We start from the raw sequence: 72,089 nt of genomic DNA on the forward strand, positions 1-72,089 counted from the left end.
CCTCCCTATTGTTCACTTTGTTGATTTCCAGAAACATTTGATTTTTTTGTATTTACATTTAAATTTGCCTCTATGATTTGGTCATTATTTTTTAGTTGTCCTATTTCTTTGATTTCTTTTCTTGACATCTCCTAGATTGAAATGTTAGTTTTTTATATGCTACTATTAATAATTTTTGGGCCATATTCACATATAAAGTTTTATGGTTCCTTTAGAAACATAGAATTGAGGAGATTTTCCATGGTAAAAGGAGGGAACTTATGGGGAATTTATTGGGTTTAAGCTCAAACTCACACACTACTTCATTATTTCATAGTTCCCAACTATCTTCAAGATTCAAAAGAGTGGTTTCATGATCCTAATCCAAGAGGGAGTACTCTTAATAAACAGGGATTGCATCTGATCAACTCACTATTTTATAGATCTAGTAACATGCTTGATAAAAAGGAAATAGAATTGCTGAAATAGGTATTCATGGATTGGATTCTCTAGGTTGAGAAATTATAATCAAGATCCCTAAATGTTATTGACCCTCCTTTGGGAGCTTACGAGACATATTGAGTAAAGAGTAGAAACAATAGCATTGATTTAAGGGATTAGTACCTATTGTTCTTTTCATATCACTATTATAAATTTAATAAGACTTTTGATCCCTATATCTCTTTTTATAAACTAAGAAGAAATATAATATCTTTGACTCTCACGATACTTCAATAGCTATTAATGGTTGATCACATTTCACAATATCAACATATAGTCTATTGTCATACTTTTTTATGTTTGATGGTGTTTAAACTACCTTTAATACAAATATTTCTTAGAATTAGGGTTAATGGAGGATTATATCTAAAATAGATAGTAAAATATAATTTTAGAAAAAATTATAGTGGCAGAAAAATATATAAAATATAAATTTTGAGAAGTTTATTTTATTTTATTTCGATCAGTAAGAGGTCGAAGCCAAGATTAATTATTATTATTTGTTAAGCGAGAGTAGATTTGAACCCAAGACCTCTTTGATAAGAGGTTTGCAAATTTACCATTGTGTTGTAGACTCTTTCCTGAGAAGTTATATTTTTATAATAATTAAAGAACAAATATTTTAAATATATATAAAATAATTAAAAATAAAATATAGATTAGTGGTGTTGGGCCACCATCCCCCACCACACACTCCAAGACTTACCTACAATTATTGTGGGTACTCCCTCTGTGTCATAAGGTTGCATTACCTTGTGGTAGTCACAAGGAAGCCTATGATACATTGACATGGCTCATGGGGATCTTACAAGGTTGTTAGTTGGGGTCTATGAGACTCACACCCTCTTTTTATTTTACATTTAAAAACAAAATTATAATAGATTTAATAATTATAATTATATATAGATGGATTTTATATTAATATTTAACTAATGTTAATTAATGGAAAATATATATTAGTGCCAATGTTGGTTGAGGGTATCAACCATCAGAAGATGGGGCACTAGCCACTGATACCCACCAAGGGCATTATAAATCTTTGAAATAAATGCAAAGCATTGGCTCCTTGAATCTTGGCTAATGACACCCCTTGAGTGGAAAACAAGGGCAACAACCAAAGGTTTTGTTGATTCATCAAGAGCCCATCTTTGAATCCATTACTGGCCTAGCAAAGCCAATGTTTACTCTTAGCAACAAAAGTTCCCTAAATCTAAACAAGTTCAGAAGTCACAAGAAGGGTTTGAAAACCAATCTTCTTCCAGGATGAATAGTTAATAGGAAAGCTTGAAGAAATGCAATGACATAACAATATTTTCAAGCCTCATCTCTAGTGAGAGCCTGTATGACCCATTTGGCACAAAGGGCTATCCCCTACTTGCGAGTGGCCTAGACCACTAGAATCCTTGGGTAAACAAAAGAAGTCACTCTATGAAAGCCATGATGCACAGCATCAAAGGCTAGAGAAAGTCCCTAAGAAGACAAGGCTTTGGATCCCAACAAGAAGAATAATAAACATGAGCAGCAGCAAGCACTTTGAAACTTTCCCACAAGTGAAAGGGGCTTAGTTATCCAAAATTCAGCTTCTTCTCAATTCAAGCAAGCACAACATTCCACAACTCCATAGGAGATGCTTGAAAAGAAAAGGGAATGCCCAAAAATTTGATTTTTCTTTAGGCCTTTTAATGGCATATGGTGACTCTGGGTGATGTTTCCAAACTCCTTTTTAGATATGCCTAGATTTGCTTCAATCTGGAAATATCACAATGTTTTTTTATTCGCTCACATGTCTATGTTGCAATGTACTATAAAGTATATGTAATAATGTCATCATGCAGATTCAAGTACAAACTAACAAAGTCATGGTGGAAGTGGTTCACCTACTGGAGCTACTTGCTCACTTGGGAAATGCCCCTTGTACTGTTGCCCAAATGCCTCCAATTTATCCATTTCTCCTCCTAAGGGTGAGGAAGATAAATACAAAGATGTTGTTGTTGCTAACGGTTGGGCTCCCCCTGAGCCAACCAATAACCCCAAGGATTTCTAAGGTTCTGATGACAAAGACCCTCTTTTAGCTAGCACTACTCTTGCAGCCCGAAGTTTTATATTTCTATTTTTATAGTTGATCTCTGACCATGATCTTGTATCCCCCAGCCTCGTTTTTGTGAATATGTATCTTTAAAGTATTAAATTAATGGAAAAGGTCTATTCATCAAAAAAAATATTTATTAGTTAAAGAATGTTAATTAGTTTATGTGTTTGTGTGTGTGTAAATTCTATATATAGATATATAAAAAAATTATATGGAAGGAAGTTTCTAATTAAAATATTTATTTATATATATGTATATGTGGATGGTTGCATATGTTTATGCATATGGTCAAATGGGTATGTTTTAAATCAAATTGGACTTCAACTAAAAGAGTGTTTGTTCAAAGTACAATAATCTATGACTTGACTTGTTTATTTCTAATACTTCATTTTATTGTTTATTATTGTTTTGTGGGGAATTAAGTTGACTTTAGGATATTATTCCAAAGGCTTTGGGTTTTTAATTTCTATTATGACAAGTGTGTTTAATGCATGTATTGTAATTTTGATTATCATATTGATTCTTTTCTCCAACTCATATTTATCCTATTAAGCTCATGATTATTGTGAACCCTTTGAGGGTGTATTTTTTATATTATGGTTCTAAGAAGTAGTATTTATTCCTTATAGTTTTATAGGACTAATTCATTGTGTTATCATATTGCTTATGAACTTAGGATGGGTTATCTAGATGGATAGAGTGGGAGTGGCTAACAATGGGGGTTGAGACCCTAATGTGGCTATAAGGCTTACTCATTTTAAGTAGCTTAATAAGAGATAACAAAATAAATTGAATACAATTATAAGATGATTTATGTTCCTCACCCATGCCTTAAGTGCTAGTATAGCAAAATATTAGAGTGTGAGAAGATTCCTTTTATCTAGTGAGACATTCATATATTGCATAGTTAGTATCCTTGATTTTATGAGTGGTTAGTAATACAACATAGAGTCACTTAGTGGTCAAGTTCCAAAGAGATTACTAGGGTAACCCAAAAGTTGACTCAGGTGATGATACTTCCCATATGAATCTTAGGTTTCCTACACATGTTGGTTTCCTTTGAATTAGTGTGTATCATCTTTGTAGTATGAATAGTATATCTTGTCATAAACATTTAATATAAAATATAAAATATAAAATTACAAACTTAATATCATGTTTTAGGTTAATTTTTCTTTGGTGCCCTAGTTGGGGGTTATGGAGCTTCTTAAAATAGGAGGGATGGATGCTATGTGTTATTATATATTAGCATATTTCGCATCATCTAAACTCTTTAAACCATATTTTTACTCTTTACCATCTAATCTATTGATTTTATTTTTTGTGGGCATATTCTTAATTTATTTTTTGTGTTGAAGTTTGTATTTCATTCTTTTCTTTCACCTCTGATTATTATACATGAATGTTCTCTAAAGTCTCTAGAAAATATAAGTTTAAGATTAATGTTTTATGAGTTTATAAACTTTGAATCTTACAACCTTTTAAAATTTCTTATAACCTTTTACATTTTCATCATAACCTATGAATATACATTTATAAAAAAATTATCCTAGTTCAAATTAATTTTCTTGAAGGGTATGAACATAAACCTTATAACTAAAAATAGTTCAGTGTGAAATAAAAGGATTTCTACCAATCCACTCTTCCTAAGTATTTTTATCAACCAGAGTTGAGGAAATAGTTATAATAAATAAATTGCAAAAGCTAATTATAGCTCCTTCCTTAAAGAGTCTATCAATCTTTTCTCATTCAACATACTTATCCCTCTTTCCATTAAGGTTGGTATTTACTTTTTAATACTCTTTTTTTAGAAGTACAAAGATTTTTATGCTAAACAATATATATGTAAATAATTGACAAAGGGCATCAAATTCCCTATAATAGTATTAATTATCATTGTCATATTACAACACACTCATTGTATAACTCACGTGTTTCATAGCCAAATATTTATCTTGTTTAAATTAGTTGAAAATCTTAATTCAACAATAATTACATAATTTAAGTGATGGAGAAGCATGTGTGTGTGTGTGTGCATGCACGTGTGTGTGTGTGTGTGTGTGTGTGTGTGTGTGTGTGTGTGTGTGTGTGTGTGTGTGTGTGTGTGTGTGTGTGTGTGTGTGTGTGTGTGTGTGTGTGTGTGTGTGTGTGTGTGTGTGTGTGTATGTGTGTGTGTGTGTGTGTGTGTGTGTGTGTGTGTGTGTGTGTGTGTGTGTGTGTGTGTGTGTGTGTGTGTGTGTGTGTGTGTGTGTGTGTGTGTGTGTGTGTGTGTGAGAGAGAGAGAGAGAGATTTTTTATTCCTATGTCCTTAGTAAAGTGGCATGTTTAATGTTGAATATCTATAATTTTCACTTGTGGACCAAATTGATAATAATTAAAGATAATCTCTCTTTGTTTGCTAATATTGTTTGTTCCTTCTTTTTTAATCTCCACTCTAGTGTTTCTAGCTACAAAGCTGGTCATATCCTTTGACTATTTATTTTTCCTTAACTATATATGATGGTATAATAGCACATTGCAATTATTATATTACATATCTAACTTCTCAAGCGTAGAATGCTAACAATTTGTTGATTATGGGATGGAAGAATTAGATCTGACCTACATCAACTAGTGTCTTGTGCAAGATGGTTTGGGCTTGTATTTTTTATATAATGTTGTACAAAATGAAATTTCAGTAGGAAAACTGATCATATTGAAATACAAATATTAAGAATCCCAAAGATCCTCATTGTGGGGTGGAAGAAGGTAGACATTACCTACAGTTATAGAGGGTTGCACAAATGAAGAGTAGGTTGATTGGTTGAAGGGAAATTTGGTGATTTCAAAGATTTCACTTGCAAATTGTTTGAGGTAGACTAAATTTTTTAGTATATTGATTGATTCTATTAAGAAGATCATAACTTTTGATAAATCTTTAAAGTTGGGGAAGTTGAATTAAATTCCTAAATTTGCAATATTGTCATCTAGAAGGTTGAATCCTAGAAGGCTAGAACAAATCATGGAGAAGTTAAAGATTGAGATAAGGATTGGGATCTAAAATACATTGACTCAGATTAGGACGAACCTTAGGACATGAACTAAACTTGAAGAAACTATGGAAGGTATTGGAGAACCTAAATTTGGGATCCCAATAGATGAAGAAAGGTTATTGAGGGTAAAGGCACAAATGGGTAATGATGAGTTGGTTGATGATGTGGTAATTGTGTAGAAGAATAAGTCTTTAGGTACTACTTAGACATTGGTTTTTCTAATGAAACTTCTCAATAGTGTGCATATTCATTAGAAAATATGATAAGGCCAAATATTCTATGTTAGATCAATGTGCAACTGAAGTGGTTAATTGTATCATACAAGATGATAATGAACTAGGGTTTGGCGTATGTTTTGGTCAAATATAGATGAATCTCATAGTGTAACACATTTAGGGTTTAGATACCTAATATTGAGAAGTCTATGTATATGGAATAATGTTCTTTGATAAGTATGGATAAAAGAGTATCACTTGAAGTATTTGTGATCAACAAGGGTTATGTGATCAAGCTAGTAGATGAATGTCTACTAGGAAATGCATATGGTGAACTAAAAAGAATCTATTTAAGTATTATTGAAGTGGTGTTCATTAGATAATTCTAATTAGTTAATCCTAATAGTTTATGAATTTAAAACCCTCTAACTAGGTAATTTTTAATAGGGTGAGTAGGATCTTTAGTAGGATATGATGTTAATTCCTTTAACCAAGTGGTTCATTAATATGAGTTATAAAATCCTTTAACCATGTGGTGTTACTCCCATAAATAATTATGCTTCCTATTAGTGTTAAAAAGATTAGTAAAGTTGAACATAGTAATTGAGCTACTATACTGCCCAAGTAATGAAGGAAGAGAAGGATAAGTGTATAGCTATTACTAATCTAGGTACTCACTGAGCTATTCTATACTCTCTGAACAAAAGATCTCACCAATCAAAATAGAGATCATTGAAAAGTGACAACACTAAGTGATAGCATCCAAAACAAAGTATTTATTGGGTGGAATATAGGATAAGTTTGATTTGGCCCAAAATTTGGTGAGTGATGGATATATGGAATGAGATACCTAATTTAAAAAATTGGAGGAAAATATTTAAAAAGATGTCTTGAATAATTTGATTTGATTTTTTTATAATTTCAACATAGAAAATGCTAATGAAAATATAGAAAGGAAAAGCATGAAATGATGGACTATTATAGATCATTAATTTTGATTAAGGATGTAATCTAGAGGATTTCTAAACCCTAACTAGGTCAGGAACCAAAAAGGCAAAATGAAATTATAAAAGGAAATAACTAGAATAGAGTTATGTTGTTGTCGAGATGATTTTTGAAGCAAGCAAGAAAATTTTATGATGGAGGGAAGTGTTGAGTCTATCAAAGGTCAAAAATTCAAGTAGTGTAAAGAAGAATTGCAGATTATTCACTAGAAGTGATGAAAAGTTATGCAAAAGTGAGATATAATCAAGAAAAGTAAGTTTCTATCATAGAGATTAGTTTCTACTACTTTTCAATCATTCTAGTAGTCTAAATCCTTGAAGAAGGTAGACCTAACAATATTTTATGTAAATATCTTAACAAAATACATCACACTTTGAATAGTGTTGTAAAATCCTTGAAGAAGGTAGATCTTAATAGATCTGATTGTATACTCTTAGAAGAGTAAGTCACCAAAGTGACAAAACATAATAGTTCTAATAAGACATCCTCTTACAATAGTAGTGATGGATTTGTAGGTATCCCCATCATATTTTTCCCTCTAACCAAGGGTTTTTTGGTAGAGGGTTTTCCCATAACCAAATACTTGTGTTATGTGTTTATGTTTATGAGTTTATGGTTGATGCATGCTAGAGTAGATAAGTTATTCCATTTACAAGTATTGGGGTAAATGTTATGAGATTACTAAGTTACAAAAGAGATAAGGGAAATACTACATTTAGGTTAAGTTTGATAGTTTTAGAGGATACTATTTCACCCCCTTCCCCCTAGAAACATCCTACCTTTCCTATTATTCCAACAATTGGTATCAGAATATAGTTTTCTTCTTGAAGGTTTTACCACCTGATAGTAAAGATCTAAGTCATGAAGAGGTAAAGACTTGACAAGACTATTAAAAATCAAAATTTAGAATTAAGGATGGCCATGAACCAAATCAATGAGATAAAAGACAAACTGAAGTAGTCATTGAATAGAAGGAAGGAAATTTCTTAGCAAACCAATGAAAACAAAAATAAGGAAGAGGTGATTGATAAACCATATAATAGAAATATGTTTGATGAATTTGATGTTTCCATAGCTTATCTAGTGGACAAAAATCATAGCCTCACTAAGAAGATAAGGGGAAAAAAAAGAAAATCAATTACATTCAACCAAGATTTTTCAAGTAATAGAATAAAAGAGAAAATCTCAAGATGGAAATAAAATGATTGAGTCAAATAAGAGACAAATGACTATAAGAATGGATGCTACGGATGAAAAAATCACTAGGCTAACTCAAAACCAATATGATATAGAAAATCAGCTACTCAGTACAAATCATGAGATTGGTAGGAATATGGAAGTGATTTTTTAATTGAGAAAAAAAAATGAAAATCTAAGGAGTGAACTGAAATATGAGAAAGAAAAAAAAGAGATACTGAAGAGATTAGAGGAAAGTATCAAGATACTAGAGGAAGAACTTAAAGGATAGAGGTGACTGAGAGATACATCTAAACTAGGACACTCTAATCATTCTACTACATAGTAAGGAGAATATTCAAAGATAGTTGAAAAAAGGAATGTGTACACCAATCCCAAGCCAAAGAAACCTACATGCTATCACTACAGAAAGATTGGACACACAACAAATGTCTGTAGGATAAAAACTAGTATTCTATTGTTACTCCTTAGTTTAATGGTTACTGTTATCATTGAAATAAGTATGGTCACAAGGTATATGAATGTAGATCCAAGTTTAATTGGTCCTCTAAAGAGTATGCATTTAATGGCTACTTCTATACTTGCAATCTATACTTGCAACAAGTTTGGATATAAGTCACAAGAATGTAGATTGCAGATGAAGTCTAACTAGACACCAAGAAAGAAAGGTAATACAATCAATTAGGATTACAATACATAGCATTCCTACACTACATGTGGAAAGCATGGCCATATGATTTATAATTTCATGATATTTCACTTTTTAGGTAGACATGGAAATTGGAGGAATTTTGGAATGACATTTTATCATTACCACAAGGTCGGTCACTTAAGCAAGAATTATGGGTACTGTGTGTCAACACCTAAAGAGGAGGATCTAAAAGAAAAAGAAAAATTCAATATTGATGAAGTTTTTGAACAAATAAAAAAGAAGTAGATAAAAAGAGAATGATACATCAAATGCAATGGATGGTGACACCTCAACCAATAGATTAGGTGAAACCATTACTTCCAACTAAACATTGGAAGAAGGCATTTGTAGGACCAGAAAATGGGTTAAAATGCATAACATACTATGAGAAAATCACAAAACTCAATAATCATATATTAGCACCCACTAGTCTACCATGAAAGCCAAACTAATAGAGAAAGAAATAGAAACCCCCTTTTTCATTTGTAGCTCCCATGTTCTTCTTTCTTCTCCAAATGATTGTAGCTCCAATTCACCTATAGTGCACACAAGGTTGAAGCCAAATCCTATGATGTGGATCATGCCATGAGAATACTTGAAGTGTGATTTTATGAGAGAGAGATAATGCGACATACAAAGAAGTAGAGACTCCAAGATTCAAAGATTTGGATTTTCAAAACTTAAGCATTCCGATCTAAGGACTCAAGGACCCAAAATGAGAGAAAGAGTGTTCATTTTATAATCAACACTCAAAGTGAGAGCATTGGATTTGTCACCCACAGATATGCAATGTGGCAAGAGATTCCTATGATGCATATGACAGAATATGCCAATTGTGAGATTCTATGACACATGCAAGTCAAACTTGGCTAAATGTGGAAGAGAATCTATGATGCGTCATAAGACACCTCAACCCACTTAAAGCCAAGAATCTATGACAAAGAAGCCAAATAGAGACATGTGTAATTGAATAAGAATATTTGATTATGAGAAGTCTTAGCCAAGTGTCGAAGGAGAATCCACAAGGTGTCATATCCAAGTGTCATGATGATGGAGTATTTTATGGAATATTTGAATTAAAAATCCTCTTATTCCACAAAATAAGAATTAGTAGAAAATGGAATTAATGATGGAAAATGGAACTTGGGAAATTAACAATTTCCATGGTTTACAGATGATAAACCAATTAATTAATAAAATTAATTGAGGATGATAATTAGGAAGAATAATTAGAAAGAATAGGATTAAATTATGGGTTATTTAATCCTATAGAGAAAATTAGTAGATAATTGGCCAAATTGATTAAATGAATGTGACCGAATCCTTTAACAAAAATGTGACAATGATGGATATGGAATAAGATGATGAAAAGGTAGACCAAAGCCATGGTCAAATTGAATGATTGAAGTTGATAACATGCCAAGGACACATGACATGAATTGGTTGATATGTGACATTTAACCAACCTTGTAAATGCTACAGGATTGAAATTGATTGATAAGGTTTGATCATAATAACATAGACGAACCTTGTCAATGTTATTAAAATGGTTGATGATACCATGATCTGACATTGAAAGCCTCAACAACATCAAATATTTAATGACATGAATGATATTTTGACCTAGCACTGAGAGCCATGACAGTACTAAGGTCAAATTGATAAGATTGATAAGTTGATAGGTTTCCAAGGCACTGAAAGCCACAACAATGCCTAGGAGTTGATAAATGATGATTGATTTGAGATTTTTGATATGTTTTGGGTTGATTAGGACTGATTTTGAGTGATTCTGAGTTGATTTGGGGTGATTCTAAGTTGATTTGATATGATTTCGAGTTGATTTGATATGATTTGGAGTTGATATAAAATTGATGTGAAAGAGGATACAAATGACAAAATATGGTCAATCTAGCCAAAAGATAAAAGTTAGTAGAATGAGAAAAATGGGAAAAATTAGTATGAAGAAGTGATGAAGTCATAGATTCAAACCATTTTTGAGCGTCTACATTTTGCCCCTCTTTGATACAATGTGATTTAGAGTGTTGTATCAAAGAATAATTGATGAGAAAGCCACGACATGCCCCAGTAGGGATGATATCTATGGGTGTCCCATCGATAAATTGACTAATATAAGCATATGATAAGTTAATTTATTGAAAACAAGAAGACAAAACCATAGCAACTGATGGAATGAAAATCAGAGCTAAAATGTGAAAGTTATGAGGCCTAGAGTGTAGAACAGGGTCAATCCATAGCCCGAGAATAATTGCATGGTTTACCACTCAAGAAAGACACAAAATGATGAAAATGATATTTCATGTTTTCCGTAACAAAGATAGGAATCCAATGCAATTGATGGATTGCAAATCTGAGTTAAAACGCAAAAGTTATGGGCTCCAGAGTGCAACATAAGGGCTCCAGGAGTAGTTCTGGGTATCCTAGGTCCCCAACTACACCCAAAACTCAACCAAGTGCATCATTGATGCACTTGGTAAGCCCAATTGCGCCATGACAGTACCAAGTGTGTCAATGATGCACTTGGGAAGCCCAAGTGGTCTTAGAAAGTGAAAAATGTGCCCGAGAAGGCCCTGGGAGCCAAAATCAACATGACGGGGGGCAACTAGGAGCCCAAGACTAATTGCAAGGATTAACACTCCATACAGTGACAAAATAATGAAAATGTTAGCTCATTTTTTTCACAAGGAAGATATGAGTCCAACGCAACAAACAGTTTGTAAATCAAAGTTGAAACGCAAAATTTATGGCCGCCGGAGTGCAACCTAGGGGTTCCGGGACCAATTCAGGATAACCTAGGTTCCCAAGTGTGCCCAAACTCTACCAAGTGCATAAATGAAGTATTTGTCATGACCAAGTGCATCAATGACATAGTTGGAAACCCCAACTATGCCCTAAAAGTGTAAATTTCACCCTAAAAGGCTCTGGGGCCCAGAATTAGCTCGATTGGACTCGAAATGACCCGAAACTGTGCGTGCATGCCCAAAATGATGGAAAGATGTCAAAGCATGAGTGAAATAATCAAAAATGGTTTTATTTGGTCAAAGATGATGAGACAAATGTTAGATTGAGGTTGAACTAGGTGGAAAGCCACAAAAAGTTGATTGATAGTGCAAGATGATATAGGAATGCATGAATGCAAGGATGAAGATGATTTGGTGAATTAGAAGACATGATTATGGTGATGGAGAATGAGATAAAGAAGAAAGATGAGATGAGGAGATATGATGGAAAGACTTTTGCTTCTAGAAAGTGCACTATATGTCAAATGGAGATTTATTTTAATATGGCAAATGGAATGCAAGCATCATGGCATAAAAGGCCAGAGCGCAAATGCAAGCCTTTTGCGTAAACAAGCACGATGCAGACAGAGAATGGCCTTGTCCTTTCTAAGGCATATGTACATTCCCTAGACTCTCAAAGGTACATTGTAATAGAAAAAAATGGAAAAAGATAGCCATGAACCATCCCAGCCAGTCTCATAGATTAGTTTTATATCATCGAGTGGAATAGGAACATGATCAAAGAAAGACAAAGCAAAAATTAAATTACTCACTAAACAATGTGAGCCAACAGCTATCCTTGTCCATTATTACATTCTTGTTCATGTTTTTAGGGTTGTAGATAGTGTTTGACATGTTGATAACGTGATAGCACTATTTTTGGATTCAGTTGATAGGTTCGTAGTGACATGTTGGATTGATTGTTGGGTCACGTTGCTCAGATAGTGTGATTGGCATTGAAGTGTAGTGCTTTGATTTTCAATCTACAAAGTGCAAGTGTTTACACAAAATGGATGGTTATCCACAGTGAGTATGTACAAGGTTTATTGCAAATTTTTTATGGGTTTTGTGATTTTTAGGGTTTTGTGGATATTTGATTTTTTGTGTGACTAGTTTCTTCAGGACATTTTACGATTTTTAGGGTTTATTTCAGGACATTTTATGATTTTTAGTGCTTTTTTCAGGACATTTTATGGTTTTTAGTGATGTTTTCAGGATTGTATTTGAATGTTTAAGATTTTTTTCAAGACATTATGTGATTTTTAGTTATTTTCTCAAGACATTTTATGATTTTTAGGGATTTTTTCAGGATCGTATAAGCATAAACAAGTGTTAGCTCCAATCTGTTATGCGATAGGTCTAATGGATAAAAAGCAGTTAGGGATATGCCCCCAATTCAAATTCAAACTCATGCACCATGTAGGTAATATGCCCCCAGACAAGATGCAAATTATGTACAAAGGCCAATGACAGAGTGTGTGTGCAAACTAGTGATGCTTAGGCAAGGTAACAAAAGACATTAACCAGTTCGTGAGCCATGATAAGGGACCAAGGATGTCTTGCAATATGAAGGATATGATCAAGGAATGATAGAGGGGGAAAAGACTATATGGAATCTTGATAGATGGAGGAGCGACATTGATTACACATGGTGCCTGTTTGCCAGGTTTTCACCATAGTACTTGCCCAAAGTGCCTGTTTGCCAGGTTTTCACTTTTGGACAAAAATTTTCTCTTGACTCAAATTTTCATGCCAAGATGCCTGTTTGCCAGGTTTTCATCAAGGCATCCATTTTTTCATGACTTTTTTCACTTTTTTTTTTTTCTTTTTTCATGACTTTTTACTATTTTTTTAAATATTTTTTTAGGACTTTTAGATGAAATCAAGAATGTCACTAACAAATGCTAAGAAGATATCTGTTGTTGGTGCTACTAGCTGATGAGCTCTAGATCCATGACTGACCATAACTATGGAGGATTTGTTCAGAGTCTGTAGCTAAAATCAAACCACTAGAAAGGCCTCAAGAGATACCATCGTGTACCGTATGTAAGACAATGTCTATCTCTTGTGAATCAAGGCATCTAAGGATAATTGGGTCAATAGAAATGTCATGTGGGATATCACTGATGATGACATATGCAAAGGCTTGTTGGATAGAGGACTGATTTTGGTTATAGGACAAATTAGGTAGCTGGATTGGGGGATAAAGAAAGGGATATAAGGGAGGGTTGGGAGGGTTGAGACCAATGACCTTTCGCATAAATGCTGATTGAGAGAGCTCCAAAAGACTTTGTGGCATGTTGAACACTAGAACACTGATATTCATGGCATCATATTTTTCATTTTGTATCATTGGGAGCAACTTAGATTTTGATTTTTTATGGTCTAATGGTGCCTTTTGATTTTCACCAAGAGACCTATTCTTGTTATTTCTTTCCATTTTTGGTTTGTAACTAGAAGGTGGAGTGGAATCGCCAAAATATGCCAATGTGTTCTCTTTAGGAGAAACTGCTTATTTATGATCTCCAGTCTTAATGCCTTCAAATTCTATTATAAAAGTGTCATCATCGTCGAATTGATCAAAAATTGGTGGTCCACATTGGTCCCAATCCAAAGGTTTAGGATAAATTGAGGGGGTGTCATCATTAGTGTTGAATGGGCTTTGGTTGAACGTAGATATATGGGTAACTGATTCAACTGGGTCATTAGGGTTATGCTTAGAGGCTAGAGGATTGTTGGTTTCAAGTGGGATATCCTCATATTCCTTTTCATCATTCGAAACATCCATAGTCTTATATGTAGGGACCGTGGTACTAGGAGAACCTATTCGTAATGGTTTAAATCCAAGCCCCAAACTAGGAGGTTTTCCTTCTGTAGTGATAGGTTCAATGATTCCTTGTTTCTGAGATCCAAGACCACTATAGCCATCATAGCCTTGTTTCTACATGATGGTAAACCCAAGTCCATACTTGCTAAGAGATATCAAAGTGGGTTCTCATTCTACTTTTACTTTCTCAATACATACGGATGTATTCTCATTGATAAAAGTATAATTCTTTGTACTAATGGGAGAAAGTGGTGACTCCCTAATGTGAGAGACTTGAGACATAAAGTACTCTCCACACCCATTGTCTTCAATCTTCATCTTTTCCTTGGCTTTACTGAGTAGTATATCAGCATCCACATACTTAGAGGAATTTGTGGGTTGTGCTTCATTGTTTGTTGGGATTTGGAATGCAGTAGCATCTCTTAGATTAGCACAAAATTGGAAAGGATCTCGATCGCCAGGGATGGTAACCTCCATGTTATTATAGGAAAACGTCAAACATGGATGATATGTAGAAGGGACTGCTTTCATAGCATGAAGCCAAGGGCATCCTAGTATCATGTTGCAATTCATTTCGATGTCTAGGACATGGAACAATGTGTCTTTAGTAGTTGGACCAACTCTAACAGGTAATGTGATGATGCCCTTGGAATAGCGTTCACCATCATCATAAGCTTTTATTGTGATTCTTCGAGAGGGATCCACATCATCTTCAGAATAACCCAAATTGTTGACAACCTTAAGAGTATAGATGTTCAGTCCTACTCCTCCATCTATTAAGACACGTCTGACTTTGGCATTATGGATGAAGACTTCAAGATAAAGGGGATCATTATGGTTAGGTTTTTCCTTAGGAATATCTCAGGGTGAAAAAGTGATATGCTGTGATGCAGATAGGTTCCCAGCCATGGCTTGGAATTCGGCAACATCAATGTTATCTGGGACTATTGACTCTTTAAGGGCTTGATCCAAGGTCTTTTGTTGTTGGGGAGATGCACGCACTAGGTCCAAAATGGATATTTGTACAGGGTTTTTTCTGAGTTGTTCAACAAGGCTATAATCAGATGAAGTAGGAGCTGTAGGTCTACTTGGGGGTGCAGGTCTAGTAGAAGCAGTAGGTCTAGATGGGGCTCTAGGTAGGGTTATCTTGCCACGACATGTAGTGACAACACAACAAGGGTCTTCAGCCTTCAATGTGAATGTGGATATGCAGAATTTAGACTCATTAAAGCAATTGATGGTGTAGTCATAGCTGGTGCATGTGTAATTCACATTACCTTGTGAGTTTGAGTTTGAACTTGAGGGTTTCTCTTTGTCATGATTACCCAAAGGATCTTTGAAAATAGTATGATCAGAGTTGGATGCTAATAGTGATTGATCAACTGTGATGACACCATCATCAATAAGGTCTTGTATTGCATGTTTTAGTTGGAAGCATGATGAAGTCTTGTGTCCTTTGGTGCGATGGTAATCACAATAATTTTTGTCATCCCACCAATCTGCTTTAGTTAATGGTTCATCTTTGATTGGGAGTAGCTGTAGGAAGTTATTACTCGGTAACTGTTGTAATACAGTCACAAGTTGTATTCCCAATGGTGTGAATTTCTTGTCTTTGGTTCTAGGATGTCTTTTTTCTTGTGTGGAAGTCTCATTTTTCTATTGTTGAGGTGTTGTTTGATTAGGAGTTTGTGAATTTTTAGGGTTTACACCGTTCAAAGTTAGTTGAGGTTGTGTTGTGCTAATCGTGCGGGCATCTACAATGCCATCATTAGTCACATTCTTGTTTTTGGAGAAAAAAATTTCCTTGTCATTAGACGAGTTGGTATTTGTGTTATCTTTGTTTATCTTGAGGATTCCCTTACAGATAAGAGCATCTTCAATACTAGCCCCTTTTTTCATTAGTTTAGAAATGGTGCTTGGACTCTTGATTTTGAGTTCATACATTAAGTCTGGGACTAATTTTTCAATGCGCAAGTTTACTTGTTGTTCTTCAGGAATGTCTAGTGACCATTGACTAACCAAGCTTCTCCAACACAGTAAGAATGTGATGAATGATTCTCCTATCTTCTTTTTAGTTGAGCACAAATTAGAAAGTGTCACCTCATTTGTAATGTTAAAGGCAAAGTGGGAGATAAACTTGTCGGCTAGCTCTGACCAAGATTTGATATTACCAGGAAGTTTGGAGTACCATTAAAGTGCAGGCCCACCTAGAGAATGAGGGAACAATCTCATAAGGTAAGTGGGCTCATCACTGAGTTCGGTACATGAAGCACAAAATTCTTGGATTTGATCAATAGGGTTTCCTTTTTCTCGATATTTTTCAAACCTTGGAGCTTCAAAGTGTTTTGGGAATGGAGGCATATATAGACTTTTATCGAATGGATTAGGACCTAGGTCCCTTTTTGTATATAGAGCTTGTTTCTTTTGGACTCCAAATGCCTTGACTTGTTTGGAAAGTTGTTTGAATTGTTGTAATAGTTCCTCATTAGGGTTTCATATGATGGTTTTTCCTTCAAGTCTTTTGTGTCTGTGAGTAGACCATTGGTTGTGGTGAGAACTATGTCTACTTGGTTCTGACATTTCTATGTCTAATGAGTCTCATGAAGTGTCGCTAGGTGGTGGAGGTATGTTGGCACCTCGAAGACATAAAGGTCCTTGTTGTTGGGGTACTTGTTGTGGTATTTGATGTGGCACTTGTTGTGGGATTGACTGCGATTGTTGTACCATGTGTTGTTGTTGTGCCATGTGGTGTGTTCATTGTTGGGATACCTCTATTGGTTGTATGTGAGACCATGTGCATGCTTTTTGTTGTAGAGGTATTTGTTGAGGTTGTTGTGGCACATGTTGTTGTTGTAACAAATTTTGCTGGTATGTGATTTGTTGCTCAAGGCATCTTTGGTATTCCACCTATTACTTGAGTTGCTCTTGTTGTTTAGCAAATATTTCTTGTTGTTGTTGGGATTTATGCCAAAATTGTTGTTGATAAATTGTGTGCAAGTCAAGTGGGTTCACATGGGATTGTGTGTTAGGAATGTTGGATGTTTGCCCCACTCGTGGTTGTTTTCATTGTGTTTGATGTTGTTATTGATATGTGGGATGTGTGTCAAGTGGATGTAGACTTGATTGTGCCTTGGAAGTGTTGAGTCCTTGTACCATTGTAGGTTGTTGTTGTCATGGGGGTTGACTAAGTCCTTGAGAATTGAACGTCATGTTTGGATTGTGGCTTTGGTACCTTTGTGTGTTAGATGTTCCTGTTTGTGACATCATATTGACTTGACTATGAGATACATTTCTATTGGGAATGGGTGTAATGTCAATAAGACTTTTCCTTTGTGTGTCTATAGGGATGGTTGCACTTGATGTTTCACATGTTGTATTTATGAGATGTTCTATAGTGTTTGATGTTGTAGCACTTGGTAAAGTTAGGAGCAAAGGTGTACTTTGTTGATTTGCCTCCAAAGGAGGTATTTTTGGCATCCCTAGAGCACAAGTCCCTTTAGGTGCATCTTTTTTTTGCATCATGTGACTAAAATCAAGTCTTAATGTCCTTTTGAGGTATTTAGGGATTGGTGGTATTTCATCAAACAAGGGATTAACATTGATGTGTTCAAATGTACGTTGGAGGATTTCGATAGTTGACACTTGATGGAACCTTATAGGTGCCATTATTGTGTTTGAAAACTCCAAAGGTTGTTTTCCCTTGTCTAAGTCCAAATTTATCATGGTTTGGATGTTTTCAATAGTTGTGTTGGTTTGATTTTTGGACTTAGGACCTTCCAAGTTTGGGTTAAATTTGACAATTTCTTGGGCTGCCAAATGTTTGAAATTCTTCCAAAAACTTTTGTCTTGACATTCCCTAGCCATTTCTTCATCAGTGATGCCATAATCAGTTTTAGAGTCATCACTTAGGTGTACAGTACCTTGTTGTATGTTTGATGTGTTAGGTTGGCTGAATTCAAAGGAATGTGATTGTTCATCTTCAGGTGAGGATGGTACACTTCCTACTACTGGAGGCATTGGCACGAATATAGGTTCAAAGTTAGGACTCCATTGAACCATCACATGTGTGGGGGAAGTGTTTGGAGTAAATCTCATGGTAGGTGCATTGTTCAAGGTTTGTTGTGCCATAGCTTGATTATGAGGATCTTGCGGATACATGTTTAAGGGGTCTGCTAGTAATGGTTGTGATGTCTCGATCTAGTCTTCATCAAAGGTTTGTTAGATTTTCTTGCTCTTTCTTTATCTTGGACGAGGTTTTGGTTGTGCTTGTGTCTCAAAAAATAAAGGTTGATAGAGTTCCTTGGGTCTCTGAGCTGATTGTGTCCTAGTAAGTGCTGGCATGATACCTAAGACTGCAAATGTAATAGAATTTTTGAGTGTTTTGGGTGATTTAGAGTGGTGGGTATGCAAGATATGAGTGTTTTTGGGATTTTTAAGTGTTTAGGAATGTTATGCAATGTGAGGAAATTCTAGATGAATTATGATTTTGATGTGCAAAGTGCAAATGTCCTATGGATGTTATGCAAATGCAAATGCAAGGTGATGTTTTAAAGTTTGACTAGAGAGGATGAAAATGACTCTAAGGTATGCAAAATGACAATTAGGGTTATGTTTTGGACTTGCTAATGATACTAAAGGTAGGTTTATGCAAGGTAGGCTATGAAAAGGATGGTGTTCTAGGGTTCGTAATGACATTTGGGACATGCAAAATGAGGGTAAATGCTCAAGAAGGCAATTTGGTTGATGGACAATTTGATAGGGTTTGGTAGTGAAAATGATGCTAAGGATTTTGATCAATGCAATATGAAGGGGATATATCACTAGGGTAAGTCAAAATGATGTTTGGGGATGCTAGAGATATGATTATGCTATGACAAGGGTATATGGAAAGTTTTGAACTTAGGTAAAAAAATTTAGAAAGTATTTTGTCTAGGAGTTTAACCTTGTGATAAAGGACTTTGGATCTTGACCAAAAAAATTGATAAAAGATGAAAAGATCAAATTGATAAAAGATGAAAAGGTCAAATCTATCAATACATAGACATATTTTGACCAAAGAAAATGATAAGAAAAGAGAAAAAGACTAGTCAATATCCATTATCCATCAACACTAGGAGATACTCTAAGACTCATACTTTGTTTAGATGTTTGACTAAATTCAAATGTTTTGGGGGTTCAAAATGATGTTTAGAGGACTCAAAATGGTGGTGATGCTAAGTAGATATGTGATATGGACAATTCCTATGATGAAAAAGGGGATTTTGGGTGCAAGATATAGTTTTGGGTCAAGTGCAGAACAGGGAGGTCTAGAGGCTCCTAGATGCAGTTTTGGGGTCCTAAAGTGCAGTTCAGAGGTCCAAAATGATCATACAGGTACCCAAGTGCACCCTAAAAATTCCAAGTGCACCCTAACAGTACCAACTACGTCATTGATGCACTTGGAGCCAGTTTTGGTGCAATTGGTAGTTTCTAGGCGCAGTTGGTAAGCTAGGAAGAACGTTTGCTGATTCTGGAGGGTATGGTTACCAAATTGACATGCTAGGAAGCTAGGATGTTGGGGTTGATGTTAGGATGGGTTGGGAGATTAAAAATGAAGGTTATGATGTATAAAATTATTTCTTAAGTGAAGGTGATGAAGATTAGGTGTTGTAGAATGCAAAGCTAGGCAAGCTGGTGCAAGGGGAGCTAACCAGGTACCTAAGGACATTGTTGAAGCCCCAAAATGTTATTTGGAACCCCAAACTAGATCTCAGGACCACCAAGTGTGCCCAAATAGTGCATAATATTTCAATGATGCATTTGGGGCCTAGTTGGGTGTAGTTGGTAGTTTTTGGGTGCAGTTGGTAAACTGGGCTGAAACTGAGGCAATTTTGGGAGCTATGATTTCAGGATTGATGTTACAGAGAGGTCAATGGTAGAGGACAGTGTTAAGGCCAGTATGAATGCTCAAAATGATGGTTAGGACACTTAGAATGATGGATAAAGTAGTCAAGATAATGAATAGGTATGCAAAGATGCAAGGTGATGAATGCAAAGTGCTGATTTTGAGATGGGAATGCAAAAGACTAAGGGAGGTGAATTGAACCTACAAGGATGCAACATTAAAGGTAATAGGTACTAAATGAGGACTAAAAGGTGCAATATGAATTCTATATGATGCATGAATAAGGCCTATACTAGGGTGAATGCAAGTGAAGTCTATTCAAGTGTGAGATCTATGTTTTGCCAAGCACATTTAGGAGCACAAGTCAACATGTTTTCCAAGGTTTGAGTGTGTTGAACCAAAGTTTGAAAAGTTTGATAAAGGTTGAATTTTTTAGCAATGTGTGATGTTTTAACAAGTTCAAATGATATCCAAGGTGTAAATTTAAAAGTTTGGCTTTTATCTTGATTATTTTTTACACACACGCTAGACACATTAAGACAAGAATAGCTATTGTAAAAAGTTAACAAACACACCACAACCTAGGCTTTTAGGATTGTATCCACTAAATTCCTACTTGAACTGAAGTTTAGCCACTCTTATCTAGAGTGGACAACCTAGGATCTTGGCACCACAGGATCCCCCTTACAGCGCACTCACTTCTCAGGGCTACTAAGATCCACTTCCCAAGGGGCATGACTTCCCAAGGGACTGTTGCCTCTACTAAGGACCACGAGAATGTAGGATGTCTTCACGAGCATGGCTGACCCCTTGAGCCAGTGGATAGAAAGGATTTTGGCCACTAAAACATGGTTTTTAGTAAGGGCATTCCATTCGGCAAGTTAATGATAAACTTTTGCAGAAGGTCTCCCAGCCCTGAGAACCGGGGTTTGACGCACCACAAGGGTACTGGAGGAGAGCTATCGTGTAGCAATACCACTGACATGACTTTTACTATGATCAAATTTTATATAACAACTGGAACGTTGACCTATCTTTGGCTCGTTACCACTCTGAGGTCATCCCCTGGCATACCCAATATCAAGTATCTTGGTCCAAGGTAGGCCTCCTATAGAAGTTACATGGATTTCTCTTACACCCAAGATCCACGAATGGAAAGGGGAGAGGATATGTCCAATGCAACTCCTAGGGATTTAACACTGTTGACATGCCAGGTAGAAAAGAAAAAGGTTCTTTTTAAGCACCAAACGAAATGTTATCTAATCTAGGAAATTCACACACATAGTTTTGAAAGACACACAAAGTCTTCGACAACGTCTTGCAAACAAAGCATTAGTAGTTTATGATAATGTCTTCATCCCATGATCACCACATGCTGCAAATAGACCATCAGTAACACAAAATCACCTAGTCTATGTCCTAGAGAGTGATAGGAACTTGAAATGCGGATTTTGATTGATGCATGTGCTTACTGTGAACCCAGGTGTGCTCTGACAGAGCAGATTGCACCCCAGAAGGCCAAAATGGCTCAAAACACTCCCAAGTGCACCCAAATAGTGCCAACTATGTCAATGATGTAGTTGGGGCCCAGTTGGGTGCAATTGGTAGTTTTAGGGCGCAGTTGGGAAGTCAGGTGCAAAGTGTGGGGAAATGGTGCCTAGACAAAACCCAGAAACTGAAATTTTCAAAGCTACACTCCCAAGTGTGCCCAAACAGTGTAGACTATGTCAATGACATAGTTGGGGCCCAGTTGGGTGTATTTGTTAAGTCAAAAACAATAGAGATAAGTTTTGGTGGTTTCTGGACTCCTAAAACTGCTCCTAGGGGTCCCAAGTGCACCCTGACAGAGCAGAGTGCACCCTAGGATAGCAAGCTAATAGAATGCATGAAACAAGAGCATATAAGAATTTTACTAGACCCCCTAATTAATATAGGTGTGAAAAGGAATAGTAGATAGTCGTTATACCCTTCCAAGTGAGCTCCTTCCTTGCACCTGCAAGCACCAAACAAGAAAACCCAAGTTAGATATGCATGTTCACGTCAGGTTCACCAAATGTAGGACCAGCAAAACGGGTTAAAAGCATAACATAATATGAGAAAATCACAAACTCAATCAACATATATTAGCACCCACTAGTCTACCATGAAAGACAAACTAATCAAAAGAAAGAAAACATAATTAAAAACTCCCTTTTCTATTTGTAGCTCCCATGTCCTTCTTTCTTCTCCAAATGATTGTAGCTCCAATTTGCCTATAGTGCACACAAGATTGAAGAAAAAGCCTATGATATGGATAAAGCCATGAGAATAATTGAAGTTGTTATTTAATGTGAGAGATGGAATGAGAAATCTAAAAGAAATTAGGACCTAAAGGCTTCCAAGACTTCCAGAAGACAAGGACGGAAAATGAGAGAAAGAGTGTCCATTTTATAATCAACACTCAGAGTGAGGGCATTGGATTTGTCACCCATAGATATGCAATGTGGCAAGAGATTCCTATGACGCATATGAAAAAGTATGCCAATTTTGAGATTCTATGACACATGCAAGTCAAACTTGGCTAAATGTGGAAGAGAATCTATGACACGTCATAAGACACCTCAACCCACTTAAAGCCAAGAATCTATGACAAAGAAGCCAAATAGAGACATGCGTAAGAGAATAAGAATATTTGATTATGAGAAGTCTTAGCCAAGAATCGAAGGAGAATCCACGAGGTGTCATATCCAAGTGTCATGATGATGGAGTATTTTATGGAATATTTGAATTAAAAATCCTCTTATGCCACAAAATAAGAATTAGTAGAAAATGGAATTAATGATGGAAAATGGAACTTAGGAAATTAACAATTTCCACGGTTTGCAAATGATAAACCAATTAATTAATAAAATTAATTGAGGATGATAATTAGGAAGAATAATTAGAAAGAATGGGATTAAATTATGGGTTATTTAATCCTATAGAGAAAATTAGTAGATAATTGGCCAAATTGATTAAATGAATGCAACCGAATCCTTTGACGAAAATGTGACAATGATAGATATGGAATAAGATGATGAAAAGGTAGACCAAAGCCATGGTCAAATTGATTGATTTAAGTTGATAACATGCCAAGGACACATGACATGAATTGGTTGATATGTAACATTTAACCAACCTTGTAAATGCTACAGGATTGAAATTGATTGATAAGGTTTTATCATAATAACATCGACAAACCTTGTCAATGTTATTAAAATGGTTGATGATGCCATGATCTGACATTGAAAGTCTCAACAACATCAAAGATTGAATGACATGAATGATATTTTGACCTAGCACTGAGAGCCATGACAGTACTAAGGTCAAATTGATAAGATTGATAAGTTGATAGGTTTCCAAGGCACTGAAAGCCACAACAATGCCTAGGAGCAAATAAATGATGATTGATTTGAGATGTTTGATATATTTTGGGTTGATTAGGACTAATTTTGAGTGATTTTTGGTTGATTTGGGGTGATTCTGAGTTGATTTGATATAATTTCGAGTTGATTTGATATGATTTTGAGTTGATATGAAATTGATGTGAAAGAGGATACAAATGACGAAATATGGTCAATCTGGCCAAAAGATCAAAGTTAGTAGAATGAGAAAAATGGGACAAATTAGTATGAAGAAGTGATGAAGTCATAGATGTGAACCATTTTTTAGCATCTACAGCATCAAACTGCATTACTATTGATATATATTACATTGGTTCCAAAAATATAATAGGATGAAGTCCATATCTACATAATTTATGATACACAAGGACAACTCATGTAGATTAGAATTTAGAAAAGTTGGTAGGTCACAATGAGAAGTTTAGTAGCTAAAGATATAGCATTGACTAAGTAAGTAATATTGGAAGTAGAGATGGTGTTGTTGGAATAACCACCAACATTCCCCTTCAGTATTCATGACATGGCTTAACTACCTCCTATGTTCTATAATTCTAGTGGTTGTATCGGGCATTAATAGGTCAATATTTTGGTGCAATGAAAACTCTAGCTTGTAACAAGTGGTATTAGAGTAGTCATAGGTTTGAATCTCCTTAGGTAACACTGATGGGAGAATTGTTGGACTAACCACCAATGTTCCCCTTTAGGATTCATGACATGGATTAACCACCTCCTATGTTCTATAAGTCTAGTGGTTGTATCAGGCATTGAGAAGTCGATCTTTTGGTGCAACGAAAACTCTAGCTTGTAACAAGTATGTTATCCTAGCTTGAGACAACTCTATTGTGTTTATCAAGTGCATGATGAAAATGAATTTTTGACCAAGTTATCCATGGTAATCAGTTATAGGGTAGAAATTATTTAATATACCCTAAGGTGCATTAAAAGATACCTTTTTCATTTTAAATAGGGAAAAAGAGATTTATTTGGTTACCCTACATTTTTGACAATGAAGAGGGAGTTTGAGAATTTTGTGTGAGTAGTTTTTTGTAGAAGATTGTGTGTGCAAATTTTTTGAAGAATCAAAGTGTACAGGTGAATATGGTGTGGACTAAGAAAAGTGTGAGTGTTTGATTGTCAGAACCTTAAACCACATCAATGGATTCAATTTTTGCAACCATGAAGAGAAATACTAAGGTAAGTTCAATAAAATTGATGCAAAATGAAGTGTGTGAAGAGCTAGAGTATAAATTATATCTTGAAGTTGCAATGTAAAATGACAAGGTGGGTGCATTATCTTCTATTCCACCTAGGGTTTTACTAGTTAATGATATCCATTCATTTTATCATTGTAAAATTGAAGAAATTTTTTATTATGAACTACATGAAGTGTATTAAAAATTATGCATTGCTAGGAAATTGAAAGATGAATACAAACATCTAGAGGCTAAGGGTCTTACTCATGCCCTTTATTTCCTATAGGAATTTAAAGTTGGTTGGATTCATATTGTATTGAGTTGAGTCCATAATACACAAATGTGGATGGATGAACCAATTAATATTAGACAAGATTTAAATCACATCGTCATAGGCTATCCTATAACAGAGAAGGTTATAACCATTTTCACAACCTCTAAGGATGAAATTGAAAATAACATGAAAGCCCATTGAGATAAACAAGGATTAAAGGTTGCACCAACTAAAGATATAGAGATACAATTTGGAGTGTATTTTGTGGAATATAAAATATTTCAACTAAGCAAACCCAATAGTGCTCCACGTGTATGGTTTGACCTAGGCTACAAAATTGTGAAGAAGGGTCACAAATATGACTTAGTTGAGTTACAACTAAGGCAACTTGTAGAAAACATGAAGAAATTTAGGGTTGCAAGGCCTAATACTTGTAAATTTGGCTCATTACTAGTATGTATTTTCTCTCACATGCAAAATTATTTTCCCTAAATTGGACAATTGAGTTGGAGGATATATACTCTTGTTATCTATCAAATCAATGAGTTTATTCAAACACTGGGTAATAACTTTGATAGTGTTATGACTAAATACTTTTTAGAATGGTAGTGTTTTGGACTGATAACCCCATGATGTTTTTGTAGGAAATGATGTTTCTTATGATACTCCTTTTGAAATGACATTGAAGCTATTTGGGCTCACCATATGTAAAATGTACGTAGCTTCATATCATTAGTACAATATTTTTCTTTTCTTCCATTTATTCTACTATATTAAAGTTATTGATCTAAAATATATTTTTTCAAAAAAGGTGGAATGAACAGGGTTCTAAATTAAAAAAATCAGCTCATAACATCTTTTGAGGACCTCTTTAGAAAAAACATTTTTGACAGTGCCCTACTTCTTAAAAGAGCATCCAAACATATGTGAGGAACCAATATGTTGATCTCAGATTGGTTTTGACAAGTGAGTATCAACACACTTAAGCCATTTAATCAATTCATGTCAAACTAGTAATACATGTCAAGCACAACATGTAAATGTTAGAACATGTCGAGTTGCAATGAGTGCCAAGTCACTCATGTGCTGAGTCACTCTAGTGCCAAGCAGATAGACCATGCTGAGTGATTCAAGTGCCAAGTATATAATGGATGCTGAGTAGTACAGGTGCCAAGTCAGAAGTAGAAATACAATGTATGCCAAGCACCAGAGACTTCATATGTTGAGTGACACAGTTTGGACATATTTTTTTGTAATGGCACAAATAACTATGTAAACCATTTCTAAGCCAACTTAAGGATAAATTTTGATCTTTTGGAGATAAGGATGAATCTATATTTAGACTCCCTATGTAATTACATGCAACCAATCAGAAAATGGGAAGGTTTAAGCAACAAAATGGATGAATCTTAGCCATAGATTCATACCTAACCCTAAGCCACCAGATTTTCTTAAGGAGAATGAAGCCCTAAATTCTTAACAGTGTACAAGGGGTGAATGATTGATTTGGAAGAGTGAACAAGATAGTTTGTAGAGCATTCAAGGGTGACTTAGAAGTAAGAGTGATTTGCAAAATCAATTAGAGAAGAACAGAGGATAGAGAAGAATACAACATTGATACACTAGATTGTGAAGGATCAATCAGAGATTGGGTAGAGGTGATATGTTATCAGGAAAGCAAGTGCCAACTGTAGGATCTATGCTGAGACATTTTAATAGGTGATTTCAGATAAATCTCTTAACAGGGTAGTCCTAATAGGCTATATGAAATCTTTTAATAGGGTACTTATTGTTGTAGTAGTGAATATTTATGGGTGTCATCCCCACCCAAATTTCACCTTCTCACTTGGAGGGTTTTTGGGTTATCATCTCTGGTGTTATGTGTGTGTTTGATTACATGTTTACATGATTGATGCATATGCTTTACATGTTATTTTGGTATATTAATACATGTGATGCATGAATGGTAAAATTTTTATGGGTCCAAGTTTAAACTCCTAATTCACCACCCCCCCACCCCCAAACAAAAGTTTACTCTCTTCCCACTTGTAATTCCAACAATTGGTATCAAAGCCTTGTTCTTTGAAAAGGAAGCTTTGTATCTTAGAGGAAAGATATTGAAATGGAAGTCTACAAGTTGGGAAAGACTATTAAGAGCTAGGAGATTGAAATACATCTCATACTACATCAACTAAATGAGGCAAGAGAGGAACTAAAGAAATCCTTGAAGAGAAGGAAAGAGATTACTATTACAGAGAATGACACACTATACAAAGAGATAAACACCACCAAGCTATCTATAGATGGTAACACCAATGAATTTGATACAACAGTTGCAAATCTAATGGAAAATAATAGAATCCAAGCTGAGGAAATTATAAATCTCAAGCTAGAGCAAGAATCACAAGCTATACTACTATGTGAGGTGACTGATCAAAAGAAGAAAGCCATGGAAGATAAAGCCATGATTGAAGAAGATAAAAGAGTTCTAGCAAATAGATTGGAAGAGAATTCAACAAAGTCAACCAAGATCTCCAACATCCAATTGGATACTCTAATTCAAATGATGAATGCCAACTATGAATAGAATTTCAAAGACATTGAGATAACTACATTGAAGTTGTAGAATGAATAGTTACAGAGTGACCTAAAAAGAGAAAAGGAATTTTTTGAAAGTCTCAACAAGCCAAATGAAGCCATCAAATACTTTGAGCAATTACTAAGATCCCCTAGATCCAACAAAGATATATCAGGATTGGGCTACACAAGCACTAAAGAAGGAGAATCATCTAGAGTTACTGAAGAAAGAAACATCAAAGGTAGGAACTCCAAACCCACTTGTCATAACCATGGTAAGAAAGGACATACTACTAATGTGTGTAAAAGCAAGGATATCGATCAAAATGTCAAGCCTAAGAACATAACTCATTATCACAAGTGCAACAAGAAAGGTCATTAGGCACATGAATGTAGAACTAGGACCATGCAAAAATAAATATTTGAAGGATATTGCTACAACTGTCAGAAGTATGGACATAGAGCCTTTGACTGCAGATCCAATTCCATGTGGTAATCAGACAAGCCAATAAAGGTAAGAAGGTATGGAAACCTTTATAATTGGGATTACAATACAAGATATAGCTATCACTATTGTCAAGAATATGGACATATTCCTAAGAATTGTATTAGAACACACTTCAGTGGTAACTACAAAAGGTGGTTGAGTCAAAATACATGTTTTAGTTGTTTGAAGACTGATCACATCAATAAGCATTGTCCAACTAGGTCAAAGGCATCAAGTTGTGGATTTGATAAAGGAAAAGGCAAGACAAATGTTGAACAAATCATAGATGAGATGAACAAGACATGAAAAAAGAAAGATACTTGCAGCACATCAAATGGAGAAGGGATCACTTCACCCAATGGGTCAAGTGATCACACCTCATCAAACTAAACAAACAAGAGTTATGTGTGATTGATATTCAAGTGTTATATCATAAATCAGTTCCAAAAGGGAGATAGCACTAAAAATACTACATTAGCATGAATAAAGATGCAAGTTGTTGTTTTAAATTCAAGCTAAATCTTTAAATTTTTCATGATGTTGCCAAGCATGAAATGTTTCATATGTATGCTGAGTGGAATGGTAGTTGATGCCAAACTACCAGACTAGCTAGTTGATGTCAAGCCTGTAGTAGCTATCGAGTGATGGAAATATCGAAGGATGTTGAGTGATTATGAAATCAAGTTAATGACAAGCTTATAGTTGTACAAGAACTACACATTAAATGCAAGGTTTTTGAAGGATATATGAATGATTTCACTCATTATTCATCATTTTGAATTCAAGCAAGAGCAAGTAGAGTGAAAGGTGATTCAATAACATGTTCAAAGTATTTGAAGAGAATTTGATAGTGATCTCACACTAGTTCTTCGAATTTCACAAGGTATTTATCATAAGCCAAGATATGTAGTTTTACTTTGTATAAACCCTATTTTGACAAAATGGTGTCTAGCTCAAAAAATTTAGAAGGGAAAGAGGTTTTGAATGTTCAAATTGTCAGTTATGAAGTCAAACAACCTATGTTTAAGGCCATTCCTAACATAGCTTACAAAAAAATCCTTCTGGCGCTTTATCCATGATACCACCAAATGTAATAATCATGTAAGATGTAAGGAGATGTTATAAGTGTAAAATTGGTAGCATTGGGGACTTAGAAATCAAAGAAGCATATGATAGGTTATTTGAAAATGGTGTTCTAAAGGAAGAGTATAAAATTATTGAAAAGAAGGGTTTAACGCGTGCCCTAGATTTTTCTAGTGTATTTAAAACTAAATGGATTAGAATTTTTTTGAGCCGAATACATGATGGATCTTTATGGCTGGAGGGTGAACCAATTAAGATTACCAAAAGAATAATTCATAGGGTTTCTGGCTACCCAACCCTAGATCGGCCCAAGACTCTAAGGAGTGATTACAAGGAAGTAATAGAGAAAACACTGGAGTAAAATGGAATAAGAGAGGCATGAAAATAGATACTATTGATGATCCATTGTTGAACTTTGTTGTAAGGGTAATTTCTCATAAATTCTATCAATATGTTAGATTGAATAGTGTACCCTATATTGTTGTGGATGTTGGGTACAAAATTGTAAAGAAAGATCATACTTATGATCTGGCTGAGCTTCAATTACAACAACTAATGGAAAATCTTAGAGCTATCAGAAAGACCAAGAGTGCTCAATGCAAATTTGGTTCAATTCTAGTCTGTATATTCTTTTATGTGTAGAATATATTTCCCTCTTTTGGTACTGTAAGAAAATAAATAGGTCAATAGAAGTGTAGATTAATGAATTCATTGAACAAATGGGAGAAAATTTTGAATCATTGATAACAAGTTATTTTCAAGTTTTTAAGAAATCAATGAAGGAAAGAATGAGGATACTTGTTTCATTGGTTGAGCAACATTATAATGATAGATTCTTTCTAGTTGATGTTGATTACACCTTTGTGCAAGCTACCACACCAAGAGTTAAATGGTTAAGGCCACTTGGGTATGAAATTAATGTTGGTGAATCTTTGGCAGCAATCACAACACTCCTAGTAGAGGAAGTAGACAAAAGTGAAAATATATTTGGCAACTATGAAATGGTAAAATCAAAGATTACCATGGAGTTGAAAATTGCCTCCATACTCAAGAAGAAAGATAAGTTGGTCAAGAAGCTAAAGGAAAAATTTGGAGAAGGTGCAGATGAGGAAGAAGAGGAAGAAGATGAAGAGGATGAAGAGGAAGAACAAGCACAAGCACAAGAACCTCTTGCATTGACTCAAGGCATGGGAGAGGATAAGAAAGAGGAGGAAATAGAAGGTGATGAGGGAGAAGAAACCAAGGAAGCACCTACCCATGCTAAGCCAAAGAAGAGAAAGGCTAAGACACATCCAGTGGCTAAAGAAAAGAAAACTATTAAACCAAGCCCATCCAAGCCAATAGCACCTACCTCCAGAGCAAGTACACAAGCAACAACATAGAAGGCCAAGGAGAAGTCCAAGAAAATAGAGCAAGGTGGCCAAGTGCAAAAGAAACAAAGAAGAAAATATGTTGCACAACTTGATTCAAATGAAGAAAGGACTAAATTAGGTGATATAAGCCAATTCAAAGTGGTAAGTCACAAACCACTCTCTGATATTAAAAATTTGTGTGAAAATGTCAAGAATAATGTAGATTTATCTGGTTTTAGAAATCTAAATTTTGATGATTTGAGCAAAGAGGAGAAAAAGAAAGTGGAAGAAGTGTTATATGAAATGATGTCAAGATTTAAGACAACACCATTAGAATTTTCCAACTCAACACCCAAGAAACTATATGACTTAGTTGAGAAAAAAAGGCATTATTGTTTAAATTTGGAAAAATAAATAAGGGAAACCACTTTAGCCTAAGTAATTATAGAACTGAAAGGGGCATATTTCTAAGGCTAATAAGAAATATGGAGTTAGGTTTACACCTAAATATAGAGCTTTCAATGTTCTTCAAAATAATATTGAAGATGTGGTCAAGAAATCAACCTAAATATGGAAACTTATCTATGGTTTGACCACTATGAAACAAGGAGAAGTTGACCCTTTTAAGGGTAAAGATAATGATAAAGATGAAGATGACACAGACGATGACAAGGAAAATGATGATAAGAAAGATGATACAGTTGACGAGGAAACTAAAAAGGAAATTGATGACAAGGCAAAAACTAAACAGCAACAAGATGAACATAGTGTGCAAGGCACACAAGTATCAAGTTTTAGTCCCCCACATGACATAGTCAAGTCTACTAAAACTATTATTTTTAAGGATGTCTCTTGTCTTTTAGGTTAGAATAGAAATCCCTAGACTGTAGAAGACTTGAAGAAGATATTGGACCAATCTACATTGCAAGCCAAGCTATGTGAAAAACTAGTTTTGGTCAGTATAGATGAGCTCCAAAAGGTAGTAACTGATGTCACAAGGGACAAGGTGAATCCACAAGAGCCACCTTTTTTCATCACTTTAGTTGCTCAAGTAAAATCTTTGACTCAAACAATAGTAGATACATCCACTAAGGTTGATACACTTGGTAAAATTGACACAGTTGAGTGGAAGTGGACTATAGAAGAAGAAAAAGACATTACTATTGGACAATAGGTAGTAGGACAGATAGATTTATCTATAACTAAAGCATAAGGACAAGTTTCTAGTCATGTCATTGTGATAGACATGAGCAAATCTGAAGAGATTGAGAAAACACCTTAGGTAAAGGAGTAAGAAGCCATCCAAGAATTGGTAACCCTACCAACATCTGGCACTCCACCTATACAAACTCTTCAAAAGCTAAGCATAGAAGTATACCATTGCAAATCTTAGTACCAAGCTCCAGCTCTTCAAAAGCTGAAAAGGTAATTCACTATGGAGATATCACTCTTGCTAAAGAGATAGTTATACCTAAATTTGATTATGATAAAATGACATTAGACCAAATAGGCATTTTGTAACAAACCTTAGAGAAGAAAAAGCATCAAGAAATGCTTAGGAGAGAACACAGGCAGGAGCAAGCACATCAAGACATTAAAGACATCTTTCTAGATGCATTTAATTTGCCAACTCCTGAAGAGACCAAGCCACTACTAGAACAACTATCAGATATAGTGGAAAAGGTCAATAATAAAGACATTGATACTAATGCTAAACTCTTAGAATGGTCTAAAAAGAAATTCCAGATCAAGGTAAATGAAAAGATATCTGGTGATATAGCACTCACTCTAGTTGTGTTGGCTACAAAGTTTGAGGATGTGAAGAAGGTACTTGAGAATATATTCTCATTGTACACCAAATTGTGTGACCCTAAACTCTTCACCCAAGAAACCAAACATCATATTCTGAGCCTAGAGAGAAATCTCAACATATCAAGTACAAGGTTACTTCAAAACCCTACTCAGAGTGAGAAACATTTTTCGTACATTGCTTCAGACACAAATTCAATTAGCTATGTTAATAGAAGAAGAGGCTAGCATAAGAGCCAAATTGACATGTATATAGGCATCCCTTACCCCACATATGGAGATATTGCACAATGAAATAGGTTATTCCAAGACTCTACTGAAGAAAGACCCCAATATTTCTACTCTAGATGGCCTAGTACATCTTTCTACCAAGCATGCTATCCAAATCAAGTCACTAGATGTTACATGTGACAACTAGGATGCAGCTCTTAAAATCATAATGGAAGTCCATAAATCTTTTTTGGACAAACACACTATACATGTATAGCCCATTTGACATAAGTGTCAAAAAGAGGGAGAGATAAAGAAAGGGGGAGAAATATAGAAAGGGAGATAAAGAAAAGGAACCATGGGGGAGTATGAACAAAGGGGGAGCAAGGAATAAAATAAATGAAGAAATAAAAAAGGGGGAGCCTAGTAGTAAAGTTATATTATTGGGGTGATATACATTTTTGAGATATTTTTGAGATTCACTTTTTAGGAAAGCAGTAAACATATACAAATATCAGCTATGATAGAGAATATCAGATGAAAGAGTATCAGATATAACACATTGAATTTAGAGAGGAACATAGATTTTGGATACAAAATAGACACACTAACTCAGGGAGAGTTATCAATTTTGAGGAATATAGGTTATTGCAGAATTTTGAAATTTTGAAGTTTTGTATATAAGTCGAGTCATGGATATGTTATGCTCAAGAAGTTAAGTAGAATATATTTAAGTGTTTTTGACACTCATTTCAAAGGGGGAGATGGTTAATCTTAGATTGGTTATGAAAAACTGAGTGTCAACTCACTTAAGATATCTACTTAGTTTATAACAAACTGCACAACATGGAAATGTTAGACCATGCCAAGTTGCAATGAGTGTTGAGTCACTCATGTGCTCAGTCACTCTAGTGTTGAGAAAATAGACCATGCCAAGTGATTCAACTATTGTGTAAATAGTGAATTTTGAGTAGTACAGGTGTTGAGTCAAAAGAAGAAATACAATATATGTCAAGCACTAGAGACTTCATATGGAGTGACATAGTTTTGACATATTTGTTTGCAATGGAACAAACAACCATTTTTGAGCTGACTCAAGGATAGATTTTGATCTATTGGAGATAAGGAAGAATCTATATTTGTATTCCCTATGTAATTACATGTAGCCATTCAAAAAATGGTAAGGTATAAGCAACAAAATGGATGAATCTTAGCCATAGATCCATACCTAACCCTAAGCCACTAGAGTCTTCTCAAGGAAGACAAAGCCCTAAATTCTTAATAGTGTACAAGGGGTGAATGATCAAATTGGAAAAGTGAATAAGATATTTTGTAGAGCATTCAAGGTGACTTAGAAGTAACAGTGATTTGCAAAATTAGTTAGAGAAGAATAGAGGATAGAGAAGGATACAACATTGATACATCAAATCATGAAGGATCAATCATAGATATGGAAGAGGTGAATTTTTATTAGGCAAGCAAGTGCCAACCATAGGATCTATGCTAAGACATTTTAATAGGTGATTTCAATTAAATCTCTTAACATAGTAGTCCTAACAAGTTGTATGAAATCCTTTAACAAGGTGCTTACTTCATTGTAAGTTGAAGTGCTCTAACCAAGAACACTTCTAACAAGGTGTTGAAATCCTATAATAAGGTGGGACTTAAGCATCTTTTTAAGCCTTTAACAGGGTAGTCCTTTCATAGGGTAGATCATGATTCATGGTCAAATCATTGTAACCTTCATTGGATACACTTTATTGCTATAGTAGTGAAGATTTGTGGGTGTCATCCCCACTCCAATTTTACCTTCTCACTTGGAGGGTTTCTAGGTAATCATATCTAGTGTTATGTGTTTGTTTGATTGTTGAAATATCTTAATGGGAAGAGTGCTTCTGAGAGGGGGGGTGAATCAGAAGTACTGGCCTTTTCTTCATTTTAAATCCTTAATAACATATAAATGAAATTAACATGCATGCATATAAACATTAAACAATCATGAGAAGCAAACATGCATCAGCACATAACACTTGAGATTTTGGTGACCCAGAAACCCTCCAGGAATAAGAAGGTAAAATTGGGGTGAGGATGATACCCACAAAATTACTGCAGCAATTGATTTCAACCACTTCTGATGGTTTGCCCTATTAAAGGCCTACCCTATTAAAGGCTATAACACACTGTTAAATGTGACCCTATTAAAGGATTTCTACACCCTATTAGGAGTGTGGCCTGTTAGAGGACTTAAGAAAATTCAACTTAGAATGCCACCCTGTTAAAGGATTTAAATAGAGCTATTAAACCCACCTAACTCAAGAGGATTTCCAAATTCCTAATACAATTATGAGAGAGTATTAGAATAATACACCTAATCTAATGCAATCTCTGATGCTAATCTTAGGTACTTGATCTGCTCTTCTATCATTGATCTCTACTAGATTTGATCTATTGATTATGTTCCTTGTTCTATTCTGATGAACTAGATGTGTAAATATTATCCTTTCTACTAAATCTTTGACACCAATTTTCTTCAATGACCTTAATAATAGGCTCTTCTTTTCCTTCTTCTTTCCAACTCTCTTTTTTTTTGTTCAATGGTGTCAAGGCTCCCTTATAAGGATTAGTGGTTTGTTATGCATCCTTGATTCAAGTGTTCCTACTCAAACCCTTGAAATTCACCTATTGGCTACATGCAGTCTCCAATTTTTTGATTGGCTGCATGCAATCTCCAATTTTCTATTTGGCTACATGAAGATTGCATAGGTGGTTGAGAGAATTTGATCTTATCTTCTTATTAATTAATGAGTCATGCATAAACATTTTACATCTTGGCTTTCAATTGCACAAACTTTCATGTTGATCCTGCATTGCTCAGTACATGAAGTATTATTGATGCTCGACACCATCTATTTTGGATTTCTCGACATCCACTGTGTTTCCTAGTTACTTGGCTCCTATATAATTATTGTATCACTTGGCACCTATAGAATTCCTATGTTACTTGGCACCTATTAACTTCTTGTGTTACTCGGCACCTATTAACTTCCTATGTTCCTCGGCACCTATTAACTCCCTATGTTCAGCACACATTGGACTTTTGCTTTGCTCGGCAAATACTGTCTTCTAATCTACTTGACACTATATGTAACTCGACATGTGTTAGAGTTTTGGCTCAGCTTCCATTGTATACTCAACATGTATAGTGAAGATGGTTAAGCATGTTGACACTCATTTTTCAATCTTACTTATTTGATCAACAATCCCCCCCTTTGACATGAGTGTCAAAAATACTTAATTGATCATTCATGATCTAATCCTTATATGTACATTCTGCACTTGCTTAACTTACATACAAAATTTCTAAAAAATATATATTGTTAACAATCAATATACCTTATGACTCCCCCTGATTTGATTATGTCTTATCATGTCATGAATTCTAATATCTTGTGCCATTATGCCTGATGTTCTTTGTTTCTGTCATGTTCTTGCCTTATGATCTTGTTATCTCCTTATCTTCTTACTATATGCATTTCTCCTCCTACATTTCTCCTCCTTTAATATATCTCCCCTTTAGAATATTATCTCCTACATTATCTCCCCCTTTTTTGACACTAATGTCAAAGGGTTCTAAATAGTAATGCCATGCTTGGCCAAAAAACTTTATTAACCTCAACGAGTATTTTGAGAGCTACATCCCAGTTATTCAATGTAATATCCAATGACTTGTGTTGAATTACAAGCTCTACTGCTAGATCTACTAGTCCATCATGTGTAGAAATATTTGGATCTTTCTTGAGGATTGTTTCAGCATACAGTTTCTCCTTGTGTAATACCTCCAAATGAGCAGTAATTAAGGCTTGAATTTGCATCAATTTTTCTTTAATAGTGGCCTCTTCTGCTGATAATGTAGCTAATTCACTCTGAGTGTGAAGCATTTGAGTAAAATACTTCTCACTGTGTGTAGGATTTGAGGGTAGTTTCATACTAGAGAGCTTTAGTTTGCTCTCAAGGTTTAGAATTTTAGGATTTATTTCTTGTGTGAACCTAGAAAATCACACAATTTGGTGTAAAGGGAAAAGATGTTCCCTAGTATAATCTTTACCTTATCTAATTTCTTGGCTAGGTCAACCTGTCCCAAAATAATTCCATTAGCTATCTTTTGGTTGACCTTGCCTAGAAACTTCTTTTCTAACCATTCCATGAGTTTTACATTTGTATCATGGTCTTCATTATTTACTTGGTCAACTATATCAGGTAGTTGCTCAAGGATTGGCCTGCTTGAATCTAGAGGTTGTAGGCTAAAGGCATCCATGAATATATCTTTGATCTCATTCATTGCCTGCTTGTATTTGAACTCTTTCCTCAATGCCTCTTGCCTCCTTCTCTTGTCCAATGCACTTTGTATCTCATTCATTTTTTCCTCTGTTAAAGTGCTTGAATCATAATAGGGTATTTGAATTTCTTCATCAAGCTTAGGAATACCATAATGAATGGTCTTGGCTACCCTAGTAGAACTTGAGCCTAGTGTCCTGACTTGTAAGGTCAACATGTCAGTACTCGACTTCTGAATAGGTTTGGTAGGAGTTCCTATTTTTGGCCATTCAACTAAAGTTTGTATTGTTGACTCCTCCTTATCCTGTGTTTCTTCCTTATCCTCTCCTTGTGCCACTGCTACTGGGGGTGTACTTGTTATCTATACTGATGTACCTGTGACTTCCCCTACTATTGCACTCAGCTCTTAATGAGCTTGCATGGCTATTCTTGGTGGTGATGGAGATGGTAGAAATGAAAGTCTAGTAATTTGAGTGATTTGAGGTAGTTCTTGTGGTGACACCTCACCTTCCTTGATTTTATCTACTGACTTTTGGAGCTCATCTACAGTGGCCAAGATGGGACGTGTACACAATTGTGCTTAAAGAGTTGTTTGGTCAAGGATCTTAGTTAGATCCTCTACACTTAGTGGACTAATTTTTTGACTTGAGGTGTCCACAACATCCTTAATCTTTATGATTTCTACAGATGTGGTAGTAGAGTAAGGAGGACTAGGAGGTGGTAGTTGTGTGTCTTGCACACTTTGGTCTTGCTGCCCATCAGTACCCATGTCTTCATCTTTTCCTTCCTCCTCTTTTTCTTCCTTGCTTTCCTCTTCTTCAACCTTTTTCTCTACTTTTTTCTTCTCTTCTCTCCTCTTTCCTCTCTCTTCTGGCTTAACAGTAGCTTCTTCTTTGTATTCCTCTTCAAGGACATCTTCAGTTTTCTTATATAAATTCTTCCATGATCTTGTGGTTCTTTGTACAACTTCTTCTATTTTATTTTGAAGTATGGAAAATTCCCTATACTTAGGTGTAAACCTTTTATTATGCCTTTTGACTACATTAGTTATCTGTTCCCTTGTCAAATCAGGCAGTATGTTTGCTAGGGTTGATTCTCTCATCTCCTTCTCCATTTTCAAACAAAAATGCCATCTGTCCTCTACAATTTTAGATAATTTTTTTGGCAATTGTCCATCTAGTTCAATAGGTGTATACTTGAATTGTGTCATCATTGCATAGATTGATTCTTCTATTATGTTTTGTTCCTCTTTAGTGAACTTATTGAAATCAATCTTTTCCATGTCACTTAAGTCTCCATTCCTAATCTTTTCACATAATGTATCAACTGAAGACTTAGGAGGATGACTTACCTTTTCAGATTGATCTTCCTCGTTAGTATCAGGTTGAGCCACATATCTTTTCCTTTTTCTTGGCTCTTCTTGTGCCTTCTTGGCTATCTTCTTCTTCTTTGTAGCTTCCTCTTTGGCTTTTTGTGTGGAGGCCCTTGGTGTAGCTTTGGTTGTTGGATTCTTGGGTGTTGGCATGGAAACTTTCTTTGATGTAGGCTAAGAAGCAGGAGGTGTCTTTTCCTTCCTTTTGATAGCCTTGCCTTTGATGGGTGCTTCCTTAGTTTCTTCTTCCTCGGCATCCTAATCTTTGTCTTCACCTTGGCCTTGTGTCAATTCAAGTGGCCCTTGTTTTGGCTCATCTTCATCTTTCTCATCATCACCTTCTTCTTCATCTTCACTAATTTCTTCTACTTCTCCTATTGAACTTGTTTCTTCAACACCAAATTTCTTCTTTATCTTCTTCACCATCTTTTCCTTCTTCTTCACTATTGTGGTTGTCTTGAGTTTTGTAACAACTCTTGATCTAACAGTGTCATAAGTTACAAATGTCGTGGTAGTTTTGTCCATTTCCTCTGCAAGTAATGTTGTAATAGCTGCAGAATCTTGATCAACATCAAGCTCATATCCCAATGGTCTAAGCCATCTTACTCTTGGAAGGACTGCTTGGATGTAAGTATAATCAATGTCAACAAGAAAGAATATGTCATTCTCATGTTGATTCACCAATGAGACTAATATCCTCATTCTTTTCTTCATTGCATTCTTGAAATCATCAAAATAGATAGTCATTTGATCATCATAGCTATCCCCCATTTGTGCAATAAAATCATTTATTTGATCAACAATTGTTTTATTCTGACTCAAGTTGACTTTGCCAAATGAAGGAAATTCCATCATCACATAAAAGAACATGCATACCAATGCTGACCCAAACTTGCATTATGCTCCCTTAGACTTTCTAATTGCTCCAAGATTTTCATTTATCTACTACAACATGAGCTCTACAAGGTCATAGGTGTGGTCTTTCTTTACAAGCTTATATGCCACATCCACTGCTATGCAGGGTACACTGTTTAACCTACTCGATTGATAAAACTTATGTGATATGATCCTTATAGAAGGGGATTAGTTATGGTGTCTACGGTCATGCCTCTATTGTTCCACTTTGTTCGTGTGTTTTTCTCTATTATTTCCTTCTTATCACTTCTCAATGTCTTTGGCTGATCTAGGGTTGGAAAACTTGTGACCCTATGAACCACCTTCTTAGTAATTTTAAGTAGTCCTTTCTCTAACTTGAATGATGGTAGTGTCCATAATTCTTGCAATTGTGGTTGTGTCCATCAAATCTTTGTGTCCTTGTGACTTTAGACCTGCAATCTTGTGTCATATGACCTTGCATGTTGCACTTGTGATAGTAACCCTTGCTTTTGGGTGTGTTTGGTTGATTGATCCTTCTACTCATAAAAAAATTAGCAATATGCCCCTTTTTATTACAGTAATGACAAGTGGGTTTAGGATCCTTACCTTTGTCACTTCTTTGCTCAGCACTCTTTGATGATTCACCAACTTTAGTGCTAGTGTATCCAAGTCCTGATGTATCATGGGCTGATATTGGGGATTTCAGCAACTGTTCAAAGTACTTGATAGCTTCACTTGACTTGTTGAGATTCTCTACTATTTATTTTTCTCTCTTCAATTCATTTTACAGTTGTTCATTCTACATCCTCAAAGTAGAGATCTCAATATCTTTCATATTGAGTTCATGATGAAGATTCATCAGTTGGCCAAGTGTATCCATCTGCATGTTTGAGATCCTTGTTAATTTAGTACATTTTTCTTCAAGTCTGTTTGCAAGATTTCTTTTGTCATCTTCCATCATGACTCTATCCTCAACTACTCTTTTCTTTTGCTCAATGATTTAACATAACATCATGGCCTATGATTCATGCTCCATCTTAAGAGTTCTTATCTCTTCTACTTGAACTCTATTTTTTTCCATCAGTTCTACTATTGCTGCATCAAATTCTTTGGAATCTCATTTGGCAAATACTTGTGTGGTGTCAATCTCTTTTTAGTGAATATCATTTTTGGCCATAGCTATTTCCTTCCTTATTTTTAATGATTTTCTTAATTCCTCTCTAGCTTCCTCTACCTTGTGTAGAGCAAGATGCACATCTATCACCTGGTTCTCAATGATCTTCCCAAGTTTGAAGACTCCCATCTTTAGATCTTTTCCTCCAAGCTGTTAAGATTCTTCTTAAGAGAATTTGGCTCTGATACCAATTGTTGAAATATCTTAATGGAAAGAGTGCTTTTGAGGGGGGGGGGGGGGTGAATTAGAAGTACTGGCCTTTTCTTCATTTTAAATCCTTAATAACATATAACTAAAATTAACATGCATGCATATAAACATTAAACAATCATGAGTAGTAAACATGCATCACCACATAACACTTGAGATTTTGGTGACCCAGAAACCCTCCAGGAATAAGAAGGTAAAACTAGGGTGGGCATGATACTCACAAAATTACTACAGCAATTGATTTCAACCACTTATGATGGTTTTCCTTGTTAAAGGCTACAACACACTATTAAATGTGACCCTATTAAAGGATTTCTACACCCTATTAGGAGTGTGCCCTGTTAGAGGACTTAAGAACATTCAACTTAGAATGCCACCATGTTAAAGGATTTACATAGAGTTGTTAAACCCACCTAACTCAATAGGATTTCCAAATTCCTAATACAATTGTGAGAGAGTATTAGAATAATACACCTAATCTAATGCAATCTTTGATGCTAATCTCAAGTACTTGATCTACTCTTCTATTACTGATCTCTACTAGTTATGATCTGTTGATTGTGTTCCTTGTTCTATTCTGATCAACTAGATGTGTAAATGTCATCCTTTCCACTAAATCTTTAACACCAATATTTTGCAACAACCTTAATAATAGGCTCTGCTTTTCCTTCTTCTTTCCAACTCTCTTTTTTTTTGTTCAATGGCATCAAGACTCCCTTATAAGGATTAGTGGTTCGTTATGCATCCTTGATTCAAGTGTTCTTGCTCAAACCCTTGAAATTCACCTATTGACTACATGCAATCTCCAATTTTTTGATTGGTTGCATGCAGTCTCCAATTTTTTGATTGGCTACATAAAGATTGCATAGGTGGTTGAGAGAATTTGATCTTATCTCCTTATTAAGTAATGAGTCATGCATAACCATTTTACATCTTGGCTTGTGATTGTACAAACTTTCATGCTGATCTTGCATTACGTGGCACCATCTATTCAAGATTGCTCGGCATCCACTATGTTTCCTAGTTACTCAACTCCTATAGAATTACTATGTCACTCGACACCTATAGAATTCCTATGTTACTTAGAACCTATTAACTTCCTATTTTAATTGGCACCTATTAACTTCTTGTGTTACTCGGCACCTATTAACTTCTTGTGTTCCTCGGCACCTATTAACTCCCTGTGTTCGGCACACATTGGACTTTTTCTTTGCTCGACACATACTATCTTCTGATCTACTCAGCACTATCTATAACTCGGCATGTGTTAGAGTTCTAGCTCGGCTTCCATTGTATACTCAGCATGTATAGTGAAGATGGTTAAGTGTGTTGACACTCATTTGTCAGTCTTACTTATTTGATCAACATTGATTATATGTTTACATGATTGATGCATATGCTTTACATGTTATTTTAGTATATTAATGCATGTAATGTATGAATGGTGAAAGTTTTATGGGTCCAAGTTTAAACTCCTAATTCACCCATCCACCTCTCAGAAGTTTACTCTCTTCCCACTTGTAATTCCAACACAATGTAGAAGGGCTCTAAAGATTAACCCTAAGTATGAGCATCCTCCTATGATTCCATTGATGGAGTGGAATGAAATAATAGAAAATGCAAAAGAGAAAAGGCTATATGATAAAGGAATTGAACCAAAAGAGGGGAAAAGAAGGTATGTCATGATAGTATTAAGTAGAATATAATCATACACTAATTAGTGATTTTTGTAAATATATAGTCTAACATATTTAAAACCTTTCATAGACTAAAAGACACATCAAAAGCTACAAAATCAAGAGTAAAAAAGGTTGGCCAACACAAACTTGGCTCTGGTGGCTACATTAAACTTCACTCTCAACTTGTAAGTAAAAGCAATGGTTTTCATATCAATTTTTTTATATAATGTTGCAAACAATTTTGTTTAATCAAATCATACATGAAAAATTGAAATTATTAGGAGAAAATATATAGGGCATGGAATTCAATGTAGAGCCCACAGATGATACAAAAAAAAATTCTTGAAGGAAGGATATATAGTTATGGCTACATGCCTACACCAAGAATCTAAAAGTCACACCCAAGAATTTGGTGCACCATATGAGACACAGGTAAATTGGTCAAATGAAACATAAATTAAATTGAATAGTTTAAAATTTTCATGTTTGGTGTTAATTTCCAACATAAATTGAGTATTTTTTTTTTTATATATCAAACAATGATAACAATGTGCATGACATTTCATTACAACCTTCAAATCCTATCACAGAACCTGCGTGTGATGAAGGCCATGGTGTGCATCACAGTGGTGGAGGTATTAATTTTCTATTAGAAATAAATTATGTAATTATTAATAGAATTAAACATCTTTAATTTCAATTGGTCATATGTGTAAACTTTTTTTGAATATTTTAGTGCATGTTGAACATCATGGTGAACGAGTGGAGCATGTTTGAAGTGTTCAACATGTTGAGGTGGAGGCTAATCAAAATGTTATTGTATATGATGTGGCATTTTTAGGTAAAGAAAAATTCATGTTATGTTCTACCAGTTAATGATATACGTGTAACACATTAAAAAAAAGTATGTGAATTCAACCCATTTACTTGTTATTACAGGAGACCCCCCTTTAGTGCAGCAAGCTCGTGCTCCTAAAAGTAGGATGAAACATCATAATTTGACATTATAGCCACAAGAGGAGGAGAATTTGGAAGATATTGATACTCCTATCAGCCCTTTCCTTAAGAAATATAAAAAAAACAAAAAAAAATGTTTTTTTTTTTAAATGCTCTTGATAAACCTTGTTTCATAAACTTTGTTGGATGATTAAAGAACTTTGTTTTAAGTAATTATCTATGAATTTTTTGTATTAATATTAAATTTTATATCATGTTAATGAATTTTTTATGCATTGATGAATTCTTGATTATTGTTTAGTATTAATGAATTTTATATCATATTAATGAATTTTATGTGATTGTATTGATTGAATGTTATAGTTCATAAATGGATAAATGAATGAATGAAGTATGTAATTATATGTAAATGGAGAATTTAAATTAATGTTGCAAGGAGGGGGTGATGCCATATGATCTTCCACCTTTACATGGTTGGCCTTGTTAAGTAGAGAATATTAAACTATTCTTGAAACCAAGTGAAGCTCAAACTAACATACACTAATACATTTCGTACCAAATTGCAATGGTAGTGCCGTTGCAATTTTTCTATCACAAACTTGTCGTCATCGCAATTGCGACAGTAGACCGCCACAATTGCGACGACAACAAGGTTGTGGTGAAAAAATTGCGACGGTATTGCCGTTGCAATTTGGTACCAAATGTATTAGTGATACCTACATTATTTAATCAATTTCATTCATTTTTTTTCTTTTCTCATAAGTGCATTTTGAATGTGCCATTGTTAGGAAACTATCAAATAAAAAATTGGAAGGGCCAATACCCAACTTGTCTGGCGTGATTTGGCTTCATTTTGTGTAAGTATTCTCTTCTTGAATGTGTCAAATCTGCACAATTTATGAGTTATTTGAGATCTTATTAGTCTATTTCATTTTTCAAAACTCCTTTTGCTTCTAGAAAAACTAACATTAAAATCATATTTTATTTCATATACAAATAAATTAGTATATGGACACATTGACAAGGCTTGCATATAGGGGTATTCTATGTTTAATCTTGAACAATTAATTTGTGTTTAGTGATGATGCTTGACTTATTTTATCTAAATTTGACTATAAATACTCTATTCACACTTATGCTATACTTAACTAATTTTATTAGCAAATCATATGCATGATGTAAACACCATAGTAATTTGATAGAGTTTTAGATTTGGGTAGATTAGTTTAGTAGCTATTTTAATCAAAGAATATGTCAAACCAATATCAAAAGAGTCATGAATATAGTTTTAGTTCATTCATATTGATATTTTCACTACATTTGAATTCAAGCACATATATGATAAATTCACTTTCATTTTTGCATATAGGTATTTAATGTAAATTTGAAGCAAGCTACATGGTTTAGTGTATTTCCATGGGGGACAATGGTAGTTACAGGGTATGGTGACGGTGTCGTTTTAGACTTTTTGGCTCATTCTAGCTATTCAGTTACTATGGTGCACAAAATCATGCAGGTGAGTGACCGGTCAGCTAAATACCTTAGTAGCAAAGGATTGGACATCCTTTCACATTAACTCTATGATTAGATAGAATCATATGTTTTCCTAAGAATAACATATTGAATTCATTTCATTTTTTAAGTTCAGGAGCATATGCTTGAGAGGGTGGTTGCAAAATATATGCTTTGATTCCTCTTTAAGTCATTACAACTAAAATAGAAAAGAAATGTTGAAGGAAACTAAGCTAGGAATTGAAACGACATATTGTCTTAAAGCTTAGAGTAATGCTAAAAATAGTAAATCTATCTATGCACCTATGTTGCAGGAATAGTTTAATGATTTTTTTATCAATAGCTGGAGGAATAGTAGAAGCCTACTTTGCAAAGAAAAAAACTATATTCTAATAAAGTAGTTCACTCACCAAGTGGGCCCCCTTGGATGAGTGAGCAAAAAAGATAGTTAAGACAAAAGGTGGAAAATTGAACTTTGTATTCTATTCATTCAGAGTAAGAGATTACATTTGAAAACAAGATTACACACTACTAATTTGAACAAACAATCTATTCTATTTCTATTTTGAAAAAATCCCTTTCCAAAGCTACAACAAGCATTGTTTAAAACAAAGCTACAACAACTTCCTACTTCTACGATCACTTCATCAACAAGGATCAATTACAGATCATAAAGTTTACAACAGAAATATTATTAACTGCATTTTAGCTCCTCCAAGAATATAGTAGGTTGAAGAAGCTATATTTGTGTGCTACCATAATAAAAATCACACATAATATGCTTGTTATGGTGATTCATCAATCTGGTCAGCTTTGACTTAGTGTTAAAATGTTGACTTTGAATATGTATGGCAAGTACCTACAAAACATTGAACACAAGAACTTCTACATACATATATATTCATTTCATCATCAATGTTAGAAAAGGTATTAATGTTCAAACTATCACTCTTTGCAAATCCAATGGCTACATGAAAAAACCTACCCAAACATAGCATGGATGAGGAAATATTTATCAACATGTAATTTTCCTTCATTAAGCCATAGAAGTCCATAGATTCAAGAAAACACAACATTTTTGAACAATCTATACTTCAATCTTCATGTCTTAATATATAGATAATATATCCATAAAAAACATAAGTTCTTTTGCTTAAACCATAGAGTCATAAAATATTTCTAAAAGATAATTGTCTAAAAACAAGATAATAGGTTCTCAAAATAATGGCCTTTTAGAGTCTCATCAATGAGTTAAAGCTTATTCTGGTTATAGCTAAATTACTTATGTAGCCATAAGATTTTCAAGTAAAAATGTTGAATTGTGACAATTTTAAATTATGCTTTTGCAATGGGTTTGGTTCATTTATACTATTTTAAAAATAAATAGATTTGTTGATTTGTTGGATTTTATAAAAAAAATATTGGCGAACATTTTATTGATTAGATTTTCACATAATTTTGAGCATTCATAAAACTTTGTGCCTTCAAATCTTATGACTATTTTTAGTTTTTTGAAATGGAGAGTTCCACTAACTATTTTATACATTTAAAAGTACAAAAGCCAGTAGTAACTTCTCTGATGTATCCAAAAAATGTAGCATAGGTTTAGGTTCCCTTGGCTCCTAGGAATTTGATTAGCCCAATAAGATAGCAATAAAGATTGAGAAATCAATACAAAACTATTGCTTAAATAATATTGAAATAACTTACAATATTGAATCAACTAAGCAGTCAATCAAAGTAAACTTGAAATTTAATCTAAGGAATAAGATAAATGAGATAGAGATGATATTACCAAAAGATCAAATGAGCACATGTAATCCTTATACTGAAGTTGATATTGTTCACCACAAATACATGTGTTGTCGGTGCATACAGATAACACTATCCAGAGTGGACAAGAAAATCTATCTTTCTATTGAAAAATGTCTATATGAAAAAATATGTGTTGGAATACTTTAGAATAACTGAGAGGGGGGTGAATCAGTTATCCAAGGTCCAAATATACAAATAAAACTTTTTAGTATCTCAACTTATACTTATGTATGCACTGATCATTCAATATCTTAAACATATGCATATTGTTATCCTAGGTCAAAACAACTTTGCAGAAATGTAAGCATGCAACACCACAAAATCAATCACACATTTTGACACAAGGATTTTATATGGAAATCCAATTTTGGAAAAATCACCAATAACATACTACCAATTTTTATACTTCTAAAGTGGGCCCTGTGAGGAGCCAACCCTATTCAAGGTTATAATGTGCACTGTTAAATGGACCTGGTTAAAGGATTTCAATCACCCTGATAGGAGTGAGACTTATTAGAGGACTTCTAAACATTCCATTAGCATGTCACCCTATTAAAGGAATTACTAATGACTATTAGGTCAACCTTAGTCCAATGGATTTATCCAAACTAATACAATTGATAGAGAGTAATAGTAGGACCTAACCTCATAATGAAACAACTCACTTGCATATTAAAGATCTCACATTCAATTCTCCATTTTTATTGGTATTCATTCTCTTCATCTCTAATATATTTTTCACCCTTCAAGCATTCATCATCTTAAGCCTTCTTGCTTGGTATGCCAACTGCAGACTCCTTCATTCGGCCACCATATGAAGCAACACCCTAGACTTCTTATCTTTCTCAGGTTCTCAAGCATGATAAGTTGCTTCTGGCCTATTATCTCCTTATATAGATAATTTAGGTCTTTTTTCACTTAACCACAATCGTCCATTTAAGGATTAGGTCAAATTCATTGAATCTACCTATCTTTCCATTTTATTCCCTTCTAGAAAATTCCTCTATAATCCTCTTTGAATTCACCTCAAAATGGTTTGTCTTGAATTATGTGCCACCATCTCATCATATTCATCTTCTACATGCTTCACAAAATTCAATAAATCAAATTTTTGGCTCAAATGTGTTAAATCTTTGACTAACACATTTTATTGGTACTCGACAAAAACACTTTGTTTTCTCAACAAATACTAACTTTTGATGCTTGGCCAACACTAGGTTGCTCACCATCCACTAACTCATTATTAGTACTCGACCCTTTTCTTCACTCAACACCAACTATATTTCTCTTGCTCGGCACATACTAAACTTACTTCTCAACTTCAACTAATTTCTGCTTGGCCTGCACTAACTTTGCCTAGCTTCCACTATTTTCTTAGTCAATCTTGGCAGACACATTTTTTACTTATCCTTCTTCTATTATTTTCTCAAGAATCCTTTCATTATAGCCTTAAGTAGATAATGTTTTGATCTCATTTTGTTTTTGACAAGCTAGTGACAAAACACTTAATTCATTTACTTAAGAAAACTTAGTGCATACTGAGTAAGTAGTGTATGTCAAGAAATATACATGGTTAGTGTCAAACACTAGTATGTGTCAAGTAGATGGTATATATTGAGTCACTCAAGTGTCAAGAAAGTCATACATGTTGAGTGATTCAAGTGTTGAGTAAAATAGTGGATGTTGAGTCATTCAAGAGTTGAGTGATAGCATCAAGGATATAGTGAATGTTGAGTATCAGAGCTTTCAAGTGTTGATTAAATAGTTTTTGACATTGTTGTTTGTAATACCACAAACTCCTATGTAAATTGTGTTTGGGCTAGCTTAAGGATTTTTTTATGATTCTAGAAGATATATACGAAGGTATATTGAGAATCCTTATGTAGTACATGCAACCAATCAAAATAAGGGATGTATTAAGCGAAAAAATGGATGAATCATAGTCATTGATTCCTACCTAACCCTAGCTCACCTAAGTCTTCTTAAGGAGGGAAAATCCTAATGATCTTGTGTGTTTATAGAAGAGGAGAAGGGTGAGTGCTAAGTGAAGAGAGAGAGCATTCATGGTGACTATAGAGTTTATGATAGAGATATGAATTGTAGAATCAATTAGAGACAACATAGAAGAGCAGTTAAAGGATAGAGGAGACATATCTAATCAAGAGGATCAAGGATATTCTTGGAAAGAGCAGATTTGATATCGAGTGGAAGAGTGTTAACTAAAGGATCATGATGTTGAATCATTTTAATAGGTGATAGGGAAAAAATCTCTTAACATAGTAGTCTTAATAGGCTTTCACAAATCCTTTAATAAGGTGCTTAATTTATTATGAGTTAAAGTCCTCTAACAAGCCACACTTTTAGCAGGGAGTTGAAGTCCTTTAATGGGATAAGATTTAATAGTCTTTGTAAGCCTTTAATGGGGTAAAACTTTTATAGGGTTGATCATAGTTTATGATCAAACAATTGTAACCTTAATTGGATACAATTTAAAATTGTAGTATTGAAGATTTTTAGGTGTCATCCCCACCCCAATTTTTCCTTCTCCTTGAAAGGTATCTGGGTAAAAAATGTATTGTGTTATGTGCTATTTGTTTCATGTTATGAATGAACATGTGTAGTTAGCTATTTCAATTTACATGCATATTTTATGAGATGGATGTGTGGTCGATATTTTATGGTTAAAGGTTTGAAGTATTGATTCAACCCCTCTACTCAAAGTTTACTTATTTCCAACAATTGGTATCAGAGCCTTGTTCTCTAGAAAGGAAAGCTTTATAGCTTTGAGGAAAGATCTTGAAGATGAAAGTCAACAAATTGGGAAAGACTATTGAGAACCAAAAGATTGAAATCTAGCTTTCCCTACACCATCTCATGGAAGCAAGAGATGAACTAAAATGTTCATTGAGGAGAAGGAAAGAGATACATATTGAGAAAAATGACACTCATTATCAAGAGGAAGACACTATTAAATTGTTTGCAAATGAAAACTCAAGTGAGTTTGATATAGTAGTTGTAGATCTTATGGAAAAGAATAGAGCCCTAATTGAAGAGGTCAGAAATCTTAAGATAGAATAAGAATTCCAATTAGTATTGATGTGTGAGGTGACTGAGCAAAAACAAAAAAGGTGAGGAAGAAAAGTTCATGATTGAAGATGACAAAATAACATTGACTAACAGACCAAAAGAGAAGACATTAGAGGTACAAAAGATTGCTAACATGCAATTGGATACAATGAATCAATTGATGATTGCAAATCATGAATTAAATGGAAAGGACATTGAGATCACAACCCTAAAGTTAAAAAATGAACATCTGAGGGATGAACTAAGAAAAGAAAAGGAATTTGGTGAAAGTTTCAACAAGCCCAGTGAAGCCATCAAATATTTTGAGAAATTGATGAGATCTCCTAAATTCAACAATGATACTACTAGATTATGTTATACCAGTACTAAGGAAGGGGAATCGTATAAAAGTGGTGAACAAAGAAACAAAAAAGGTAAGAACTACAAACCCACTTGTCATAATTGTGTAAAGTTAGGACATGCAGCAAATGTTTGCAGAAGCAACAATGCAAATTAGAAACCTAAGCAAAAATTCAAAGGTTATTGTCATATGTGCAACAAGCAAGCACATTAGGCACATGAATGCAGGAACATGACCTTAAGCACACAAATATTTAAAGGATATTTCCACAATTTTCATAATTATGGACATAAAGCATATGAATGTAGATCTATTGCCAAGTGGACATCAAATAAGAAGACAAAGGTACAACAAAATGAAAAATCCTACAATTGCAATTACAGCACAAGGTATAGTTGTCACTATTGTTAAGAATATGGACATGTTCTTAAGAATTGTGTTAGAACACATTTTAGAGGCAACTACAACAGATGTTTGAGTGAGACTACATGCTTTAGCTACTTGAAGACTGGTCACATTAGCAAAAATTGTCCAACCAGATCACCAGTGCCAAGTAATGGAAACAATAAAGGCAAAGAAAAGGCCAATGTTGAGAAGGTCAAAGTATAGAAGAACAAAACATGGAAGAAGAAGGAAGATTGTAGCACATCAAGTTTAGATGAGGTCACTTTATCTAATGGATCAGGTGATCCCATCACCCCTGACTAAGCAATCATTAGGTATGTGTGGAACTGATATCTAAAAAGATAATATATGCATGAATTAAGATGAAATGTATTGATTAGAACCTAGAAGAAATATATAGTTTTTTTGTTTTTCATGTTGTTGTCAAGCATGAAGAGTTTCACAATTGTTGTCGAGTGATGGAAATATGTTGGTAATGGTCAAGGTCATTGTGGTTTTTGAGCATAATGGAAAACATGTATAAGCTGAGTGAGTGGGAAATCCTATGATAGCCAAGCTTATAGTTGTATAAGCATTAAGCATTTATTGTCGAACATGAAGGGTTATATAGTCATTTTTTGACTCATTTGCATTCATCAGATATCGAAGAGAGCACAAAGAGCACAAGACAAACTATGGAGAAATATTTAAGCATTTGTGAACTAGATTCAACTGCTACTCATTATCATTCATCACATTCAAAAGGTATTTCACTAGTGTCGAGATATGCTTTTTGAATTTTTGCAAACTCTAGTTACATAAAATGACATCTAGCTCTTCTAAAAATGTTAGGAAGGAAAAGAAATTTTTAATTTGCAATTAATTAATAATGAAGTTAGACAACCACCCTTTCGAGCTATTCCTGAGATAGCATTGTCTGGTATGTTATCAATGATACCACCAAAAGTTTTAATGATACAAGATATTAGATGTTGCCTCACTGGAGAGATAGGAGAAGTAGGAGACATCAAAATAAGAGAAGCATGTAGCAAACTATGTGATAATGGATTTTTGAGGGAAGAATACAAGATTGTTGAATGGAAAGGGTTAAGTCATGCCCTATATTTTCATCAAGTTTTTAAGAACTATTAGATATGCATGTTTCTAATTCATATTCATAATAATTTTATTTGGTTGGGAAATGGACCCATTAAGATCACCAAAAGGATCATCCACTAAGTATAAGAGTATCCAAGCCTAGACAGATCTAAAACTATGTAGAGTGATGCAAAGGAGGTAAGTGAGAGAAATACAAGGCTAGTATGGAATAAGAGAGGGATGTCCATAGACACAATTTTAGATCCCCTAATTAACTTTTCTGTAAGAGTGTTTTCTCACAAGTTCTTTAAATCTAGTAGATTGAATAGAGTATCTTACATGGTTGTGGATTTGGGATACAAGATAGTGAAGAAAGATCATACTTATGACCTTGTTGAGTTACAACTTTAGTAGTTATCAGAAAACTTGGAGGCCATAAGAAAGCCAAAGAGTGCACAATGAAAATTTGGTTCACTGCTTGTCTACATATTCTTCTATGTACAAAACACTTTTCCAACTTTTGGTCAAATAGTGTGGAAGACCAACAAGCCAGTGACATTGCAGATTGCAGACCTAATTAAGCATCTTGGAGACAATTTTGAAATAGTAATAACAAGATACTTTGGAGACTCCAAGAATTCTATGAAATAGAGGCTAAGGATTCATTTATCACTAGTTGAACAATACTATAATGATGTTTTCTTTCTAGTTGATGTAGATTACTCATATGTGTAGGAAGCCATACCTAGGGTTAGATGGTTGAATCCCTTGCCTTATGAAGTCAATGTAGATGAGGCATTTGGAGCTATTACAGCTTTACTAGAAGAGGAAGTTTATTAAGAGTCCCACCTCATTTGGAAACTATAAGGAAGCCAAACCAAGCATCATAATTGATTTGAAGATAGCTACTATGATAAGAAAGAAAAAAATATTATGAAAAAGCTTAAGGAGAGATTTGGTGAAGGAGGAGAGGAAGATGATGATGATGATGATGATGATGAAGAACATCAAGTTGAAGCCCCATTGGCAGTCACACTAGGCTAAGGAGAAGATCAACAAGAGAATATTGAATGTGTCAAGGAAGAAGAAGTCGAGGAAGCACCTAAGCCAACTAAAAAGAAGAAGAGGAAAGAAAAAGAGCCTAAAGTGGAGAAACCCAAGAAGAATCTTGTAAAACTTTCATAATAGAAGCCAACAATGCCTACTACCAAGTCTAACACAAGGGTAGCCACCAAGCAAGTAAAGGAGACAGATAAACCAAAAGGAAAGAGGACTCTTGCCTCAGCAAAGTTGAGCCAGCCTATAAAGAAGACATATGCAAGGAGAAAATACACTATAGCAGCTGAGTTAGATGAGAAGAGGATAGAGTCATATGACATCAGTCACTTTCAGGTGGCAAGCCACAATCCCTCATCAAATATAGACAACTTGTGTGAAAATGTTAAGAATAATGCAGATTTTTTTGGTTTTTCACATGTTGTATTTGATAAGTTAGGAAAGATTGATCAGAATAAGGTGGATGAAGCAATATATGAGATGATGACTACATTTAAGACCACACATATAGAGATTTCAAACTCACTACCAAAGATTATTTATGACTGAGTTGAGTAGAAGTGGCAGTATAGTTTGACAACAGAAAGATAGATTAGGGAGACTACACTTGCCAGAGTAATGTATGCTTTGGATAAGGAAAAGATAACAAAAGACATGAATAAATTCAAGGGGATATTTTCCCCCAAGTATAGAGCCTTTAACATTTTGCAAAATAAAGTTGAATAGGTTGTCAAATAGAGCACCTAGATACAGAAAGTCATCTATGGGTTGACAATAGAAAAGCTAAGTGATCAAGTTAGTAAGGAAGTTGGAGGTAACAAAGATGTAAAGGGACAAGAAGTTCAAGTCAAGGATGGTCGTGTGGGAGGTACTGATATAGTAGCAATAGTAGAAGCCATTGTTGATGATGAGTAGTAGGATGATTAGAATATACCAAAGGTACAAGTGTCAAGTGTTAGCCCCCCACATGTAGACCAAGTGAGTCATCGAGACTCAATACAAATAAAGGATGTTCCTGAAAATTCTTCTTAGAACATCAATCCCTTGACAAATGAAGACATGAAGAAAATTTCGATTGACTCCAAGAAAATAGCTAAATTATGTAGTAATCTTGTATTGGTGAGAGTAGATGAAATTGAGAAGGAAGAATTGGCAGCTATAGGGTTGAAATCAAAAGAAACATCCAATGTGCCCCCTCAATCTACAAAAGACAAAGAATAAGCAAGTGTCACAACTGATACACAAATTGCAATGTCTATTGTGGTATATTAGGTGAAGGATGTAGTAAAACCAAATGTCATCACATTAGTGCAAAATATTTCAATGCAAGCAGTATTAACTATTGAGAAAGATGGGATAGAATTCCACATAGGTCAAGAAGCCAGCCCTACACCTATCTCACAAATACAAGGTGAAGATGACAACAAAAAGAAGGAGAATAATAGGACTGAAGAGTCAATTTTTATTACTAAAGCTAGAGGGATAAATTACTATACAGATCTTGGTTACCTACCAGCTTCTATATCACCTCCTACTAGTCAAACTCTTCAACGATCAAGTATAGATAATACACCCTTAAAAATATCAAGGCCTAGTCCTAGTACATCTAAGTATGTTGAAGATACATCTTATGGAGATGTAAGCTTAGATGAGGTGATTGAACTACCAAAGTTTGATCTTGCAACAATCATCGTGGAAAAAATGAGCATTCCACAAGAAGTTCTTCAAAGGAAGAAACAACAAGAGTTGCTTAGACGAGAGCATAAGCAGAAGAAAGTGCTTCATGAAATCAAAGAGATATTTCTTGATGCATTCAGTCTTCCAGAGTTGAGTGATGAAAAACCAATCATTGAGCAACTATTAGTTGATAAGATCAGGGATGAAGGCCTAGGTTACAATGTTAACTTCTAGAATGGTCTAAAAATAAGTTTCGCTCTAAAGTTCTTGAAAATATTTCTATTTCTATTGCACTAAGATGATTGACTTAGCAACCAAAATGGAGGATGTGAAAAAGGTGTTGGAGAATATCTTTTCTCTTTACACAAAGCTTTGTGATGTGAATTTATTCATACAAGAAGTACAGAGGGCTATTGACTAGCTACATGAAGACTTATATCTCACACGTTCAACATTATAGCTATCTCCTAGTCAAAGCCAGTCTCATTTTCAGAGACTACTATCTGCTCAAGGTAAGCTAGCCGAGCTACAAACACAATATGAAAACATAAGGGCTACCTTGATTAACATCCGGTCCATGATGACCTGATACATGGAAGTATTGCATAAGGAACTACCATTTGTTGAAACGTTGATAAAGAAACATAATCAACTTTCAACACATGATTGCCTAGTTGATCTTCTTGCCAAGCTATATGTTCAATTCCAATCTATAGAGATAGCATGCAATAATTGGGATGTAGCATTAAAAATAATTATGGAGGCCCACAAAACATTTTTGGATAAACACACTATCAGTGTACCACCCAAATGACATAAGTGTTAAAAAAGGGGGACTATAAAAATTTTAGAATAACATTGAAATGAGAAAATAATGAGAAAGTAGATTGACAAATGCATAGTATAGTTTTGAGTCAGGGGGGTTACTCATGCAGAACCAGGGAACAAAAAAGAATCACACATTTACTTAATAGGAGTCCAAAATTTAGTTACAAAAAGGAAATATCAACTCAGTGTGAGTTATGAAATTTTGGTGCAATAAGGTATGATAGTTATGTCATCAATTTTGCAAATTTTTTAATTTTGTATGAGAGCCAAGTAATGTATATAGATTATCTAAGTTATGCTCATAGTTAGGTTGCATATGCATGATAAAGTGTTTTTCCACTCATGTCAAAAGGGGAGATTATTGATCTCATTTTGGTTTTGACAAGGTAGTGACAAAACACTTAAGTCATTTACTTCACAGAACATAGTGCATGTCGAGTAAGTAGTGTATACCGAGCAATATGCATAGTTATTGTTGAACACCAGTATGTGCCAAGAAAATGGTATGTGTTGTGTCACTCAAGTACTGAGAAAGTCATACATGTCAAGTGATTTAGGTGCCGAGTAAAATAGTGGATACTGAGTCATATAGGGGTAGAGTGACAGCATTAAGGATATAGTGAATGTGGAGCATTGGACCTTTCAAGTGTCAAGTAAATAGTTTTTGACATAGTTGTTTGTAATGCCACAAACTCCTATGTAAATAGTTTTTGGGCTGACTTAAGAATTGTTTTATGATTCTAGAAGATATATATGAAGGCATATTGAGAATCCCTATGCAATACATGCAACCAATCAGAATAAGGTATGTATTAAGTAGAAAAAAAAATGAATCATAGTAGTTGATTCATACCTAACCCTAGCTCACCTAAGTCTTCTTAAGGAGGGAAAACTCTAACACGTTTGTGTGTGTGTGTATGAGAGGAGAAGACTGAATGCTAAGTGCAAAGATAGAGAATTCATGGTGACTACAGTGTTCATGGAAGAGATATGAATTATAGAATCAGTTAGAGAGAACATAGTAGAGTAGTTAAAGGATAAAGGAGACATATCTAATCAGAAGGATCAAGGATATACTTGGAAAGAGGAGATTTGATATCTAGCAGCAGAGTGCTAACTCAAGGATCATGGTGTTGAATCATTTTAATAGGTGGTATAGAGAAAATCTCTTAACAGATTAGTCTTAATAGGCTTTTGCAAACCTTTAATAGAGTGCTTACTTTATTGTGAATTAAAGTCCTCTAACAAGCCACACTTTTAGCATAGTATTGAAATCCTTTAACGGGGTAAGATTTAATGATCTTTGCAAGCCTTTAACATGGTAGACCTTTCATAGGGTAGATCATAGTTTATGATCAACCAATTGTAACCTTAATTAGATACACTTTACAACTATAGTATGAAGATTTATGGGTGCCATCCCCACCCTAGTTTTACCTTCTTGTTGGAGGGTTTTGGGTAACAAATTTATCATGTTATGTGTTATTTGTTTCATGCTATGGATGAACATGTGTAGTTAGCTATTTCATTTTACATGCTAAATTATGAGATGGGTGTGTGGTGAATGTTTTATGATTAAAGTTTTGAAGTATTGATTCACGCAAGTTTACTTTCCCATTTTTAGTTCCAACAGATAATCAATGCACGATATTATCAATGTCTTAATTGGCCTTAGAATTCCTTTTATACACCATATAACTGAACATTTCTCTAGGTTCTCTTGTTATCCTTTCTTTCCAAATCTTCTTCATCAATAAAACAAATGATAAAATTCAGACCAAAATAAGCAATTGTATCACAAACAAGTAGTAGGTTTGACATTAGTGACAAAATAATGAGTGTTCCATGATAGGGTTCACCAATCTTCTTCACTTCAATAATCTCCTTTCAACAATCTCCCTCTTTGGCATTGATGGAAAACCAATACCAACAACAATACCAAAAAGTAACTTTATAAATTGTGTTGAAATCTCCCCCTCTATCAATATGTGTACCTTCCTTTGATTTCTCCCTCATGTGGTATTGTCTGTCTTTGACAATCTTACTCCATACTTCTCTAATCTGGTCTCTCTCTAATATTCCCTTGACTCTCTTAAATCTCCCTCAATACATTCTTAGTAAACTCTCCCTCTTTGACAATAATGTCAAAGACTTGTCATCTATAAGTGCAGATATAATCAATTTAGGTTCTCCCTCTATCACCTTGCATGTGACTATAAATCTTATGTTTTAGCTCCTTTACTTTAGGAAGGTCCTAAAGAAAGATCCTCTACATCAAATTGTAAATTATGTCATTCAACTTAGTTGATGCAGGGAACTACTATTTACTTCTTAAGTAGCTCTCAATAGGGGTATCACCCCTAGTTTACCCCAAAGATATTCATGTGCATCCTTAGGTAAAGCCTTTGTGAACATATCAGCTATCTATTCTTTTGTATTCACATATTCCATTATCACTTCTTTGTCTTGAACCAATTCTCTCAAGTAATAATACTTGATTACAATATTCTTTTTCTTTCTGTACATCATAGAATTCTTATATATTTTTATGACACTTGTATTGTCATAGTAGAGTACCATAGGTTTTTTAATTTCCTCTTTCATTCCTTTGAGTAACTGTTTAATCCATACAACATTTGTGCAATTTACTGTAGCAGGCACATATTCAACTTCAATAGTAGATTGTGAAATACAATTTTGTTTCTTGTTGGTCTAGGTGACCAATCTTTTTTTTAAGAAAAATGCTCCACCACTTGTACTTTTTCTATCATCAATTTTTCCATCCCAATTAGCATTTGTATAGGCTCTCAATTCAAACTTGTCATTTTTCTTGTAGTATAGATCATAGTTTTATGTTCCTTTCAAGTATCTCATAATACTTTTAACAACCATTAAATGATTCTCCTTAGGATTTGTAAAAAACCTTGCAACAATCTCAACAGGTAATACAATGTCAAGTCTGCTATGTACTACATATTGCAATTTGTCAATCACAAACCTATACAATGTTTGATTTACTTCAACAGAATCATCAGTTTTGGATAGTTTGTGTCCTATCACCATAGGTTTACTAACATGTTTTGAATCCTCCATGCAAAAAAATTTCAACATTTCCTTCACATACTTGGATTTATTGATGTAAATAACATATTTCATCTTATACACTTGCAATCCAACAATGAACTTTATTTCTCCAAACATTGACATCTCAAACGCTTTCTTCATTTTATTTGCAAATGTCTTACACAATGCATTTTGTCATCCAAATATGATATCATCAATAAATATTTTAGCTAGGAAGATTCCTTTACCTCCTTCTGCCTTCAAGTATAGATTGTTGTTGTCATCAATCTTTTCAAAACCAATCTTCACAAGGTAGCTATGAAGCCTTTCATAACATGCTTCGGGAGATATTGCTTCAAACCATATAAATCTTTTTGTAGTCTACACACCATGTTATTATTTTTTGGATCAACAAAACCTTTAGGTTGTTCTATGTAAACCTCCTCTTCTAGTATACCATTCAGAAATGTTGACTTAACATCCAATTGATAGACTTTAAATCCTTTCTATGCAGAGTAAGCAAGTAGAGTTCTTACTCCTTCCAATCTTGCAATTGGGGCAAATGTATTTTCATAGTAAATTCCCTCTTCTTGTGCATATCCTTTGCAAACTAATCTTGCCTTATTCCTTCTTACTTCACCATTTTCATCTAGTTTGTTTCTATACACCCACTTGGTTCCAATAGCATTCTTGTTCTCAGGTCTGGATACTAGTGTCCATTTTTTTCTCAATCTGCTCAATTTCTTCTTTCATGGATTTACTTATATCTTCATTCTCTAATGCATCCTTCATTGACATAGGCTCATGCATGCTTAACAAACATGTGTCATTTCTTAGCCTATTTCTTTTCATTGGTATGTCTTCTTTATCTCCAATTATTTTTTCAACGGGATGATGTCTTCTGACATACTTTGACAACCTTGGCTTAGTTCTCCTTTCTATAAGGGGTCTTTCATGAAGTTAAATTTTTTATTCACTATATACATCTCTATCTGGTAACTCAGCATTCCTTTCATGCAAAATGATCTTAGTATTAGAATGTACCTAATCTTATGACTGAAACTCAATATCCATTGTATGTAACTCAATAGTCACTAATTCTTGTTAATTAAGAACTTGGTTTGTAGAATTATTAGCATCAATAGACATGTCTTCATAGTAGTACATAAAGGTTTTGTAATTTTCAAGTTCCTCCTTTGGTTAATCTTCATGCACTTATGTATATTCATCAAACTTTACATTTTCACTTTCCACAACTTTGTTAGTGTTAGTATTTAAACACTTATAAGCTTTACTTCTTGTGGAATAACCAAGGAATATACCTTTTTCACTTTTAGTATCAATTTTTCCATTTCTATTATCTTTAAGCATGTAACACTTACTTTGAAATACCTTCAAATATTTGACATTGGGTGAGTATCAATACCATAATTCAAAAGGTGTGGAATCTGTACCTTTCTTCACTTGTACTCAGTTTAAGGTATAGACAACTGTACTAATAGCTCTCTCTAGTATTTCAAAGAACATTCTTCTCCATCATCAATTTTCTAGAACAATCCATTATAGATTTGTTCCTCCTTTCAGCAATCCCATTTTGTGGAGGGATCCTAGGTGTAGAAGTTTGTCTCTTGATTTGTCTGTCATTATAGAGGCTTTCAAACTCATTTGATATAAACTCTCTACCTCTATCAAATCTCAGACATTTCAAGATTTTTCTAGTTTCTTTTTTAACTCTTGCCATGTACCACTTAAAATTTTGAAATGCATCAAATTTTTCTCTTAAAAACATTACTGTCATCATTCTAGAGTAATCATCAACAAATAGGATAATGTACTTGTCACCTTCGTAGCTTTTAACATCAAATGGTCCACATAAATTAGTATGAACTAATTCAAGAATTTCTTTTGAAGTATGAGTCTTACTTTTAAAACTATACTTTGCCATCTTAGCTAACTGACATTGTTTGCAAATCACATTTAAAGGTTTCTTTAGTTTTGACAAACCTCTGATTCTTTTCATCTTATTGATACTAACCAAATTGTCAAAATCTACATGACATAAAATCTTGTGCCATAGCCACATATCATCAAATTGTACAACAAGGCAAGTAGCATCATTCATATCAAGATAAAAACATGTTGCCTCTAGTCTAATCTCCACTTCTAATTAGTTTTCCATCAATTTCATAGATCTTAGCCTTCCTGTTATCAAATTCAACTTTGCATCCAAAACTTTTCAATTGTAACACTCTCAATAGATTATAGTTAAGTCCTTCCACATAGTAAGCATTGTCACACATGATCTTATCTATCAATCTTATTGATCCTTTTCCTTTTATCAAATACGGGTCTATCAATCTTATTGATCCTTTTCCTTTTATCAGATAGGGTGCATCATTACCAAATCTAACACTATTTCCATTGTAATACTCAAGGGTAATGAACTTTTATTTGTCTCCAGTCATGTGATGTGAACATCCACTGCCAATGATCCATCTATCACTTTTGTTTATATAAGATATCAATGTAGTTGCCTCATCTTCATCATAATCATCCTTCATAGAAACATAGACAACTTCATCATCATGATCTCCAGATTTATCATTGGATTCTTCTTTAGCAATGTTATAAGTCTTCTTTCCCTTGTCCTTGTAGCCTTTGCTATTGTCATCTTTTATACCTCTGAATTTGTCTTCATTCTTGTTGTTTGACTTATCAAGATATCTTGTTGCAATATGACCAACCTCATTACAATTAAAGCATATGATAGATAACTTACCTTAGTATTTTCCTTTGCCTCTGTGAAATTCCCTAACCAACAATGCTTCTAGTTCTTCTAGATCCTTATAATCTGTATCACTATCACTTGCAATAGGTATGACCTTTTTCTTTAGGTTCTTTTAGTGTCATCTTAACTTTGAAAGTAGGCTCAACATTCTCAGATTTAAAATTATCAAAATTTGAAAGCTCAAAAGAAGTGAGTCTACCAACCAATCCTTCAAGGGTCAGATTACTACTAGGGATACACCTCAGTTATTGTATAGCAAAGATTCTAATAGCATATATACGTTGTAGGGTTTTCAATACTTTATTGATCACAGTCTCATCTTCAATCTATCTATTAGATCCTTGAATTTCATTAACAATATCTTTGATTCTTCCACAATACTAGACTACAGTCTCACCTTCTTACATTCTCATTTCATCAAAATTTCGTAGGAGACTTTTATTTTTGGCTCTCAGCACATTCTTGTCTACTCCATAGATCTTTTTTAGGACATCCCACATCTTCTTAATAGAATCACATCCTTTGATGTCATCAAACTCTAAATAGCTTAGGGCAGATGCAATCTCCAACATTGCCTAATTGTTTTCCTTCTTTTGTTTCAATTGTTTAGTAGTTGGAGCTCCAATTGGATCAACATGCTCAATGGTGATAGTTGATTGTACATAATCTCCAAGACCTCCTAGATGCAGCTTCATCAAACTTTTCCATGTAGGAAAGTTTTCCTTGTTTAACTTGGGTACCTCCTTTCTGTATATCTTGATCTTTAGCTTTAAGTACCTTCAAACTTTCTCATAACCACTTGGTGCTCTGATACTAATTGTTGGAATACTTTACAATAACTAACAGGGAGGGCGAATCAATTATCCAAGGTCCAAATGTACAAATAAAACTTTTCACTACCTCAACTTATATTTATGCATGCATTGATCATTCAATATCTTAAACATATGCATATTGTTGTCCTAGGTCAAAATAACTTTGCAGAAATGTAAACATGTAACACTACAAAATTAATCACACATTTTGACACAAGAATTTTATGTGGAAACCCAATTTGGGAAAAGCACCAGTAAAATGCTACCAATTTTCACTCTTCTAAAGTGAGCCCTATGAGGAGCCAAACCTGTTAAAGGTTACAATGCACACTATTAAATGTGGGTTGGTCAAGGGATTTTAATAACCCTATTAGGAGTGAGCCATGTTAGAGGACTTTATAACATTCCATTAGAATGTCACCCTATTAAAGTATTTACTAGTGATTGTTAGGTCAACCTTAGTCTAAATGATTTATCTAGACTGATACAATTATTAGATATTAATAGCAAGGTTTGATCTGATAATGAAACAACTCACTTGCAGATTATAGATCTCACATTCAATCCTCCATTTAGCTTACACTCATTCTCTTTGTCTCTAATAGCGTGTTTACCCTTCAAGGATTCATCACCTTAAGTCTTCTTTCTTAGTATGCCAACTAGAAACTCTTTCATTTGGCCACCATATAAAGCAACACCCTAGACTTCTTGTCTTTCTCAGGTTCTCACACATGACAAGTTTCTTTTGGCCTGTTATCTTCTTATATAAAGAATTTAGGCCTTTTCTGATTAACCACAATCATCCATTCTAGGGTTAGGTCAAATTCATTGAATCTACCCATCTTTCCATTTTATTCCCTTCTAGAAACTTCCTCTACAATCCTCTTTGAATTCACCTCGAAATGGTTTATCTTGAATTTTGTGCCACCAGCTCATCATAGTTATCTTCTACGTGCTTTACACAATTCAATAAATCAATTTTGTTGGCTCATCTTTGTTAAATCTTTGACACTCAGCAATAACACTATATTTTCTCAGTAAACATTGTCTTTTTATCCTTGGCCAACATTGGGTTACTCAACATCCTTTAAGTCTTTACCGCTGCCTGGCACTTTCTTCACTTGGCACCAACTAGATTTCTCTTGCTCAGCACATATAGAACTTATTGTTCGGCTTTAACTAATTTTTTGCTCAGCCTGCACTAACTTTGCTCAGCTTCCACTATTTTTTGGTCAAAGTTGGCAAACACCTTTCTTTACTTAGCCTTATTCTAGTCTTTACTAAAGTATCCTTTCATTATAGCCTTAAGTAGATAATCAATACACTATATCATCATTGTCTTGATTGGTCTTAGTTCTCCTTTTATACACCATATAACTCAACCTTTCTCTAGGTTCTCTTGTTAACCTTTCTTTTAAAATCCTCTTCATCAATCAAACGAATGATGGAATTTAGACCAAAATAAGCAATTGTCTCACCAACAAGTAGTAGGTTTGACATCAATGATAAAATAATGATTTTTCCATGATAGGGTTCACCAATCTTCTTCACTTCAACAATATGGTTGTTTTATCTCCATATTCGGTCTTTATATTTATAAACAATGAATTTGTTACAATATACTAAATTGGATAATTGATAAACCCATAACTATACGTTAACTTAATCAAACAAGGCTCCAAAACATAATGAGTCACTCAAGAGGAATTTGACATTGGTTCCTCCATAAAATCATTGCTTTCCTAAATATGTACTTGATATTTGTCATCATTCAACAAGTCTATATCAGTGATCACCTCATGATTCTTGATCTCCATCTTGGTCATCTATTCTATCTTCTTGCTGGTCCATCATACATTGCTCTCCAATTATCTTATTCAAATGTCACTTGTTTTATCTATGCTTGATTAAACAAAGCAACACCCACTTGCATGGTAGTTGATTCATTAGGATTTTTTACCCCTACTTTCAATGCCATCAAGTTCCCAAAGGATCAATTAATATCAATAATTTAAGGCCTCTTGTGTAAAGGATAGAGAACCCATAACAGCATAGACTTCTTATCTTCTACATAACTAGAACCAATAATCACATCCTTTACACCTTACACATCCAGTTTCATGTCTTCGTTCTGAGTTTTCATCTTATCACTATGATACATAGCGATATGAAAATTCCCATCCCTCATCACTATGTCCATTATTCTCCAAATGTGGTCTGTCTTCAACTCTAATCCATCGCTATTGGCAATAGTGACCTTTTATGAAAATCGCAATGCTTTATCACTATAAAACATGGTGATTTGTTGAAGTTAATGAAAGATCAACCTCATAGCTCCCAAGAATCACCTAGATGCAAACACCTGTCACAGAAAGAGAAAAGGAAAAGCTATGGAGGTTGGAATTCCTAGATCCATAGATGAGACATTCTTGATGTGCAAAAAGAATAAATTTCTATAGTCAAAAGTGAATGAATAAATTACAAAAAGAGATCATTTTTTTAAAGGAGATCAAAACCCTAATAGGTAAAACCTAGGTTTTATGATAATAATTCATAAAATAATTAATTATTATATGCCTAAAGTTTAGCTTAAGTAAACTAGAGATAATAAGTGACTTAATAATTAAATCAAAATGATTTAATTAAAAAGGAAATACCTTATTACTCTAATACCCCCCCCCCCCCCTTAAGATAAACTTAGGGAGTAGCTAAAATCCTAGAAACTATTGTTGAAAGCAAATTGGATTCCAGTAACAAGGCCTAATGAGGTACCCAAACACAACCAAATCTCTGAAAAGAGGAGAAATAGAGAAAAGAACATGGGTAAAAACCTACTCCAAAAAGAGATGGAAATAATGTTCTAGAAGATAGGAACAAAAAGATGATCATGAAGAACACCACTAAAGCATGAAGCTACAAACACTACCAAACTATTGATCTGAAGAACCTCTAGTGTATAGAACATGACCACGTAGAGAAGACTATGTCTAAAGATTTGATCAATCGAAGATGGTAGGTATCTTCATGGCCTCCAAAAATAGGAATGAAAGAATGTCTATATGGTAAATAATTCATCTCACCAAAATGCATGGGTATCCATGTTGGAAATATAAGATAGGGTAAGTTGCTAAGAGGGGAGGGGTGAGTCAAGAACCAATAAAACTTATTCTTACCACAACAATTAATCCTTCATTTGTATTCTAATGTAATTGCATGCATGAAAAACTAAAAGCATTAAAACAATCATAACACTTTGACACAAGATATGGTGACCCAGAAACATTTCAAATAGAAAGTAAAACTAGGGTGGGGATGATACCCACAAGCTTTAGTACTATAGTATAAAGTTGTTCGGTTAAGGCTTACAATGATCACTTCTAATGATATGCCCTATGGTTAATCAGTGTCCAATACCTTTGAAACTAACACATGATAAATTAAGGCTTACAATGATCTTTCCTGATTAGTGTCCAATACCCTTGAAACTAACACATGCATGAAATAGGCATAAACATAGTTTGGTAAATATAATGGAAAAGTAAACTATGGGTGGGCACTATATCCACCCCCCCCCAGAATTAGGCTTACTCCTAGAAGCCTACTACAATGACTAGGGTGACTAAAAGTCAAAGAGTATTGTCTACAATGTCAAACAAAAGGATCATTTAAGAAACTAATACAAATAAGTTAACTATGTATGCACTTTTAGTCACTTAGAGCAATATGATTCTAGTTTTATAATAAATTGAAAACCATATTAATTCAACATAAATAATTTTAACAACTACTGAAATAGATCCCCTAAAATACTCCAAACAAAATATCAACATTTTTCAATCTATCAGAAAATATAGAATTTATAATGCATACACATAAATCAAAAGTCAAGAACAAAAATGTTACAAGTTTCCAAGTTTCATGTTCAAAACTTCCACTACTACTAATTTTTTTGTTCAAACTATTTATGTTCAAGTTTGATGTTGACAAATGTTTATTGTTTAAATCATGTTGCAAGTTTAACTACTTGCTAACTGATGGCACACAATATGCCCAGAGTTCTCAATGTTGAAACTTGGACTCCGATACTAGATGTAACATCCCACTTAGGAACCCAAAAGAAATAAACCTAATATATTACAAAGTTTATTGAACTTTTTTTTTTAAGTTTCAACAACATCAAAGTAACAATAATACGAAAGCAATATATATACACACACACACACACACATCAAGAACATGTAATCAATTACAAATACAGTTTCAATTCCTTAAGTGTTCCTTCACATTGAGTCACAGTTAATAAAGTTTTATTAATAAGTTTAAGTCCCAATTACAATGTTCATAATTATAATCATAAAATGAATAAACACATACATAGTTATATAAACAAATGCATAAGTACACCTAATAATATGAAAGCACATCTAATGAATAACATCCACTACACATGTCATAGGGTATGTGAAAATAGATACAAGTACATCAATATACAATATAATATCTAGCAGGATCTCAAAACACATGATACTTAGATACATCAAATGAATATAAGTCGTCAAGATAAGAGGAAGAATGATAATGGCACCACTGTATCAAGGGGCATCCAACATCTATCAATCTGAGAGAGCACAAATAGTAAGAATGCACTACCTCCCAACCACATGGTCACCTAATCAAGCTCCCACTCCCACCATGTACGAGAGATAATGTATGATCCACACACAGATAATCAAATCATAAAATAATCCTAGGCAAGGAATCCTGATAGCCAAAACTACCTCAAGGGTAACACAAACTACTCAAGAAGAAAAGATAATAAAAAAATGAAAGGACATTCATTCCAATACTAACATCTCATACCAATTCAACATACAAATACCAAGACCAAAAAATACAACAACCTCAAAATCAATGTCAAGTGTCACAAGCACAATGACAAACAGATAACAACTGTCATCAATAAAAGTAAACTACCAATCACTAACTCCAACAATAAAAACACAACCAATTAATAACTGATCATTCATTAATAAAAGTCAACTGTCAATAATAAATGACATCCAATCAATGAGTAACAACTCACAATAAATACACCATTAAAAGTAATATCCAACAAGTACACCACTAGAGGAAAATATAAACAAAACCATGAAGGAGACTTAGGCTACATACTATGGAGTGTCATCACATGAACCAACTCTAAGGTTACCCCAGCACTCTCTTAAGACCTTAGCCCCCTAGTGACTCTATGTGGAACCAGAATACCCTCTCGTAAAGATGAGGAAACTAGTCATACCTCTCTAAGTATCATCTCCATCTCATCCTTAGTCTAAACAAGCAATCAAGGCATGGATGAGGAAAAATCTCTAACTTATCTTTTTAATGTATCTCAAGGAAATGGCTAGGCAAGATATTTTAATTACTATGTTATCACTTATTATACAACTTACAATGAATTATCGTGGCAACCACTTTGGGCCCCAACCCCCATTGCAAGCCACTTCCATAGACATACACCTAGAGTACCTTCTAAAAAATCACAATCCACAATAGTGTCTCATACCACAAGAGTAATATTGATTGAATTCAGTTCCTTAATAGGCAACTCAAAAATAACATTGGTTCTCCAAATCCAAGTTCTCTTAAATGCTCAACAACATAAAGCCCATAAAACATAAATCTAAATTTAAATCATAAAGTTCACCATGACATCTGGTCAAATAATCATAAATGAAAGCTCAAAAACTGCCTCTAGTTCACATCCTAACTTGGCCAACTAAACAACTCACAAAGAAAAACAATCATGAAAATAAACATCACAAGACTATAAATAGAATATTAGAAAACACATAGTTTTCAGGCACATAATTTAATTCCACCAATTTCTCTTGTTTAGTTTGGGTCGTAAGGATGTATTTAGAAATAAAATAAGAATATATATGTTAAAATAAATTGTTATGCTAATATACTTATTTAAAACAATAAGTATTTAAATATCCAATCTTTTTGTGCATATAAAATATCATACAATATTATCATGTTTTTAATTTAAATAATCTTAAATCGTAAATGATTTAATTAATAACATAAATGTATATTATTATATTTAAATATTGATATTAATTTCAATTTCTTAAATATTAATATGACTTCTATTTAAGTCTAATATTAATATTTATTTTTCCTTTAATTCATAATGCAAGTAGAGATAAAATTATTAATTTAATTTAATTATTTATAATTTCTCTCATAAAGTCAAATAGTTATTAACTAAATGATTACAAAGTGAACTCCACCACAACTTCCCTTAAAAGTAAATAAAATTATAAATATTTATTTAGTAACTTCCCTCTTGCATTAATAAATATAAAATCATTTATATGCAACTAAGAGTTTGAATAGGCTTAAAGAATCACTACTATTACTAACATTCACTTTAACTAAATGAATAATATTTATTTAAATATTAAAAATTAATAAATTTTTTTTTTTTTTTTTTTTAAATAAATAAATCTGAAAATTAAATTATATAAAATAAAAATACATATGCAATTAGTATTTTCGCATGTCTTTGATCTCTCAAATCATGCATCCATACTATACTTACTTTTCTATTTTTAGCATATTTGTTTTTACATGCATGTAACCTTACTATACTTGGCTATCTATTTTTAGCATATGCATGTAAACATACTATACTTAGCTTCTATTTTTAGCATATGCATGCATAAGTTTGGTTACAACATGCTTTCCTCTCAATTAATCTTTTTTTTCTTTTTCTAATAAATTTTGCAATTAAATTATTTTAGATGTAAGAAGAATATTCATCTATGTTTAGAAAATTCATGATAATCACAAAGTTATAATGAAAAATTCAAAGTTGAAACCCTAACTATTCAATTTATTGTTTTCTTCCAATTTTCAATAATCAAATTTTCGTTATATTAGAGAGGGATTTATAAGAATATAGTCACACTAATTTTCTACTATTTTTATATAATTTTTCTCAATCAAGTTTTCTTGATTAATAAGTTTTCCTTTTTCAAAATCTACAACATAATTATTTATTCAATAATCAATACAGTAAATTAATAAGCAATATGCAAACACCTAGGAAGACACAAAGTAGACAGATCTTTCAATAAAATTCTACAATGGATTTTTCAAAACCACAACTAAAATCTAAGACAATTTGTGAATGTATGCAAATCCAAACCCTCTGAAACTTTTAAACAATTCTTTTGATCCAATTCCAAATTTTGCTCCCCAAAATCTGTGTAATTGCAAAATGAGCTTTAGATCTCTGATAAAGAGTTATCCCCTAAATTGGGGCTCTGATTGTGCAATCACGAGAGGGAACTCATTGATCAATTATTATTTATTACTTTATTATATATTTATGTTTTCATGCACAACTCTTTTAGATATTTAATTACAAAATATCTTAATTTAAATAATTAGCTTTCTCTATTTAATTAATTTTTTAAACATTTTTAATAATATATTTATTAATTTAATTAATAACATTATTTAGAGTTTATTATTTGAATAAAACTTCTAAATAATAATCATTAAATTAAATAAATATAACTACGTCACAATTAGAACTATAGTTTTATCTTTAAATTTCATTGTTTTATATTTTATTTTCCTACAAATTATTAATTAGTGCAAGCACTAATTAAAGCATGGTTTATTATTTAACTTAATAATAATAATCAAAGCTCATTGTTTAAATGCAACTCTAATTTAATTATTATTAAATAATTAATTATAATAAAGTAATATTATATCTTTAATATTTTAATATTTTGATTCTCTTTTTGTCTAGCTTCTTAAATTAAATTTTTTAAATTGAAGTACATATTTAATTAATTAAATATCATCATATTCTAATTTCTCTTTAACCAATTTTCTAAATTTAGACTTCTAAATTAAGACTTTAAATCAAAGTACATATTTAATTAGTTTTTTATTTAATTAAATAGTATCATGCTTTAACATTTTCTTTTTAATCAAATAATATTTACTTATATGATTAACCCAAATATTATAATTAAATCATTTACCAAATAAATCACATAGTGAAATCTACATAAAAGAAATATTACCAAAATTCAAAATCAAACAACACAGACAAAGATAAACTCATAGGTTTTAAAAAGGGTAGAAAGTCATTTACGAGTCCTTGCAAGACAAGTATTTAGGCTATGGCTAAGATTGGACCTGAACATTATCTCTCCATATTTACCATTGTGTTATTGTGATATGGCACACTCATCCTGGCAATTCAGGAAAGTCAATGCCCAATACCTACATTTTGCATAAAAGACGAGCATGTACATGTATATAAATATATCTAAACTAAACAAGCAATGGCAGGGAGTGGTACATCATGTAGATCCTAACTAGTAGATGACTATGACTCCCTCCCTTAATCACATCAAACACGACAAATAAAAAGATAAAATAGACACATGCACCATACACATGCAAGTATGGAGTAAGTACCATAATAATTATAAGTCAAACATCAAATGCTCGGATAAAATAATGCCTCATTACGAATATGAAGTAATCATCATTAAAGCATCATCTGTCATTGCTATGAAAGGAATCACATTTATTAACCACAAATCATTAAAGCATCAATAATGCACCAGTAATCATAATCAGCAATCAATATGTGAAACATAATCAATTAAGTAATTCTTTATTGATATACATGTAATCCAAGTCATGAAATATTTTTATAATTATAAATCCAATACCCTTGAAACTAACACATGCATGAAATAGGCATAAACATAGTTTGGTAAATATAATAGAAAAGTAAACTATAGGTGGGCACTACATGTTTCTAATGAGCTGAGGATAGTAGAAAAGCCTACTTGATGTATTGCAATTTTCTGTGCAACTAGCTCCAATACTTTGTTTTCAAATTTCTTCTCTGCTCTTTGCAACAACTTTTCTTGCCTATTCAGATCTTCATTGAATCTCTGAACAACTTTTGCTAACTGAACCAAAATAGGTTGAGTACTATCAACCTTATTACTGAGTGCATCTACATGTATGTTCTTTGCATCTTCTAGCACTTGGTTTTCTCTGTTTTTCTCCTCTCTAAGCCTTTGTTGCTTAGCTTTCTTTTGCAATAGTTTATCTACTATGGCATTTGATCAGGATTCAGAGTAGAGATATTCCAATTCGAGAAAACTATGTCCTCATCAAGATCAATGTATTCTTCTTTACTTTTTCCTTTACTTGAAACTTTAGTACTTGATTGAGCCTTGCTCTCAACTGTCTTTGTACTAACTATTTATACATTGGGGATTGTAACAACAATAGAAATAGAAGGACTAACAAAGAAAGTAGATATTGCATTAACAGTAGAAATACCTATTTGTTGTGTAGCCAAATATGATCGAGGAAGTACTAGCTACTTGGTAGATGAAGAGTTGATTACTTTAGTTAATGTAGTACTTAGCTGAACAAGTGCAAATATTAGTTGGGTGCTTGAAATTGTAGTGGTTGCCACAACCAACTCGAAAGAATCTTTCTCTGAGCTTGATGACTTTAAAGCTTTGTTCAAAGAGTGAGAAAATAAGGCCATAACCGCTACTACATTCTTCTCTGGGTCGGTTTCCTCAATACTCTAAATCTTAGGGAGATTCTCCTCAATAGCTTCCTATTCTTGCTCCTCATCATCCAAATTGACACCATTTGTTTCTTCCTCATCATTTTTTTTTCATCCTTGTCATCATCATCATCATCTTTATCACTGGCATGAACAACAAAAATCACTCTTTTGATGAAGATTATAGATATTCTTCCATTTAGTTGTAGTTGCTTTCACCACATGTTCAATGTTATTAACCAATATCAAGCAAGTGTTGAATTTCAGAGTAAGTTTTTCTTCATTCCTCTTCATGGATTCTTTTATTTCTTTATCATTATGACTCGGCATGAGCTACCTCAGAGTCTATCAAATATATCCTCTATAGTCTTCTTGGCATGTTCCCATCTTAGTTTGATTATTCCCATCAATTCATTGGGAATTTTCTACACAAGTTGATCTGGTGAATAGTTTCATTTACCTAGCTTGGACATGATCATGTCTTCAACTTGTTTCTTCTCATCTACATTCCTGGTTTCATATCTAAGAGATTTAAAGTTTTCCATGCTAGCTCCTACATCAATCTCTTTTAATTCATACCATTTGGGGTATTGCCATTTAGCAATCAAAGAGTCAAGGTATAAACCAAAATATCAAGGAAGACAAGCTGTTAACCAACAATATCTTCATCTTTTATCTTTTCCCATTTTATGGTTTTGGATTTTATTCCATTATTAGGGGTTTATTTTAACAAATAACCTTATTGAAATAAGGTTAGGTAGGAT

The sequence above is a fragment of the Cupressus sempervirens genome, chromosome 4, assembly GCF_028749045.1.
Source record: "Cupressus sempervirens isolate cs-2001-9-10 chromosome 4, ASM2874904v1, whole genome shotgun sequence".
In the NCBI taxonomy this organism is placed as follows: domain Eukaryota; kingdom Viridiplantae; phylum Streptophyta; class Pinopsida; order Cupressales; family Cupressaceae; genus Cupressus; species Cupressus sempervirens.